Source organism: Pan troglodytes, chromosome 6 (genome assembly GCF_028858775.2).
Source record: "Pan troglodytes isolate AG18354 chromosome 6, NHGRI_mPanTro3-v2.0_pri, whole genome shotgun sequence".
Lineage (NCBI taxonomy): Eukaryota > Metazoa > Chordata > Mammalia > Primates > Hominidae > Pan > Pan troglodytes.
In genome coordinates this window covers 109,148,025-109,213,880 of record NC_072404.2, presented here as the reverse complement: position 1 = coordinate 109,213,880, position 65,856 = coordinate 109,148,025, and the positions used below count along the sequence as shown (strand labels likewise).

Genomic DNA, 65,856 nt, shown 5'->3' with positions numbered 1-65,856 from the left:
TGGAAAGTCACAGGATTTGGCAAGCTTCCTAGTAACATCTCTCCCTGGGGTCCTCTTGGAACTTCATGCAAAAATGCTGGATGCTGGTTTATTCTTGAGAGATGGTTCATTCCAATAATCAATGAAACTCATGTCCCAACTAGAGTTCATAAACTCCAGTTTGTAAACTGAGATAATCTCAGCTGAATGAACTTGCTGACCCTCTGCTTTCCCCCAGCCTCTCGGTGCCCTTGAAATCATGTCAGTTCAAGCAGCCCCATGAGGCATTACAATGTTTAGTTATTTCAGTGTTTATTAAACCTTGCCCTATGCTGACCCCAGGTGAATCACAAGCTGGACTTCTGACAAGGACAAGCTATGATATTCTTTTCAATTACAGAAAAAGTAAGTTAACTGATAGGATTTTTTAAAGATGTTACTAGTTTTGGAAAGGTAATTTGTGCACATGGTAAACAAGAAGGTATAAGAGGATAATGCTTTTATACTGCTGAGAATAATGTTTTCTCTAATTTTTTTGGTAGATGCTTTCATCAGATTAATAAAATTCACTGCTGTTAGTTGTTGAAGGTTTTTTATATCATGAATGGGAGTTTAATATTATCATGTATTATTAATATATTATTATTGAACTATCAAAGGCTCTTCCTAAAACAATTGAGATGATCTTATAATCGTTCTCCTTTAATCTGTTGATGAGATCATTGGTATTTATACTTTTTCTCTGTTAACTATTCTTGAGTCTCAGGTTTAAATTCAACTTGGTCATGGTGTATCATCTTTGAACACTCCTGTCTCTGGCTTGCTACTATTGTGTTCAGCATTTTTGCACTGATGCCGATGAATGAGACTGGCATGTCATCTTCCTTTGCGGTCCTGATTTTTTTCAGATTTGGATCATGTGGCCCTCATTGAATGAGTTGGGCGTGATGCCTTCTTTTTCATGTATCTGGATTGATGGGACACTTTGGAGTCTCTCCAGATGGCCCTCAATGGTCCCTGCCTCCTCTGGAGTCTCTCCAGATGGCCCTCAATGGTCCCTGCCTCCTCATTGTTAGGCTCCTAGGCAACCCTTTCTCATTTCTGGTAGGCCCAGGAACCTGTGGGTTTTATGTTTGTTTGTTTGTTTGTTTTTTGAGTTGGAGTCCTGCTTTGTCTCCCAGGCTGGAGTTGGAGTGCAATGGCCTGATCTCGGCTCACTGCAACCTCCACCTCCTGGGTTCAAGTGATTCTCCTGCCTCAGCCTTCTGAGTAGCTGGGATTACAGGCATCCACCACCACTCCTGGCTAATTTTTGTATTTTTAGTAGAGACGGGGTTTTACAATATAGGCCATTGTGATCTCTTGGACAGGCTAGTCTCAAATTCCTGACCTCATGATCTGCCTGCCTCAGCCTCCCAAAGTGCTGAGATTACAGTTTTGTGCCTCCACACCCAGTGAATCTGTGGTTTTTAAAAGCTCCTCATGCATGTGAATTCTGTGAGCATCCCGGGATGACAGCCACTGTGTGTCCAGCTGTTAAAACTGTGAGAAAGCACTAGCGGGACCCTCTCCAGCACCTGCCTGCTGTGGTCATGAAAGAGGCTTGTTGGGGAGATGATGCCCTGGTTGACTCCTGAAGGATGGTTAGGAATGCACCAGATGGAAGCTGGGTTGGACCCAGTCTATGCTAAAGAACAGCTTGTGTGGACACAAGGAGACACGAACACATCATTTTTGCAGAGCCTGGGGAGTAGCCAATCGCACCATTTGCTTAAAACACCGTGTACAGTTGGAGAAGTGGACTGAGACAGGCTGAAGAAGCTGACAGTGGCCAGATGAGAAAGGGTCTTGTGTTACTTCCTAGATATAATTAGATTTTATCCTGTGAGTGATAGGAACAGTTGCAGGGACTGAAGCCAAGGAAGCATGCTTCAAGATTCCATGTTTTTTGAGATGCTGTCTGGTGGCTGAGTAGGGAATTCCCTGGATAAGTCCTGCCCAGGGTAGGCAAAAGAAGCTAGGAGGTTACTGAAATAAGGAGTATGAGAAATGGTGTAGGTTTTGCTGATGTTTTGTAACACATCTCATGACAATCTTCATTTCCTTCACCAATTTCCTGTTTCATTAATTCCCTTCCACGTGCTCTTCTGAAATTTGCCTCATATTCTTTGATTTCTCTTTTACATGTTGGTTTCATCACCTTTTACTTTTTGCTTTCCTGGAAACACAAATGATTCTGATTGTGACATGTCAGAATTATTTGCAACATTCCCCTTTCTGCTTAAACATGAGCTCACTGAATACACAATTTAGTAAAGTGTAGGATGCACATGTTGTTTTCATGGTCATAACCAGCTCTGTAGCATTTTATAACTACACTGGCAGTGTGCTGGGAGGTGTAGAGAGAAATATTTATCTCATGTGTGGCTGACACAACCTGCCAAGTTGTTTTAGGAGCCTTCTTGGAATCCCAGCAAGAACACCACTGATGCAATTTGAAATCACAATGTCCTGCTCCATGCCCTGGCTTCATGGCTTAGTCACGTCTGAAGTCTATTTCTAACTATCTGTTTCCACATCTATAAAGTATGAGTTAAATCATCCTAATACTACTCACCTTACAAAGTTTTCTTGCTGATATTTGGAGAGTTGGGAAAGAACTGTATAAATTATGAAGTGCCATGGAGATGTTGGTGGTTACTTTATCAAGAAATAGACACTCCAGAATAGAGTAGAAAGAAAACAGTTATAATTAAGTCCTCCTCCTCTTCTTCTTTTTTTTTTAATTTACAAAGAAAGGTTTAATTGACTCACAGTTCCATATGGTTGGGGAGGCTCAGGAAACTTGCAATCATGGCAGTTGGCAAAGTGGAAGAAGGCACCTTCTTCACAAGGCGGCAGGAGAGAGAGAGCTCCTCTTCTTTTTTGTTGTAAAGTCTACAGAAGTGCTTATACTTCAGGGCAAGGGCAGGCAGGGAGAAGAAAGGACATTGCTTCACCCCAGTCCTCACTGACAAGTTTGCTAGGGGACTTCACTTTGTCCCAGCATATGGGACAGAGCTCTGGCCACTACCCATTCAGAAGGCCTGAGCTGCATCGCTAGTTCCCCACTAACTCTGTGTGTCCTTGGGCAAGGCTGGGCATATGTCAAAAGATTATGACCCTGGGCTCTCCAGCTACAGAATCTACATATGAATCCTGGCTCTGCTAGAGCAATTAGTGATGTAACCTTGGATGGGTCAGTTAACCTTCCTGTGGCCTAGTTTGCTCATCTGTAAAATAGGGATCATAACTACATCAATACCATGGGTTGTTAGACAGATTGAATCAGTTAATGTAGGGTAAATACTTAGCATGACACGTATTCACTATCATTTCCTTGAGTAAGAGCTGAGTGTGAGTGGGTGTGAGAATGTGTAAAACCCTTTCACTGCAATCTCAGTTAAGAAACCCATCCATAATTTAAAGTTCAGGGCCTAAATGGGTGGTTATCTTCTCCCAGTTGCATCCTATCCCACCTTTGCTCTTCTCCTGCCCTTAGGAGCTGTTGGTCTTTGATTGGGCTGGAAGACCTGGTGGACCCTAAGTGATTTATAAGAGAATGAGAATAGAGGACAGGGAATGTCTTCAAAACTCCTAGAGGGACACAGAGGCTGAGAGGCAGGCAGTCCTGCAGGGGTCTTCTGATTGGGACAAGGAGGACCTTGGTCTTCATAGGCCAATTCTGGTCAATTTCCCCCATGGACAGATGAGGAAACAGATCCAGGAATATCCAAGGTCTCACACTTCCCATCCATCAAGTCTTGTTGATTCTGTTGTATTCATGTCTTTCAAAGAGAGAGAGAGTTTAAGGAAAGAAAGAAGGATCAACTGTGTCTGATACCACTGGGAGCTTAAGTAAAGGGTTATTTTACTTCATAGTGTTTTTCCCAATTTGTAATTCAGTATTATTTTTGTCACTGTTTAGTATCTCTTTGTCCTATTAGAGAGATAGCTTCATCAGGACAAGGATTTTGATTCTTTAATATTTAGTGCTTGCCACATGCCCTGAACACAGCAGGCATACAGACTAACCAACATACAGTGCCATCGAAGTGAGACACCTACCTCCTCCAGTGCCTAGAGTACATGTCCATGGACCTGTCACTCTCCTCAACACCACCCCTAAGCATGAGGCCCGAAAGCATTGCTAATCCCCTCCTCCAGCCACCAAAACTTAAAGGCCAGGTTTGGTGGCTCCTATCTGAAATCCAAGAACTTTAGGAGACAGCAGCAGGAGGATCACTTGAGGCCAGGAATTTGAGACGAGACTGGGCAACATAGGTAGACACCATCTGTACTAAAAATTAGCTCGGCATGGTGGTATACCTGTAGTACCAGCTACTAAGGAAGCTGAGGTAGGAGGATCACTTGAACCCAGGAGGTGGAAGCTACAGTGAGCTATAACCACAGCACTGAACTCCAGCCTGAGCAACAGAGTGAGACCTTGCCTCAAAACAATTTCAAAAATAAATAAATAAAAACAAAACTTAGATACCACGTGGTCACCCCAACATGCAAAATCAAGTTTTCCCCTACTGAGAAGAATGGGGACTTGAGAGCTGAGTTACAGAGAGATAATCTGCCTTTTTTTTTTTTTTTTTGGTTTACATCCTCAAGATCATGACCTGTGAAATTTGAATCTAATACACAAATCATTCCAGAGCAATGTTGCTTCCGCCTACCACGCGTAATTCACTTGGCCACTGGAAGTCAGGACAAGCTTCCCAGAAGAGAGGTACCACTTGGACTACCAATATAAAAGGATGAAAATATCGGAGTGAAGGTGTTCCTTGCATCACTGAGTCCCTGGACAGCCTGTCCACTCATGCTGATATCTGAGCCTAATGCTTCTCTGAATGTTGAGATTTAACTTTGATCCAATGAAACCAGACCAAGAAAGAAGAAACGTCTTTCATTGTTGATAAGGACATGATTTTTCTCACAATTTTATGATTATTTTTCCTTAGCTGTCCTATAATTATCTGCTTATTTGTCTCTTCTCCATGTGCTTAGGGTACAAAGTTGACCAAGACCAAGAATAATGTCTGGGAGCACAATACTGACAGCACAGCTTTAAAAACATGATGAATGCTTTAATACAGGAAATGAGTAGGGGAGAGGCAAGTGGTGCTTGGGTGTTCTTCCAATGCATAGTATCTTCCTTGACACAGTCAGTGCAGCTCTCAGTAGGCAAGTCCCTACATGTTAGAAGATGTTACTTTCTGTGGAATTCAGTGGCAGAACATGCCTTCAATTATTTTCCTTTGCAGAACAACACCAATTTCATTAGTTAGGACAGAGCGCTGGCTGCATTTGAATTCTAAGCAACGATTAGTCTATCACTGTTGGTATAGATTCCAACCAGTCACACCACCTCCTGAAGTTTGTAGGGCAGGTAAATCTTCATCTTAGAATAAAAATCATCTTAGCCAAGTAAGTGTTTTAGAGGAAAGAAGAAAACATAATCGTTTCCATAAGAGTTTTGTTTCTAAAAAAATAAGAAAGGCTTTTTGTTTAGGTGAGCTAATGAAGTTGTTGATAGTTATCAGATGACACTGGAATCTTTACTTGTCAGAATGTGTTCTGTGCACCTCTCGGTGTGGCAACATAGAGAGGGAGATCCTCCAGCAATGCCACTGATATGGTCAGAAACTGCATCTTTCTTTCTCCCTGCTGAGATGGAGTCCTTTGTTCTAGAAAACCCAGGGGGTGCCACTGGGAGTAACCCTTGAGACAGGAACACGAATCTCAACCAATTTCTGGTTGCAGCCTTGAGTCTTACTATTTGCCATAGTGATGCTTAGCAGGGAATGGCAGGTGCACCAGAGCAGCAGAGGACCTAATATCTCCCTTCCTGTTAACTTTTTATAATATTTTATTGTGATCAGTATCAGTTGGGAAGCTACTTGCAGTCACTGAGCCTGTTTCTACATCTGTAAACTGGGGATAGTAGCATGGCCCTATTTAATGTGCTCAGCGAAGCCACTGAAAGGAGACAGAAATATACCAGAATTCCCTGGACTTTTATCCTACTTCTCCTGGGGATTGTCACCCACCTACCCGTGTCTGTCCTTTGTTGCTTTGACACTTGCTGTCACTTCTTTTCTTAGGTACCTCTCTGTAGGGCTCCATTATTCCAGGGATTCCAGAGTTACAGCACATGCATACCTCCATCCAAGCATGTTTATTTGTCTCCTGCTTCACTAGGCTGTCCCCAAGGAACATGTGGCTCCCGGCACATACCTGGCACAACACTGCACATGACATTCACCCACTTGGCCTTGAATCTGACATGGAATCTGGCATGATGTTCACCTGCTGAGGCCAGGTGCCAAGCAGCCCTGGAGGCTTAGGGGCCAGAGGGATGGGAAAAGTTGTCTTTCTGGGGTGAGTATCAGTTTCTGCAGGAGTGCTGAACCTGAGAAAGAATAAAGAGAGAAGGAAGTGAACAAGCATAGCTTGAACATCATCTGTTTCTACTGAGTTTTAACAACTCTGAGATTTTGTTTGTCATGGAATCCATTTCTCAGGCCAAGCAGACACAGAACTTGGGTGTGAGTGATGATAATGAGCTGATATAATTTTCACACCCTCATCACTGAGATCTCTCCCATCAGGAATGGGTCACAGGGCTCACAGGTGGCAGCAACTGTTATTACAGGCCTCATCTCTACCAGCTCCTGGCACCTGCTCTCTTCCCATTAGAAAATCCTCCACTTGTCAAAAAGGAAGTCATTTGCTTTGAATTCCAATTCCACCCTCAAGAGGCTGGGACCACCTCATTGGAGTCCTTGATGCTGTGTGACCTGCAGTGACCACTGCCCCATTGTTGCTGGCTGAGGTGGTTTGGGTCAACCTGGCCATCTGGGCAGCTGTTCTCTTCTCTTCTTTCTCCCCTACTGTTTCCAGACATGCAGTATTTCCAGAGAGAAGGGGCCACTCTTTGGCAAAGAACCTGTCTAACTTTCTATCTACAGCAGGACTTTTGAAAGCTACAGAGGAAGAAGCACAAATTGATGCTATTCCACTAAGCCATCAGCTCCATCTCATCCATGCCCTGTCTCTTTTTTAGGGGTCCTCTACCCAACAGAATCACAGAGGACAAATCCGAAAGTGCAGAGACAGCAGCTGAGGCACAGCCAAGAGCTCTGGCTGTATTACTGACCTAAGAAGATGGAGTGGTCACCAGAAAGTCAGAGGAAGTGACACACAGGGGCCCAGCAATCTCAGCCAAGTCAACTCCACCAGCCTTTCTGGTCCCCACTGTGTGTACAGCACCCTGATAGGGACCAGAGCCATGAGAGTGAGTAAGACCAGACTATGCCCTTGAGGAGCTCACCTCTGCTAAGGGAAACAGGCCTGGAAACACACAATGGTGGTAAAGAGGAAAGAAGACAATAGAACTGCATGAAGGGGATGGAAAGTGCCCAGGGGAGGAAATGGTTACTTCTGTGTGAGGAGGTTGGTGAGGAAAGACTCTAAGAGAAAGCTCTGTCTGGCTGGGTATGAAAGGATGTGTAGGAGTCTTCTAGGGGGCACAGGCACACTCCAGGCATAGGTAAAGATCTGTAGGCATGGCTTATTGGGATGAGTTTCAAGTATTCCGGAATGAGGACAGCCATAGAGACAAGAGGAGAGTTAATAGATTTTATGCCAATGGCTCCACTTGAGTTTGTGATAAGAACCCAGAACCCTTGGACTCCCCAGTAACATCGATTGAGTTGTGTATGATTCTACATAGAATATTAACTCAATGGAGGTCAGTGAGTGGTGTGTGTGTGATTATTTGCCAACTGCCGCGGTGGAGAAGCCTCTTCCGACTGCAGGCAGAGCACGGGGGCCCTGCTACTGGCTGCAGCTCCAGCCCTGCCTCCTTCTCCAGCATATAAACAATCCAACAGCCTCACTGAATCACTGCTGTGCAGGGCAGGAAAGCTCCACGCACACAGCCCAGCAAACAGCAGCACGCTGCTGAAAAAAAGACTCAGAGGAGAGAGATAAGGAAGGAAAGTAGTGATGGATCTCATCCCAAACTTGGCCGTGGAAACCTGGCTTCTCCTGGCTGTCAGCCTGATACTCCTCTATCTGTGAGTAACTGTTCAGGCTCCTCTTCTCTGTTTCCTTGGACTTGGGGTGCTAGTCAGGCCTCTCTTTCCCTTATCTGTTTTGAATAGCAAAGAGGATGTTCAGGCTGGCCGTGGTGGCTCATACCTGTCATCCCAGAACTTTGGGACGCTGAGCAGGTGGACTGCCTGAGGTCAGGAGGTCAAGACCAGCCTGGTTAACATGGTGAAACTCCATCTCTACTAAAATTACAAAAATTAGCTGGGCATGGTAGTGCATACCTGTAGTCCCAGCTACTTGGGTGGCTGAGGCAGGAGAATTGCTTGAACCTGGGAGGCGGAGGTTGCAGTGAACTGAGATCATGCCACTGCACTCCAGCCTGGGTAACAGAGTGAGATTTCATCTCAAAAAAAAAAAAAAAGAGAAAAAAAAGAAAAAAAAAAGATTTTCAAGGAGAAGTAGCTTAAGTGCTGGATGCTACAAACATATAGAGGTTATGATGGATGTTTTGCAGATCTATAAAGGAATAAATAAGCATCTCCCCCATTCATCTTTAGTGGAAAGAAGGGTTTAGGGACAGCATTGATTGAGGATAATCTAATAGACAACGGTTTGTACCCAGCTTACCAAACCAGAATTTGGATTTTACATTTTTCCCTTTAAGTTGCAGGAGAAGAGGATGAATCTTCTCACCAGTGAGATCCTGGCATCCTAGAGCAGGTGGAGAGAAGAGTCACTCCCTACTGTGTGTACTGGAGGCTTCCCGCCTGTCACATTTTACTTCTAACTCAATTTCACAGTTATTAAGAGTAAGGAATCATGGTCACATGGAAACAGAAAATACAAACCTCATTTTAATTCTTTCACAGAAAAGTTAGCAATTCAGTGAGTTGTGGTAACATAGTTTCCATCTACTGGCAATTTAACATGAATTGATATGGCTTAAATTCATCCTTTTTAAAGCCAGATTTTTTTGGAGATAGACTATTTCCAGCATGTTCCTTCTGAGTGATAAAAGAGGGCTATTAGTTCAGTATTTGTGACAATAAATGTGTATAAAATAACCTCACCTTTCCAGAATAATGTCAGGAATATGAGTCTAATGCACAAATATATATCTCTAGGACAAGATTGCATATGTCTTTTTAAAAATACTTTCCCAAGAGTTTATTTTAATACCCCCATTTCAAATACACCTGCTTAGCAGGTTATCCTAACTCTCAGGGCTAGAAAGTAAGCAAGACTGTGAGCCAGTTATGATAGCAAAAGCATCCAGGTAGGATCAAGATGAAGTGAGAAAATATTCCTTACCTCTCAGGGTAGAACTCCAAATAGATATTCATGGGTCCTGGCCCCCTAGTGGAGGTCACTTGAAGGACAAACATGTTGGCATCTCATCTGCTTGAAGCCTGGACACAAGGGCACCATCAGTGTCACTCTGTGTGTGGTTGGCCATGTTGTGGGGCTGTCACTACAGATTCTGGCAGTCAGGCAGACAATACCTTAGCCTTAGACGATGCCGGTACAGCCCAGGATTCCGAAGCTATAGTGTAGACCATGCCCTTCTTAGGCCTATACAGTTACATGCAATAGATGACGGATTTTTCTGTTAGCCTCTTCATTGTAACCAAAAGCAGCATTACTCTACCAAACAGAGGGGAGCTGGAAAGAAACTAAAGTTTGCCCAGCACAGCCTCTGCCTTGACATGGAATCATGTGAATCTAGACAATCACCTAGATCTTTCCTCAGGGGCCAATGCTGCTCACACATTAACTCAATAGTTTGTCCTGGCCTGAGAGATCATGTAACATGTAGAAAGTTTAGAAGCAGAGATTAGTGCCATTGATTTTCCATGGCTGTGACAACAAAGGAAGGAACAGGAGTGGGAAAACCCAAGGCCACCCTGGTTGTGGTAGATGGTGCACACACTTCCACTAACTATTCTGGGGCAAGGATCCAAATGCACTATTGGGCCTGGCTATGCTGTCTCTGCTGGGTTCTCCAAACATGAGCCTCCATGCCATTTCTTAGTTGTATTTTACCACATATTATCAGAGTCACTGGATTTGTTTAGAATGTTTGGAACCTATACTGCCTTAAGGGCTACCCTTTAAAGAAGAGAAAACAAGGTTTTAATTCAACTATCTGGAACATTTTATGGTTTCTTATGTGGAATACTCCATCTTTTGCTATCAACAGGAAGGTACCTGGCCATTAGAAGGTGCCTGCCTTTCAGCTGAAAGCACATATGAGGCATATGGATCCATTTATACACACCATACTTTTGAACCACATTTTCCTAATTTGCCTGTCTGGGGCCAAGCTTGTGGGACTAGCAGATTCATGGTTGAATTGATGGCTGGCTACCTCTTCCATCAACTTTTCTTCTTCATCCAGTCCTCCACCCCTCAGTAACCTCAGACTGGGAAGGTCTTCAGATATCCAGAATCCCCAGTTGGGGAAGTCCATACATGGCCCATCAAAGATGGGTTGCAAGCAGGCCTGCTATAGGGAGCAGCAGCCTTGATGGGTTTTCCTACAGAGACAGTTGATGTGCAGACGCAATAAACTGACTGCTTTGTAATTGATCACCTTGAAAAAAAATGAGCATGTCTGGCTGTATTAGTCTTTTCTTCCATTGCTATAAAAAAAATCTCAGGGTGGGTAATTTAGAAAGGAAAGAGATTTAATTGGCTCATGGTTCTGCAGGCTCTACAGGAAGCATAGCGACTTCTGCCACTAGGGAGCCCTCAGGAAATTTACAATCATGGCAGAAGGTGAAAGAGAAGCAGGCAGATCTTACATGACTGGAGCAGAAGCAAGAGAGGGTGGGGAGGAGGTGCCACACACTTATAAACTACCAGATCTCATAAAAACTCATTGTCAAGAGGACAGCACCCAAGGGGGATGGTGTGAAACCACGAGAAACTGCCTCTAAGATACAACCACCTTCTATCAGGCCCCACTTCCAGAATTGGGGATTACATTTCAACATGAGATTTGGGTAGGGGCACAGATTCAGACCATATCACTGGCACTGTGCTTATCAGGTGGATATCACCAGTTGGAAGGCTAGATTCCACAAGAGGAGGAATGTCCTTGTTATTAGTTGTGATTCTTCTGCACACTGTCATTCAGGAAAATATGAGTCAATCATCCTCCCCAATAGCTCAAATCAATCAGATCATCTGACCACAGAGACTGAGGTGTAGCTGAAAGGTGTTCGCACTTCTACGAGGCCAATGGAAGCCTGGAGCACAGCTGTCAATCTGTAGAAATAAGGACTCTGTGACTCCTCCAAGATCTCTCTGTGAATGACAGTTTAAGAAGGGCCAGATCCTAAAACAGGGTCAGAGCTTAGCAGAAAGGGAAAGCATAAAAGCCTCTGAGCAAATTCTAAAGACAGGGTCACCATAGGCTCTCAGTGACCCCCTGTGATTGAGTGGATGCAGTGATGCAAAATCTCATCATCACTGCAGAAGACAAAAGAAAAATTGTCACTCTTTCTACCTAGGATGAGAATCCCAAAATCAGGGAATAGTCCACTTACTAAAAAGACATGAGGGAATGAAGTGCCTGGAAGAATTCCTTCCCAAACCTCTCAGGATCATTCACATTTGAGAACATTTATCAAATATTCATCCCCGACTGTGGCCATGAAGACTTCAGCTGCTTTTAGCTAATCATTGTAACTTTTTGGTGTCTCATGGTGGAAGCACGAAAGGACCTGATGAACAAATATAATCATTGCCGTCAGAGTTACTGTTATTTTTTATTGCCTTAATGTTACCTCCTTTGCCTGATCATTCCAGTTCCTCAGTCAGTGACTCACCAGCCCCTATATCTATAAAGTCACAATCCCTGAGACCTGATTTCTGTTTCACTTTGTAGATATGGAACCCGTACACATGGGCTTTTTAAGAAGCTTGGAATTCCAGGGCCCACACCTCTGCCTTTTTTGGGAAATGCTTTGTCCTTCCGTAAGGTGAGTGTTTTTGAGCTTCCTCTTTTGCTTCTTATGATTGCAAAGAGCAACTTAGTTCCATCAGTAAAAATGCTTCTCCTCAAGAGGAAGGTCTGAGATTTTATACTTTCAGAAATAGCATGTAGGCATCACCCAGAGCATGGCAAAGTTTACCCTGGGGCTCTCTTGCTAACTCTCAGGAACCTCAGGTTTGCCTCAGTTGGACAGTCCAAATGTCAAGTAGATCCAGCAATCTGATGTTCACAACTTGATGTGCAGACTTTTTGAGCACCATAAAGAGCATTTCCTTTTTGCTCCAGCAGGTTCCCAGGAAGGTACAGTCATACTTAGTTAGTATTAAAAGTAGGAGCAGGAGCCCCTGATTGTGGCTTGTTATCTGTGGACATGAGAGTAAAACTTTCCTCTCTGTAGCAAGAGCTAATGAATAGGCTTTTTTCCCTTCCTCCTGCACAGCTTGGAAACTCAGTTTATTAGGGAGATCAAGTATTTACCATTGGGTCATTTGCACCTGCTTGAAGCCTCTTCAAAGAATGCCAAATTTTGCTGGGGAATTACCATGGCTTTAACCCAGGTCTTACTCCCCATGACATCTGTTGCCACTTTGAGACACAGAACAAAGGTGTTCTGCTTTACTTCTTTTCCTTTGAAGGCTGCGTCTTGTGGGTGAGTCTGAGCAGGGAGTGGATGTAACTGAGATGAGATAGTGGTTGTCTATTAACCTCAGATATTTAAGCATAATATGAATTCATGGGTTTATTTTTTACACAAAGGCAGAATCACATGCAAAATCACTAGAAAGGGGATGATTTGACAAAATTATTAAATATTTAATTTCACTAAATAGAATGTCATATGTGCCACATGGACTGGGGACTTTGGTCGAGCCTTTGTGCCTAACCTTATCTGATGCTGTGTTCAGGGCCTGGTCCCTGGATGGAAAATTACAAGCTCATCTCCACAGGGCCAGCAGCAGCAGGAGTCAGCTCTCTGGCTTAGACAATCTGACCTGCATACCTGAGGCTTGTTTCTCAGATTCTAGTTCTCCTAAGTGAGGGCTTTGTTGTCTAATTACTGCCCAGGAATTTCATATTTTTTCCCTCTGCAAAAGCAATAATTTCCCTACTTTCATGTGCGTCCGTGTGAGGAGACCACCAAACAGGCTTTGTGTGAGCAATAAAGGTTTTTAATCACTTGGGTGCAAGCCGACTGAGTCTGAAAAAGGAGTCAGCAAGGGGAGATAGGGGTGGGGCAGTTTTATAGGAGTGGGGTAAGCAGTGGAAAGTTACAGTTAAAGGTGGTTATCCATTGTCAGCAGTGGAGGGGGCCACACGGTGCATGGTGGGGAGATCATAAGACTCATCGTGCAGAGAAGAATGTCACCAGGTTGATTGATCAATCAGTTGGGGCAGGGGAGGAACAAGTCATAATGGAATGTCGTAAGATTGGTCAATCAGTTAAGACAGGAGCTGGCTGTTTCATTCTTCTTATATTAAGAAAAATAAAACAAAATAGTGGCAAAGTGTTGGGGCAGCAAAAATTTTTGGGGGGTGGTATGGAGAGATAATGGATGATGTTTCTCAGGGCTACTTCAAGCGGGATTATGGGCCATGTGGACACCTTAAAGAAAATTTTATAATGAGTTACAAGGACTAGGAATTTAGGCTGTGGGGAGATCTTGGGGCAGAGGATGGTACCATGGACTTGTTAAAAGTAATATTTGTTGTATAGAATAATCGGTGATAGTCTGAATGTGTTTTTATATTAATTGAGAAACCAATTGAAGACACATGTCCCGAATAACAGAAGGAGAAAAACAGGTACCAGAGGACTAAGAATAGGGAAGAGCCAAGACACCCAGTTAGAAAGTGTCCAGGTGGGTCCAAAGTAAGTATTTGCCTGGCTGGTGAGTTTTTGGTCTTTGTCTTTAAGCTTTTTTATATTGTCATATACCAGGCCAGATTGGTTTAGATAAAAACAACATTCTTCATTTAAAAATATAGAGTACTCCTTTTTCAGCAATGAGTAGGTCAAGGCCTCAGCAATGGAGGACGACTAGGGCTAAGGAGTCAACCTGGGTCTGAAGGACTGATAAAGTTTGTGATGTATCTGTAATGCTAGCAGAAAAGTCATTAGAAAGGCTACAGAAAGTTGTGACAGAAGTTGAAATACCTGCTATTCCAGCTCCAAGGGCAATAGTGGAAGCAGAAAGTCCTAACCCTACAAGTAGAGGGATTAGAGGAATAACTCATTTTTGTCTGGTTGGTGTCATGAGGGGGACAGGAAGTTGTTCAGTCCCATTTGCAAATTGAATTTTTTCAATTTGGGAATAAGAAATACTAGTGTACATGTACCTGTCAAATTAGCAGATAGACACATGTACGTGGTGGAGCCACAGAGGAAGAAGAGGCCTTGTGCAAGGCAAAACTGGAAATGCAAAGTGAAAAGATGAGAGGGAGTGCCAAAAGAGGTGTCTTGCATCCAGACTCTTAGGGATTTAGTGAGGGCATCAGCCCTTAGTGGTCATAATGGGGATTGATGGGGCAACTGGGTAGAGGGGGAGGTTCAATTTTTTATGGTGTATGAGAAAGAGCATAGTGTCTACAATCAAACTTTCATTGCTATTCATGGGGTTCGGTATAAGTAAACAAGAAGGGGGAATGGGAGGAGAGTCCGAAGAACAAGGGGAAGGTAGCCAAGAATGGAGTGAAATGCAGGGCAAATGTCTTAAAGGAAATGAGAAGTTCTAAGAGGGGGCTAGTTGCTTGTAACCTACATGGAAGAGGTCATGAAATGACAACAGAATAGAATGGGCCTGTGAGACTGGAAGGAGATATTTTTCTTGGTCTAAGAACCATCTTCCTTGAGTGGGGAGGGATTGATAGGTGGAAACTTCAGTGGGAGAGTAAATAGGAGTGACTGATGAGAAGGAGAAAAACTGGCCATGAGGGACAGAAGTAGGAATACTGGTTGCTTCTTGAGCTGTCTTATCAGCATAATTGTTGCCTTGAGCAATGGGGTCTGAGGCCCTTTGGTGGCCTTTGCAGTGAATGACTCCAGCTTTTTTTGGAAGTAAAGCGGCCTTGAGAAGAATTTTTATTAAAGAGGCATTAATGATGGAGGACACTTGCATAGTGAAGAAACCTCTTTCAGCCCATATTACAGCATGGTGGTGCAGGATATGGACAGCATTTAGAGTCAGTATAAATATTGATGTGTAGTCCCTTTGCAAGAGTGAGGGCCCAAGTTAAGGCAATGAGTTTGGCTTGCTGAGAGATAGTGGAGGGGGGCAGAGCAGTAGCCTCAATGATAGATGTGGAAAATAATATAGCACAGCCTGCCTTTGCTGGTGAGTGGTGATTAGGACTGGTGGAACTGCCATCAATAAACTAACTGTGATTCAGGTGAAAAACAGGAAAGAAGGAAATATGGGGAAATAGAATGAATGTCAGATGGATCAGAGAGATACAGTCATGGGGATCAGGTGTGGTATCAGGAATAATGTGGGAGGCCAGATTGAAGCCCAGGCCAGGAACAATGGTAATTGTGGGAGACTCAACAGAGAGTGGGTATTGCTAAAGGAGCTGGGGAACAGAAAGTATATGCATCAGGTGTGAGGAAGGAAATATATTTTGGAAGTTATGAGAACTGTAGGGAGTGAGTTGAGCATAGTTTGTGATTTTGAGGGCCTCTAAAAGCATTAGGGTGGTGGCAGCCACTGCACAGAGACATGATGACCAGCCTAAAACAGTAAGGTCAAGTTGTTTGGACAAAAAGGCTACAGAGCACAGTCCCAGTCCTTGTGTAAGAATTCCTACTGCACAGCCCTGCACATCAGCTGTGTGTAATGAAAAGAGTTGGGATGGGTCAGGAAGAGCTAGTATGGGAGCAGCCTCTAGAGCTGTCTTCAAGGAATGGAAAGAGGAGTGAGGAAAGGATTTAGGACTTATGGGGACAGCTAGGTTTCCCTTTGTGAGTTTATATAATGGTTTTGTTAGGATGGCAAAACCAGGTATCCAAAGGCAAAAGTATCCAACCATGCCCAGGAAGGAAAGGAGTTGTTTTGTAGAAGGGGTTGGAGAGATCAGCCAGACATGATCAGCAGGGAGAGCCCATGTGTTTTCATGAAGAATTATGCTGAGGTAGGTAACGGATGGAGAAGAAATTTGAGCTTTGGAGGGGGATACCCGATATCCTTTGGAGACTAAATGTTGAAGGAGCAGGAGGGTATCTTGTTGAAAAGACTCAAAGGAGGGACTACAGAGTAGAAGGTCATCAACATATTGAATAATGTGGGAAGCAGGGGGATGGAAAGAAAGTAAATCATGAGAGAGAGCTTGGCTGAAGTAATGAGGGCTGTCCCAGAAGCCTTGTGGCAGTACAGCCCAGGTAAGCTGCTGGGACTGATAGGTGTCAGGGTCAGTTTAGGTAAAAGCAAAGAGAGGCTGGGATGTGGGGTGCAGGGGAATAGTGAAAAAAGCATCTTTAAGATCAAGAATTGAATAGTGAATTGTGGAGGGAGATATTGAGAACAAAAGAGTGTACGGGTTGGGTACCACAGGGTGGATAGGAAAACAATTTGGTTGATAAGGCGCAGATCCTGAGCAAACCTGTAAGACTTGTCTGGTTTTTAGACAGGTAAGATGGGGGAATTATAAGGACAGTTTGTAGGCTTTAGAAGCCCATGCTGTAGCAGGTGAGTGATAACAGGCTTCAATCCCCTTAAAGCCTCTTGTGGGATGGGATACTGGCGTTAAGCTGGGTAAGGGTGATTAGGTTTTAATGGGATAGTAATGGGCATGTGATCAGTTGCCAGGGAGGGAGTAGAGGTGTCTCATACCTGTGGGTTAAGGTGGGGGGACACAAGAGGAAGACACAAAGGAGGCCTTGGGTTGGGAAGAAGGGTGGCAATGAGATGTGGCTATAGTCCAGGAATAGTCAGAGAAGCAGATAATTTGGTTAAAATATCTCAGCCTAATAAGGGAATTGGCAGGTGGGGATAACTAAAAAGGAGTGCATAAAAGAATGTTGCCCAATTTGGCACCAAAGTTGGGGAGTTTTAAGAGGTTTAGAAGCCTGGCCATCAATACCCACAACAGTTATGGGGGCAAGGGAAACAGGCCCTTGAAAAGAAGGTAGTGTGGAGTGGGTATACCCCCTATCGATTACACAGGGGATGGACTTACCCTCTGCTGTAAGAGTTACCTGAAGTTTGGCATCCGTGATTCTCCGGGGACTTCCGAGGTGATCGGGCAGCATCAGTCTTCAGCCAGTAAGCCAAGGAGATCTGGGAAGGAGTCAGCCAAGAAACATTGGGTTTGAGCTCCAGGAACTTTAGAAGCAGTGGCGATGTGAGGCGGACAGTCCAACCTCTAGTTGGAGCCCACACAGACAGGCCACCGCTTAGGAGGAATCCCAGGCTGTGGGCATTCCGAGGCCCAGTGGCCAGGCTTTTGGCATTTGAAGCAAGGTCCATGAGGAGGTTTTGAAGGAGCCCCTGGGAGCTGTGGCTTGGATGTTCTGAAGGTTTTGTATGCTGGAGACATGGTTGTGGGTTGTCTTACACTGGAGGCAAGTAGCTATAATTCAGAGATGCATTGTCACTTGGCCGCCTCTTCTGTATATTATGATACATCTTGAAGGTGAGGCTATTTAAGTCCTGTTGTGGGGTTTGAGGCCTGGAATCCAATTTTTGGAGTATTTTTCTAATGTCAGGAGAGGTTTGGGTCATAAAATGCATATTAAGGATAAGGCGGCCTTCTGGCCCCTCTGGGTCCAGGGCTGTGAAGCGTCTAATGGTAGGTGCTAAGTGGGCCATGAACTGGGCTGGGTTTTCATCTTTACCGTGGGTAGTTTCCTTTAGCTTGTCATAATTAACAGCTTTGTATGCTGCTTTTTTGAACCCCTAGACTAGGCAGGAGACCATGTAATCTCACCTAGCTATACCTGGGGAGTCCGTCTTGTACTGCCAATGGGGATGCTCTTGGGGAACTGCCCTGATGCCTTCTTGAAGGTCTGGCTCATGGCACTGGTGGGTGTCAGTGTGAGATTGGGCTAGGGTATCAACTCTTTCCTGCTCATCTGGGGAGAGGGGAGAGGTCAGGATGACATTTCAGTCACTCCAGGTTAAATCGCAGGACTGAGTTAAATATTGGAATTCCTGTATATATTTAGTGGGGTCTGATGAGAAAGAGCCTAAACGCTGACTGATCTGGGAGAGGTCGATAGAGAAAAAGGCACATGTACCTTGACTATGCCTTCAGCTCCAGCCACCTGACTAAGAGGAAATTGTTGGGCAGGTGGAGGAGGGCTAGTCTCGGAATGAAACTGTAAGGTGGAGTGGGTGTGAGGAGGGGAGGTGATACTTCTATTACAGGGTGGGGGAGCAGAGGCTGAGGAAGAATTGGGGCCTGGCTTGGCCTGGTGAGGAGCAGCCTGGTGGGGAGGGGAGAGGTCAGATGGGTTCATAGAAAAGGAGGATTCAAAGGACTCAGAGCTTAGGGTGGAGACTGAAGAAAGAGACAGGAGAGAAAGAAGAAAGATTTGGGATGAGTCACACTGGGAGCAGAGACTAGGGAGAGACTGATGTATAAAAGAATGCCTGGATGTCAGGCACCTCAGACCATTTGCCCATTTTTCAACAAAAATCATCCAGGTCTTATAAGATCGAGAAATCAAAAGTGTCATTTTCTGGCTATTTGGAACCATTGTCCAGTTTGTATTGAGGCCAAGCGGTATTGCAGAAGAAAATAAGGCATTTAGGTTTTAGGTCAGGTGTTAGTCAAAGGGGGTTTTAGGTTTTGAAGAACACAGGCTAACGGAGAAGAAGAGGGAGTGGAGGCTGGAAGGTTGCCCATAGTGAAGGGGGCAAGCCCAGAGAAAAGAGAAGGTAGAGACATGGAGAGAGGGGGGATGGTACTTGCCACCCAGGGAAGGTGGTGCTTGCCACCCAGGGAAGGTGGTACTTGCCACCCAGGGAAGGTGATACTTGCGACCCAGGGGAGGTGGTACTTGCACCAAGGTGAATGATCAAGGCAGGCATCCCCACAGTGATCAGATACCTCTGAAATGTGGGTGAATAACCAGGCAGGTGTCCTGGCAGTGATTTAGACACCAAGGGAAGACTGTTCCCGAGTCCGTGACTGGCGCCAGAGTTTTGAGTTCATGGATAAAACGTATCTCCTCTGTCTCTACCAGAAAGGGAAAGAAACTGAAATTAAGGAAGGGAGAGATTGAAGGGTGGAGGGATAGCAAGAGAGGTTGGAGAAGAGAATAAAAAGAGGCCGCTTACCCGATTTAAAATTTGTGAGATGACCTTGGGCTGGCGGGTCTGAGGACCCAAGAGGTGGATCTCCTCATGGAGTGAGGGCGAGGACAGGGGATGGGACTCCCGAAGGAGTCCCCCTGTCCCAGGTCTTTGGCACCAAATGTCATTTGTGTCCATGTGAAGAGACCACCAAACAGTCTTTGTGTGAACAATAAAGCTTTTTAATCACCTGGGTGCAGGCTGACTGAGTCCGAAAAGGAGTCTGCAAAGGGAGATAGGGGTGGGTCAGTTTTATAGGACTGGGGTAAGCAGTGGAAAGTTGCAGTTAAAGGAAGTTATCTATTGTCAGCAGAGGAGGGGGTCACAAGGTGCATGGTAGGGAGATCATAAGACTCATTGTCCAGAAGAAGAATGTCACGAGGTCGATCAATCGATCAGTTGGGGCAAGGCAGTAACAAGTCATAATGGAACGTTGTAAGGTTGGTCAATCAGTTAAGACAGGAGCTGGCTGTTTCACTTATTTGTAGTTTTTGGTTGCCTCAGGCCATCTGGATGTACACATGCAGGCTTGGGCTAAGAGGCCTGAAACCCACCACTTTCCCATGTCAAATCTTTAGTAGATGTACCCCCAAGATACACATTCCTCGGACCTTCTTTTCCATAGTTAAAACTTCACCCTTGAAATGTAGAAACAGGAAGGTTTTTTTTATAAGTTTCAGTGCAAACTCGGAGCAAGTGTCATAATTTTCTGTCTCCGATGTGTAGAGGTGACATTTTCTCAGAACTTTCACGTTAAGCTGGAAAACTGGAAAGCGAGTCCACTTTGTCATTCTGTCACTCACTCATTTTCTCACTCAACAAACATGCCTCACACTTATCTAAATCTGCTAGACTAAAAGAGGTCCCTGGTGTCTGTAACTTTCTAATTCTGCTAGAATTCTAGAGTGAGCTCATGAAATAAATGAAAAGGATGAAGAACAAAGAGACAAAAGACTGCACGTTCCCTTCTGATGCTCACTCACATTCCCTCAGCCTCAGTTTCTCCACATGCCCCTAGAGGTGATCATTCAAGGATTTATGAGATTTTAGAGACAACACATGAAAAAGCAAAGAGACATCAGAAAGACAAGGAGTTACTTAGTATTTATACACAAGGATAAGACATTCAGTATCGACAACACTTAAAGAAAATTCAAGAGTGATTTTAAATTTCCCATTTCAAATACCTCCTCTATTTTGTTTCCTTTCTCTTATGACATCTCTAAATAAGCTTCCTCTAACTGCCAGCAAGTCTAATTTCATTGGATTTGACTGTTTTCAACCCCAATTAGAGGCAGGGTTAAGTACACTTAAAATAATAATGAAATATTATTTTGTTTCTCCTCCCAGGGCTATTGGACGTTTGACATGGAATGTTATAAAAAGTATAGAAAAGTCTGGGGGTGAGTATTCTGGAAGATTCCATTGGATAGACTTGTTTCTATGATGAGTTTACCCCACTGCACAGAGGATAGTCTCAGCCCAGAGCCTCTTGCGATGAAGCTCTTGCCAGCCTAACTACAAACAGAGAGGTTTTCTGAAAGAAGAAGACATGTATTTGGGAGAAGAGTATTAGAATGGGAATCTGTGTGCCATTATAAGCTATGTGCAAATTCAGGGAGGTAAAGGAAGACAAAGATGTTCCACAGAAAATATGAGGAGGACTTCATGTGGATTTTGAAATAGTTCTCCTTCACTACAAAGATCAGTAACAAGGGTGATGCCACACCAAGGTTGGACAGGCAGTTGCTGGGCAGGTGTCCTTGCAGAAATATTTTTGTGTAAGGTTGGGATGGGCTTTCTGCAAGCTGGTGGTTTCGCCAAGTATTTTGTGATAGTTTTGTTATCAGGCACACAAGCGTGAGAATCCACTCATCATAGCCTTCTTTGATTTATTTGTCAAGGTTTTTAATCACACACATAGGCACACAGACACACTGACACATACACACACACACATGTGTCATAATTTTGGTTCTCACAATGTTCACACTCGCTATTGTAAAACAACTTTTTGAGATTTGTCCTACCAAGGATCCCATATGTCACCAAGTGTTGAGGTCTTCGGTCTAAACTAGGCTGGGACCATTGTGGTTACCGCTTTTCTCCAAGCTTTGGTGGCCCAGGGACTCCCAGCATCACGTTCTGTCCAGTGTCTGCCTATTCCCCCCTTCTTTTTTTCTTCCCTTGATGCCCTTTTATCACATGCATTGTCTCAGACCCTTCGAATATGTGCTCATAAATGCATGGCATCATCTCCTTCCCACATCGATTCACTTTCAACTAAAAGCCAAAACTCTTTCATTTCAACTTTGGATTTAACATGCTTTTGAAAGAAGGATTGAGAGATATAGAGAAACAGATTGGGAAACCATGCTCTGCTGTTTCTTTTTTTTAAACTTTCTGTGTAAGTGTGGAATTTTTCATTCTGTTTTATTATTAACTTTAAGCCAAGACTTTATAATAGAAGGATATATAAATATATCTTTGTCTATACATTTCTGCTGAATTTGAAGAAATGCTGAATATTCTTAAACCATTGTGTTCCCTGGTGGCTGATGGACTGTGATTTTATAAGGTGGCCTCAGCCAACTGCAGCAGCTGTTCCCTGTCAGAGGGGCTAGAGGTTTGGCAAGAGCGGTGGAAGAGGTGCAGTGGTGTGTTCATTCACTAGAAGCATCAGGGAGGTTTTGCCTGTTTGTATTTCATCTTCTCTCATCAAGTCCTCAGAAACCACAGTGCTGCCTGCAGGGTGCTGTGGATCTGGCATGGCCCATACAGGCAACATGACTGAGTAGAAAGGACACACAGCTCTGGATGTCCTTGGGCCCCACAGCAACTGCCCTTGAAACATTTAGTCCTTGTGAGCATTTGATGATTTACTTGCCTTCAATTTTCCATGGACCTAATACTCTTTTTAAAGGGAAATATTTTAAACATATGAAACATTGTGGAGAATGGCATGGGAAATACCCACGTATGCACCACCCAGCTTAACAAATGCTCTCCTGTCATTTCTAACCACGATCTCTTTGAAGAGCTCTTTTGTCTTTCAATCTCTCTTCCCTGTTTGGCCCACATTACCCTTCATCGTATGAAGACTTGGATGGCTCCTGTGTCAGACTCTTGCTGTGAGTTATACCTAATGAACTAGAACTTAAGATTACTGTGTATTGTACATCTAGAGGATTATGTAATGTCAGGATCAAAGTCTGGCTTCCTGGGTTTGGCTCCAGCTGTAGCATAAGGCTGTTGATGTTTAATCAACTCTGTTTTCTCCACACAGTATTTATGACTGTCAACAGCCTATGCTGGCTATCACAGATCCCGACATGATCAAAACAGTGCTAGTGAAAGAATGTTATTCTGTCTTCACAAACCGGAGGGTAAGCATCCATTTTTTGAAATTAAAATACTCATTGATTGATTAAATTTATATTTTGAAATTCTTATATATTCATAGACAGTTGCCTAAAAACTGTGCAGGAAGCTTCCATGTACACTTCATCCTGCCCATCCCCAATGGTAACATCTTGCAATCTTGCATAACTATAAATACAGTATATTCACATTACTGCAGTACAGGAAATTAACATTGATACAGTTCACAGAGCTTATTCAGATTTCACCAGTTTTATGTGCCCTCATTTGTGTGGGTAGTTTTTTGTTTTTGTTTTTGTTTGTTGTTTGTTGTTTGTTTGTTTTTCGGACTGAGTCGCACTCTGTCACCCAAATGGGAGTACAGTGGTGTGGTCTTGGCTCACTGCAACCTCCACCTCCAGGGTTCAAGCGATTCTTCTGCCTCCACCTCCCGAGTAGCTGGGACTACAAGTTGCACCACCACGCCCTACTAATTTTTGTATTTTTAGTAGAGATGAGGTTTCACCTTATTGGCCAGGCTGGTCTTGAGTGTGTGGGTAGTTCTATGCAAATTTATCACATTTGTAGATTTGTGCAATGACCAGCATGATCAAGATGCAGACACATTCCATCTCCGTATGGCTTCCTGCTACTATCCTACAGTCACGAGTGTTTTTCTCTAAGAGGGTCTTTATCAGGGAAAACTTTTTTTATTTTGAGGAGGCCAATGTATTAATATTTTTTTTATGGATTGTGCTTTTGGTGTCAAGTCTGAAAGTTCTTTGCCTAGCCCTCCTTCTTATATTGCCAATTTTTCTAAAAGTCATAAAGTTTAATGCTTTACTAAATGTAACTCTACTATCTATTTTGTGTTATTTTTTGTATAAGGTATGAGATTTAGATCAACGTTCATTTTTTGTGGCTTGTAGTTGTCCAGTTGTTCCAAAGCCATTTTTGGAAATGTGGGCATATTGTTAAAAATTAATTGGGCATATTTCTTTGCATCTTTCATTTGCTATTCTGTCCCATTGATCACTGTGTTTATTCCTCCACCAACAACAAACTGGTGACTCTAATAGCTGTACAGTAACTCTTAGCATCATGTAGAGTGATTCTTCCCACTTTTATGGATGTATTTTTTCAGATTTGTTTTAGCTCTTCCTGGTCCTCTGCTTTTCCATAAAAATTCAGAATGAGTCTCTCAGTGTCTATAAATAAACATGCTGTTATTTTAACAATAATTGAATTAAATGTATAGATCAATTTAGGGAAAGTCTTTATCTTCACTATGTTTGGTCTTTCAATTCGTGAACATAGTATGCCTCTCCATTTCCTTAGATTTTCTCTGATTGCTTTTAGCAATTTGCAGTTTTCAGCATAGAGATCCTGTGCATGTTTTGTTGGATTTACAGCTAAAGTATTTCATTTTTGTTGGAGTGATTGTAAATGATATTATGTTTTTCTTGTATTTTCAGATATTGATTGTTGGTACATAGAAACATGCTTGGTTTTTGTTTGTTGATCTTGTATCATAGAACCTTGCAGAGCTGACTTAGTATTTCTAGAAGTCTTTTTGTATATTCCTTGAGATTTTATACATTGACAATTATGTCACTTGAAAATAGAGACAATTCTTTTATTTCCTTTCCAATCTGTATGCCTTTTAATTCTTTTTCCCAGTATAATGTCAAATAAATGTGTTGAATTTTTGAATTGTTCCTAATATTAGGAAGGAAGCATTTGGTCTTTCATCATCAAGAATGATTTAGATGAAGTGGGTTTTTTTGTAGATTCTCTTTATCAAATGGAGGAATTTTCTCTCCCTAGTTTGCTGAATTTTTAACATAAAAGAGTACTGTAAGTACTCATTATAAAACAAAATATGGCTATGGAAGATGAAAGAGAGTTTCAAGCATGCTGGCTTGATAGGCCAGATCCAAGTTGGCAAAAATAATTATCTCTTTCTTCTTTTTTTCTATCCATGGAATAAAAAATTAAGAGGAAAGAATGTTAATAGAATCGCATTATTTCTTCAAAATACGTTGTGAGTTTTAAAAGTATTACCTACCTTTTTTATTATACTTTTTTTAGGGTACATGTGCACAACGTGCAGGTTTGTTACATATGTATGCATGTGCCATGTTGGTGTGCTGCACCCATTAACTCATCATTTAACATTAGGTATAACTCCTAATGCTATCCTTCCCCCCTCTCCCCACCCCACAATAGGCCCCAGTGTGTGATGTTCCCCTTCCTGTGTCCATGTGTTCTCATTGTATATTTTTTTAAATCTACCACATCAAGGCACCTCTTTTTCATGTTGCCCATGGTTTAGGTGAACATAAAGACAGAGCTCGTCTGAGGCAACATACAGTCCAACAAAGCCACCTGCCTCTCTGTCTCCACTCTCTCTCTACACTGCACGAGTGCTAGGTGTTGATCCTGTCTATTCCAGTGGAAGAACAGGTTCCCTACCATGTGGAGAATTTGCATGTAAAAGGAGACTGGGATATACAGGCTGGAGACCACATCAGGTGGCTGGGTCTCCCAAACACTGCCCCCACACACAAATACATCCCAGGACACTGGGCATGTGGGATAAATCCTATTGAGCATCTGTCATAGGGCCTGTCACTTAGTAGACAGTCACTAAATATTTGTTAAATACATGATGCCTGTTTAACACATTTTCTACAACCATGGAGACCTCCACAACTGATGTAGGACAAAATCTTTCTGCTTTGAACTCTAGCCTTTTGGTCCAGTGGGATTTATGAAAAGTGCCATCTCTATAGCTGAGGATGAAGAATGGAAGAGAATACGATCATTGCTGTCTCCAACATTCACCAGTGGAAAACTCAAGGAGGTATGAAAATAACTTGAGTTTTAATTAGAAACTTAAAGAATGAATCAGGTGGGGACAGGTAGAAAGTAAGATCAGAGTTCCTTTCCGAGGAGTAGTCTGCTGAATTTGAGCTTCCTAAAAATAGTCTTTTTATGTACAGAAAACACATCATAAAATTCATTATACAATGTCACTTATTGTTCCATGCCAGGCAAAGTCATGTCCTTCTGGGACTTATGTCTGCACATTTAACTATGGGTGGTGTTGTGTTTTGTGCTTAGATGGTCCCTATCATTGCCCAGTATGGAGATGTGTTGGTGAGAAATCTGAGGCGGGAAGCAGAGACAGGCAAGCCTGTCACCTTGAAACAGTAAGTAGGAACACAGCCATGGGGTTCTGAGCTGTCATGAGCCCCTCCAGCTGCCCGCTATGGAGCTGATACTCCCGCTGTTGGGTTATTCCAGTGACCAGACAAAAGGAGGGCTGTGGTAATGCAACTTCAATGGGTCTCCCAAGATGGGGCAGCTCCGATGAGGAGGTGGGGCAGCTGGAGGAAAAGGATCTTCTCCCCTGTGCACAGAGGTCAGGGTTTACATATCTGTTAAATTGTCACCTTGGATATTCTGGAGGACTAAATACATCCTTTAGGGGGAAAAGTGTGATTGTATCAAAGTTTTAAGCATGGAGTGTATGGGAAGGTGGAAGGGGAAGGCACTTGGTATCTGTTGGTTGGCAGTGAGTAGGGTGGGAAAGTTATAATGGAGAACTTAGAATAACTTTGATCATTTCATGTTTTTTTTCTGAGGGTATCAGTAGAATACTAAATATTAAAATTCCTACCATTTCTTTTTCCTCCAGTCTCAAAGAGAGAGGGTGGTAAAAATGCTATAGGTGGGGCAAGCCTATTATTTGCTGTCTACACTTATGCAGGAACAACAGGTGTAATCTGAGCCTGTCCTGGGCAGACCGGGGATATGTGGTCACTTACTATAGAAGTTTCCAAATCAAATTTTGAGAGTTTTTTTTAACCAGGACATCATTTGTCATTATATTTTACAAAAATAATTCTGCCATCAGGGCAACCTCAGCTCACCACAGCTGGGGATAGTGGAATTTTCCAAAGCTTGAGCAGGGAGTATAGAGAATAAGGATGATATTTCTAGGAGCTCAGGACATGGTACTGTTGCTTTGTAAAGTGCTGAAGAGGAATCGGCTCTGGGCATAGAGTCTGTAGTCAGGCAATGTCACCTGTCTTGAGCCCCTTAGAAAGAGTGAATTTTTCTACTCTTGTTCTGCTGAAGCACAGTGCTTACCCATCTTGTATCATCCACAATTAACACATGCTACTGCAGTTGTCTGATAGTGGATCTCTGTCTTTCTATGACTGGGCTCCTTGACCTCAGAGGTAAGTCTAACTCAGTTGAGTGTCTCCATCACCCCCAGCGGAGAGCCAGCTGTGTCACTGACACCTGATAATCACCTTCTGAGGGAGTGTGATGGGAGATGATCCAGTAAATAGTTCTGAAAGTCTGTGGCTGTTTGTCTGTCTTGACTGGACATGTGGATTTCCTGCTGCACGCATAGAGGAAGGACGGTAAGAGGTGCTGATTTTAATTTCCACATCTTTCTCCACTCAGCGTCTTTGGGGCCTACAGCATGGATGTGATCACTAGCACATCATTTGGAGTGAACATCGACTCTCTCAACAATCCACAAGACCCCTTTGTGGAAAACACCAAGAAGCTTTTAAGATTTAATCCATTAGATCCATTTGTTCTCTCAATAAGTATGTGGACTACTATTTCCTTTTCTCTCCCTCTCTCTTAAAAATAACTGCTTTATTGAGATGTAAATCACCATGTAATTCATCCACTTAAAATGTACAGTTTAATGGTTTGTAGTACATTTGAAGATATGTACGACCATCACCATTGTAAACTTTAAAACATTTCTGTCATTCTAGAAACCTCATACATGTTTAGCTATCAACCCCCTGCCAGAAATCCTGTCGTCGTATATAACCACTAGTCAACTTTCTGCATCTATAGATTTGCCTATTCTGGACACTTCATAGAAATGATATTAATTTTTCAGGGTTTTTTTAATTCTCTAGTTCATGAATTTGTACTTTAGTCTGTATTATTTTCTTTCTTCTGCTGGCTTCAGGCTTAGTTTGCCCTTCTCCGTTTACTGTGTTGTGGCATGAATGTAGATTATTGATTTGTGGTTTTTTTTCCTCTAAATTTAGACATTACAACTATAAATTTCCCTCTGGGCACTTGTTTGCTAAATACCATGACATTCTGGCCTATCACATCTTAATTTTTGTTCAGCTCAAAACAGTTTCTATTTGCCCTTTTAATTTCTACTTCAACTCATTGGTTGCTTAAAAGTTTATTGTTTAACTTCCACGTATGTGTGAGTTTCCCAATTTTTGTTACCTTATTGATTTTAGCTTTATCCTATGATAGGTGACAGAGATACACTGTGTTATTTCTATCTGATTTCTTGAACAGCATGATTAATTTAAGCAGCAAATTATGATTTGGGTTATCCTAAGAGACCATAGCCCAATACATAAAGGCAAAGAGATTAGGGCATTGAATTTTGTTCCTTTCATCATTCAAAAGATGCAGAAGGGGCTGCTGATCTCATTGCTGTAGTGGTGGTCCCTATGCACAGACCTTCCCTTGCTCAGCCACTGGCCTGGAAGAGGGGCAAAAGTCATAGAAGGAATGGCTTCCAGTTGAGAACACTGATGTATTTCACTCTTCTGATTGGTAGAGAAAATTAGAATTGCTCCAGGTAAATTTTGCACGTTCACAATGGTTTCATTTTCTGTTGGTTTTTTTTTTCTACAGAAGTCTTTCCATTCCTTACCCCAATTCTTGAAGCATTAAATATCACTGTGTTTCCAAGAAAAGTTATAAGTTTTCTAACAAAATCTGTAAAACAGATAAAAGAAGGTCGCCTCAAAGAGACACAAAAGGTAAAACGTGGTGGTAGTTATAGGAGGATGTTTAGTTTTCATAATTTTTTAGAAATATACATCTGATTGGTGCACTTCCCTGTATGTTTTTAGAGAAAGATTTTAACATAAAGAGTACTTATGTTTAGAGCAAGATAATTCATTTGGTAGGAATGCAGAAAGTGGAGTTTGAGGAAGGAGATATGAGAATGAGTCAGAGAGAGCACTTAAAATTTGATATCAGGCACAAGAATTAGTATGCCATAGCATAAATATTATTCAGATAAAACCTTATCACAGCACTTCCCTTCAATAAATTGTCAAAGGATAAACATTACTGTTTGGAAATACATTTTATTGGTATTATGCTTTCTCTAGATCATAGATTGGTAAAGAGTCATTTCAAGTACAAGGCTATTATTTTACACATTCTCCAACGAAAGGTCCTATCAGGCCACCTGCTGAAGTGTAGTGTGTGTTACATTTGAGCCCTCTGACAGCCTCGAGTGAACAGAGGTCTTCTCTGGGAATTGAGGCTGCAAGGCTGGCTAACTCAGCTTTGCCTTCATGAGCCCTGGAGTCCAGCCGAAAGATATCTGCAGGTCAGGGGGGCAAGAAGGGGTAACCCAGGTGTCACTGAAGATTGTATAGATTTGGGGAATGTTGCAGTATTTGAAAGTGCTCCCACCAAAGCTGCTGATAAGTTCCGGAAATGTCAGGAGAATAATCTTTGTGGACATTGGTGATGAAGAAGACAGAAGAATAAAAGGCCCAGGACTTCTTCATGGGTATGCAGTTAGGACCAGGGAAAAGACCAAAAAGCAATTGAACATTTTAGCCAGATTTGTTTCAGGAAAACATCCTGCTTTCCAAGGATTTAGACGGATATTCCTTTTCACTGGTGACTCAGGCAACACCCATCAGATTTCTGGTCTCCAAGGGGCTATATTCTCAGAAGGGAGGTTGAGGACTGCACTTCTGATAAACTTCTGACTTCACGAGTCACTTTCTGTCAATAAAATTTCTCTTTTTGCTTCTAGCACCGAGTGGATTTCCTTCAGCTGATGATTGACTCTCAGAATTCAGAAGACTCTGAGACCCACAAAGGTAACAAAAGAGTGCTTCTGAGGGCTACTGGTGGGGCACTCAGAGGGAAGGTTTTGTTCTGAAAATGTGCAGGAAGTATTCCAGGTAGATGAGAATTTCTGCCACATAGCAGAATGACACAAGTTTGGAGGTTAAAATGGTAGCTGGAGGCAACTTCTAGAGGCATGCAGGCATAGATAGCCATGTTCTAAGCTTAAAGGGCAACCCTAAGGAAAACTGGCATGCCAGGAAGAGTCAGCAGTCTGTGGATCACCTACATAAGATCAAATGCCAGTTCTCAGCCTCCTCCAGATCCACAGAATTAAAATTTCTTCCTGGAAATTTATTAGGTTTCTGCAAAAATAATTGCAATTTTTGTGATTGCTTTCAATGGCAAAAACCGCAATTACTTTTGCAGCAACTTAATGCATCTAACACCTAATCAGGAGCCATGCTGTCCAAATAAGGGCGATTTTAACTGGCAATTTTTGGTGAAAGTGTGTTCAGCAGGTTAATCAACTATGAAGTTATTTTTTCCTTTGCAATGGATAAGTAACTTTTGGGAAAACCTCTGAGACTGTGTAAATATCCTTTGTCTTCAGTCTTTCACCTACCAGTTTTACAACCCATGTACGATTTTTACTGAAGTCATTGTTACTATGAGTGGCAAAATGATGGCCATGTTCAGTTTCAAGCCACCAAGATTTGGCAATCATGTCACAAAATTCCTGAATATTTAATCATTGGTTCTAGAGAGCAGGAGTAGGCTGACTTTGGCATACAGATTTAAATATGTCCATGTCTACATCTACTTCTGTCTGTCTGTTATCTATCATCTGTCCATCTATCATCTATCTACTTACTGATTATCTAGCTATCATCTCTCTATCTATCCCAATACAACTTGCTGTGATAAAGGAAATAGCCTACTGTTTTAGTGTTTCATCTAGAAATCACTAGACACATACAGCTATTGAGCACTGCACATGTGGCTAGTGCCACTGATGAAAAATTTTAAATTGTATTTAAGTTTAATTGAATAAAATTTGATTTTAAATAGCCACATGTCAATAGTGGCTACCACATTGGACAGCAGAGCTCTAAACTTTGAGATTATAGTTTAGTTTCACATCAGTATCATCAGGTTCATGGTAACAGAATACAATTATTAGATAGTTGAATTTACCCACAACTGCATCACAGAAATCTTCACTGGTAAATCACAGCTCTGTTGACATTTCTCACACTCCTTTCATATTGGTTTTGGTGGTGAGTTACATGGTTGGAACAGGCACTATATTTATTTCTGTGTTCCCGGTCTCTAAATGTCCTAATCCAGTCCTGATCAAACAGACCAGTGATGGGCCATCCTGAGCTTCTCTCAGGAAAAAAATCAAGAGAGGGGCCAACTTGCAATCACAAGAGCTTATACCATTTTAATGCCATTCATCAGACTGCAATCAATCACCACTCATCTAGCTTTTTGTCCATCTTCAGTTGCTGTACATCCTGAGATAGTCAATTCTGAGACCTATAGCCTGGGTCTATTACCTGGTGCCTCTCAAAGATATAATCCATACTTCTCAACCTGGGCTATGCACACAAATTACCACATCTTGTGAAATTCAGACTTGAATCAGTAGTTCAATGGTGGGGTTTGAGATTTTGCATTTCTGTTTTTGTTGTTGTTGTTGTTGTTTTGTTTTGTTTTGAGACAGAGTTTTCGCTCTTGTTGCCCAGGCTGGAGTGCAATGGCATGATCTCAGCTCACCACAACCTCAGCCTCCCAGATTCAAGCGATTATTCTGCCTCAGCCTCCCAAGTAGCTGGGATTACAGGCATGCGCCACCATGCCTGGGTAATTTTGTATTTTTAGTAGAGAAGGGGTTTCTCCATGTTGGTTAGGCTGGTCTTGAACTCCTGACCTCGGGTGATCCATCCACCTTGGCCTCCCAAAGTGATGGGATTACAGGTGTGTGCCACCATGCCCAGCCTTTGCATTTCTAATAAGGTCACAGATGCTTATGACCCACGGACCACACTTTGAGTAGCAAGAGGTGGTCTGTATTCCAATATTGGTCTCTTAAGTTCCCTCAAACATATCTAAAGGAAAGGTCCCTTAATTTTCCATACATCTAGCCATTAATGTTGCAAATTCTCTCAAAGTTTGTCAAAGTATATTGTAGCTAAAATGAATTACATTTTTCTTGGGAGAGAAGACTACCCCATATTAATTTACAATAAAGTACTTTTAGGATCATTCAAGGAGCACACCATGACACTGAGTATGTTATGCAGAAATGTTCTCTCTGGAAATTACCCAGCTGTGAAGGTGGCAGGGATGGCACGAGGAGGAGCGGATGGTCTACTTTCTTGAAGACATTGGGGGAAAACTGGATTAAAATGATTTGCCTTGCTCTGGCTCTGTAAGACACACATCAGAGTGAAACCACCCCCAGTGAGACTCTGAATTGCTTTTCTATTTTTTCCCCTGGGGATTTGAAGGTTCCACTTAGATTTCTTTTCATCTAAACTGTGATGCCCTACATTGACCTGATTTACCTAAAATGTCTTTTCTCTCCTTTCAGCTCTGTCCGATCTGGAGCTCATGGCCCAATCAATTATCTTTATTTTTGCTGGCTATGAAACCACGAGCAGTGTTCTCTCCTTCATTATATATGAACTGGCCACTCACCCTGATGTCCAGCAGAAAGTGCAGAAGGAAATTGATACAGTTTTACCCAATAAGGTGAGTGGACAGTACATGGAGAAGGAGGGAGGAGGTGAAGCCTTAGCAAAGATGCTTCCTCACCACTTCCCAGGAGAATTTTTATAAAAAGCATAATCATGATTCTTTCATTCACAATATGTAGGAAGGCTCTCAAAATAAAAAGAAGGAAGCATAGGGAATGGTTGCTATTGGCAGAAGTATAAGATCTTTGTAAAACAGTCCTCTCCCTGGTTCATCTGCTTTCTGTTACCACAATAATGCTAAGTAAAAAAACATCCAAAAACCTCCCTGGCATTTAACAATATGCATATTGCTCACACGTCTTGATAGTGAGCTCTGCTGATATTGGCAGGACTTGCTCTGGTCTGGCTGTGATCTGATGGAGCCTGGCCCTGGGTGCGCTGTGCAGGTTGACTCAGCTCTGCCCCACATGTGTCTCATGTTTCAGTCAGGTAACCACTGGTGAAGAAGCAAGCTAGGAACCAGGGTATCTGACTTCTGAGCTAAACTCTTAAACTCTATAATATTGCCTTTCAAATATAACACTAAGTACTAGGTGCATATCAACCACACTGTTTTCAGACCTCTGCCAAAACTTGGATTCTTTGTGCTATGAAGAGACATGGCTTTTGGGCTGGTCTTTGTGTGGCAGTGAGGTGAGCACAAAGGGATGTTCTTCAGAGATTACAGTCCAGCCCTGAAGCAACAACTAGGAGACTGTTTCAGCAAGTGAGGACAGGGCTGTGTGGGGTTCTATCCTTTTCATAACTTTGCCTGGCACTGAAATCACATGCTCTGATAACATCCACCAGAACTTTCTTTTGTCATATTTGGGATAGAAAGGGACTAGTTTTTCCTCAAATTATTGATAGAGATTTTATATAATATAGTGTTTCTCTCCACATTTTATGTATATAACAAAAGCCCTGCTTTTGTGTATATATGCATATATATATATACACACACACACACACATATATATAATACAAATCCTGCTTTGTAACTGTTTTTGTTTGTATATATAACCAAAAGAGTTATGAACCAGAAGTTTGGCCAATAATCCTTGTCGCACAGAGAATTTGCTTTTTCTATCTGTTTTCACTTTCTTGGTTACAGACGTGTAACCTCTTTTTTGAATGGTGACAATCACTTTGTCATATTTTATTTGATGCTAGTGGTCATAGCCTATTAGTCATGTTTGCTTCCATGAGAAAGAAAAACCACTACATGGTTATGCTAAGGATTTCAGTCATTGGGGTTAGAGCCTTCCCTAATGTCTCCTGCTTTCATAACTCCTCCACACATCTTAGTGGGCCATTGAGCACATCAAAGGGCATGACAGTTATTAAAATACTTTATGAATGCCACAGTCCTTTGCCAGTATGAGTTGTTCTCTGGAACTTCTAACAGTTCAACAGTACTACAAGGACTGAGTTAAAAGTTAATTCAAAAATCTCAATTTATCCAAATCTGTTTCTTTCTTTTCAGGCACCACCCACCTATGATACTGTGCTACAGTTGGAGTATCTTGACATGGTGGTGAATGAAACACTCAGATTATTCCCAGTTGCTATGAGACTTGAGAGGGTCTGCAAAAAAGATGTTGAGATCAATGGGATGTTTATTCCCAAAGGGGTGGTGGTGATGATTCCAAGCTATGTTCTTCATCATGACCCAAAGTACTGGACAGAGCCTGAGAAGTTCCTCCCTGAAAGGTAGGAGGCCCCTGGGAAGGGAGCCCTCCCTGAACCAGCCTGGTTCAAGCATATTCTGCCTCTCTACAGGACAGTCTGGGCTTGTACAATCATTTGCTTGTCTTTTTATGTTTAAAAGGTTTTTTCAAATCATGAAATTGATCATTGTCACACTTTACAAACCACAGACTAGATAAAAGAAAACTATAGCCAGTCACAGTCCCAGCAACTTAAGATGAAGGTCCTCAATTATGTCCTTATGGGTCATAAGTGTCCAAAATATAAGGACTCTTTTAAAAACACATGATCACAATGCTATTATTATGTCCCACAAATGAATATTTTTTCCTGAATATAATCAAATCTTCAGGAATCAAATTTGAATAAAAAACATGGGTCTAATCTTCAAAGAATTTATAGGTTAGTGGAACAGATAGACAAAGAAAGCAGTGATGACACTGCTTTCCATCAATACAGTAGCATCATATGCCTGTGTAAATTATCTAACTTAAACTATTCTATGGAGGTGTGGGGGAGAAAGAGGGAGAGATGGAGATTAGAAGAAGGAGGAGAAGGAGGAGAGAAGGAGGGGTAAGACAAGGTAGGGAGGAGAAGGAGGAGAATTAGAAAAACAAGAGAGGAGAGGAGAGAAGGAAAGTGCAAAATAACAATTTTGAAGTAGTGCAAGACAATTTCTTCTTCTCCTTCCTCATGACCAACATAAGGGTGACTTGAGGCAGGAATCTACTTTTCTGTCAGTCATTCTCATCACTTATGTGCCTTTTGTAGTGTGAACACATCACCATCCTGACTATAATTTGAGGGTTTAGAAATAAATATACTTTGCAACAGTATTTATCTCCTCTCAACAAGACTGAAAGCTCCTATAATGTAAGGAGAGTAGAAAGGATCTGTACCTTACAATTCTCATAGCAAAATATGCATAGCAGGATTTCAATGACTAGCCCACAAAAGTATCCTGTGTACTGCTAGTAGAGGGGTGGGCCCTAAGTAAGAAACCCTAACATGTAACTCTTAGAGGTATTATGTCTTTAACTTTTAAAATATCTACCAATATGGAACTAGGTTCAGTAAAAAGAACAAGGACAACATAGATCCTTACATATACACACCCTTTGGAAGTGGACCCAGAAACTGCATTGGCATGAGGTTTGCTCTCGTGAACATGAAACTTGCTCTAGTCAGAGTCCTTCAGAACTTCTCCTTCAAACCTTGTAAAGAAACACAGGTCAGTCAATTTTCTGCATTAATAATGTTTTATTAACAATTATTTTAACTGAATGGTCTATATATTTAAAAAAGAATACACTCACTTAATCTTTTAATAATTTTTTCTATGGGCCAAGGAATCTATTTGGACCCATCTATGATCTTTAAGGGTGCTTCAGTTCTGGAGTTCAAAAGCTGTAGCATTAAAAACATCATGCAATGTCAATGTAGATTAGCATGACATGATTATCTACAGTCTCCTTGAACTTGAGCAAAATTAAATTCAGTTTCAAGTCAATTGGAAAGATGGGGAAGTATTTTGCACAATCATGAGGTGCACTTATTATCTTGTTTTGACTTTTGAATGATGCTCTTCCTTCCCAGAACTTGTAGAAGTTTTCTCATGAGAGTGGCTCCCAACCACTAGCTGTACATTGGAATCACCAGGGAGCTTTAAAAATTCATGATGCCTGGAACATCTCAGAAATTCTAAACTAATTTGCCCAGAGTGTGGCTTTAAAAGCTCCCCCATTGCTTCTCATGTGAAGCCAAGGTGGAAAATGACTAATTTAAGGTAGTTCTATTGGATATGAAGGACTACCACAGTCCAAGGCCATCCTTACTGACCTCACCTTCCAGGTGCCTAGCTCCATCCAACTGGGCTCCTTTTCAACTCAATTATAACTCTACTAATCTTCTTTCCTTTCTTCTCCTCATTCTGTTCTTATCTTTCAAGTCCTAGTTCAATTCCCAAGCCCCTCCAAGGTGTCTTCTTGACCTAGTCCAGGGCTCATTTACTCCTCTGCTCTGTTATTAGTTACTGGAGGCTATTATCATATAATTTCATAATTTGCCATCAAATCATTGAGTTTTGTTTTCTATATTTTCTCTTTATCTAAGAATGTCTTCCCCCCTCCATTAACAATATCCTCTCATTTTATTCCATTTAAAATATCCCAGTGGTGCCTTGCAAGTGACCTCATCTAACTCAAGCATTTGGTCATTTGGTAAATGTTTAAGGAGTGATATGCAGTCGATTGGTTTGCATACAAATATTAAGTTTTTTAATGTGAACATTTAGCAAATGACATTCATGTATTTGCATGTGTGTGTGCTTGCACATGTGCACATGCATGTCTTTCTGCAGGGAAAATATATTCATGCCTTTTGAAAATTTTTAAATAATAAGGTGTTATATTTATAGAAAGATTTGGAACCTTTTCTCTGAAGAAGTTAAAGAGCAGATGTCATTGATTCATATTAAGCAAGACCCTATAAATCTTATTTCTAGGTCTCATGTATTTATTAAGCAACTCCACACCTTAAGCAGGCTTTCTACATAGAAGAGGAAGAAGATAGAGATGGTTTCCATATTATTTTCATATTCCACATTATTTGTGGCTTTAGGCCAGCTATGTAGCTATCCTGTATGTGTGCTCAGACAGGAGACTCAGCCCTGAAAGAAGGCGGTCCTCTGGCACACCTAGGATGGGGAAGGTACTCCCTTGGAAGTCCCAAGCTGGCACTTCTGGATCTCCATGGCAATTTTCTTGCCCATCACTCCATGGAGATCAGAAAATCACTCTATTGTGTCCCCTCAACACTGAAGGAGTGTCTCAATAAGAAAAGTTGAGTCAAAACACTGTAGGAATTGAGAGGTTCCCCACTTGCACTACCCTTGTAAACCAAGAGAAGATGTTAAAAAATAAAACGATAATGCTTCCTGAAGGTGTCTTCCCATCTTTACACTAGATGGGTTCAATTGAGAGGAATTACTGGACTCTGGAAGTTGAAGACTGTCCACATAATTAAAATGTACAATAGCTACTCAGGATTACCTTGCAAGTTTCAACATACACAAAATTAACTTCATAAGATGGTTTAAAAAGTTTACCATTATACCTAATAATCTGGTTTAAATTTTTAAAACTCATCCATTTTCATTAAAATTTAAATCAAAAAAGAACACGGGTTTCCATGAATTTGTCTCAGGTCAAACCTCACACAGAATAGGTGCTCCGTGAATATTTTGTTAAATGATAGATGATGAATGTTCTCACTGTCCAATCTTCACACATCTTATAGAGTAAGTATAACGAATCCAAGATTTAAAGTGCTGAAAGTAGTTTTTATATGTTTACAAAGCATTATTGTCAGTAATTTTTTTTTACTTTGATGCTATACTTTCTACTTTTGCTTTATTTAATGCTTCTCAATATGCTCGTTTAACTGTTGCAGATCCCCCTGAAATTACGCTTTGGAGGACTTCTTCTAACAGAAAAACCCATTGTTCTAAAGGCTGAGTCAAGGGATGAGACCGTAAGTGGAGCCTGATTTCCCTAAGGACTTCTGGTTTGCTCTTCAAGAAAGCTGTGCCCCAGAACACCAGAGACCTCAAATTACTTTATAAATAGAACCCTGAAATGAAGACGGGCTTCATCCAATGTGCTGCATAAATAATCGGGGATTCTGTACGTGCATTGTGCTCTCTCATGGTCTATATAGAGTGTTATACTTGGTAATATAGAGGAGATGACCAAATCAGTGCTGGGGAAGTAGATTTGGCTTCTCTGCTTCTCATAGGACTATCTCCACCACCCCCAGTTAGCACCATTAACTCCTCCTGAGCTCTGATAACATAATTAACATTTCTCAATAATTTCAACCACAATCATTAATAAAAATAGGAATTATTTTGATGGCTCTAACAGTGACATTTATATCATGTGTTATATCTGTAGTATTCTATAGTAAGCTTTATATTAAGCAAATCAATAAAAACCTCTTTACAAAAGTATTATTGGATGTTTCCTGCACATTAAGGAGAAATCTATAGAACTGAATGACTGAGAACCAACAACTAAATATTTTGATCATTGTAATCACTGTTGGTGTGGGAACTGGAGTGCAGTGGTGCAATCTTGGCTCACTGCGAGCTCTGCCTCCCAGGTTCACGCCATTCTCCTACCTCAACCTCCTGAGTAGCTGGGATTACAGGTGCCTGCCACCACGCCTGGCTAATTTTTCTATTTTTAGTACAGACGGAGTTTCACTGTGTTAGCCAGGATGCTCTCGATCTCCTGACCTTATGATCCACCTGCCTGGGCCTCCCAAAGTGCTGGGATTACAGGCATGAGCCACCATGCCCAGCCCAATTTGATTATTAACATAGGTGAGAGTTAACCCACTATGACTTTGCCCATTGTTTAGAAAGAATATTCATAGTTTAATTATGACATTTTTGATGAGACACAGTGGCTCACACCTGTAATCCCAGCACTTTGGGAGGCCAAGGCAGGCAGATCATCTGAGGCCAGGAGTTCAAGACCAGCCTGACCAACATGGTGAAGCCCCCTTTCTACTAAAAATACAAAAATTAGCTAGGTGTGGTGGCACATGCCTGTAATCTCAGCTACCCAGGAGGCTGAGGCAGGGGAATTGCTTGAACCTGGGAGGTGGAGGCTGCAGTGAGCCAAGATCATGCCACTGAACTCCAGCCTGAGTGACAGAGTGAGACTGCATCTAAAAAATAAAATTATGCCTTTTTGTAGCACATATATTTTGTAACATACAACTGAAGCCAGTATTATATTATTAGTTTTCATTTAATGTTTTCAGCCCATCTCCCCTGATATTTCTGGGAGACAGGAAATATGTTTTCTTACACCTCTTGCATTCCATCCTCAACTCCCAACTGTCTGAATGCAATGAACATTTAATAAAAAAACAGTTGATTGGTCAATTGATTGGGCAACAAGGCTGAAACTACTCATTTCTTTTCTTTTCCTATTTCTTCCTTTATTTTCCCTTTCTGAATAATTTAGCCCTAGAGCCATTAGGTGGGTGGCAGCCAGATGGTGGCCACACATTAAGGTAGAGAAGAGAGTCATGGTGGTTCCAAGTCAGAGACCAAGTAGGATGAGGACAAACTGGGTGTTCATGTGGAAACAGCCTGCCTGGGTGTGGGAGTCCAAGCAAGCAGAGAAGGGGTTCATAGAGAGGTGTGGCCTACAAGAGCAGCCAGAGCCTAAATAGAGCATGGAGAACCCATGTGAGGTCAGGAGGGCATCCATGAGTGGGAAGTGATAGGTGAGGTTTGGTTACATAAAGGGGATTTATCAAAGAAGTAAATATATTAAGGATGATGGAAGCCAGGCTTCTCATCTTTGAAGAACGGAGTCATGGATTCAGAAAGGGAGAAAACTAGCATGAATCCTATGAAATTAGATTGGAATGGATGTATTCGTGTATATTCATACCCTTCTAGATAGATAGATGGGTAGATAGGTGATAACAGATATATGATAGATAGTTATATAGATAGATGAAATGTATACATGTGTTTGTGTGTGTGTACAAAAAAAACCATATATTTCCTACTTCTCTTCACTGATAGGTCTAGGTAACAATGACATTTCAATAGCAATGAGCACACTTAGCACCCAGGTCTTGGCTTATGAATACCATATTCCACGGAAAGGAACCAGAGCTCTTTAGAGAAATGCCTGATTCCAGGGCCAGGGTTAAGAAGGTTCAAGACAAGCCTAGGACACATTTTGTGCCAGGAAGCAAGAAAATGTTCAAATGATTTCCAAGTAATGTTTGGAAATGATATTTGAAAAAGACTTCCAAATGATAACTCCAAATTATTTTCAAATGATATTTGCAAAAACCTAAAGACTCCACCAAAGAACTATTAGAACTGATAAAATATTCAGTAAATTTGCAGTTGCAGGATACGAAATCAACATACAAAAATTAGTAGCATTTCTATATGCCAATAGTGAACAATCTGGCAAAAATAAAAAAGTAATCCCATTTACAATAGCCATGAATAAAACTAAATACCTAAGAATTAACTTAATCAAAGAAGAGAGAGATCTCTATAATGAATATTGTAAAACACTGATGAAGGAAATTGAAGAAGACACAAAAAAAGAAGGATATTCCATGTTTACATATTGTAAGAATCAATATTGTTAAAACTGTCCACACTACCCAAAGCAATGTACAGATTCAATGCAATCCCTCAAAATACCAATTACATTCTTCAAAGAAATAGAGGAAAAAATTCTAACATTTCTATAGAACCACAAAATACCCAGAATAGCCAAAGCTATCTTCAGCAAAAAGAACAAAACTGGAGAAATCTTATTACCTGATTTCAAATTATACTACAGGGGTATAATAACCAAAACAGTATGGTGTTTGTATAAAAACAGACACATTGACCAATGAAATAGAATACAGCACCCAGAAACAAGTCCACACACCTGGAGTGAACTCATTTTTGACAATGTTTTCAAGAACATACACTGGGGAAAAGACGGTCTCCTCTGGTGCTGGGAAAGCTGGATATCAATATGCAGAAGAATGAAACTAGACCCCTATATCTCACCAGACACAAAAATCAAATCAAGGTGGATGAAAGACTGAAATCTGGCCAAACACGGTGGCTCATGCCTGTGATCCCAGCACTTTGAGAGGCTGAGGCAGACAGATCACTTGAGGTCAGGAGTTCAAGACCAGCCTGGCCAATAAGGTGAAACCCTATCTCTACCAAAAAATACAAAAGTTAGCTGGGCATGGTGGTGCATGCCTGTAGTCCCAGCTACTCAGGAGGCTGAGGTGGGAGAATCACTTGGACCCATGAGGCATAGGTGGCAGTGAGCCAAGATCATACCAATGCATGCCAGCCTGGGCAACAAAGTAAGACTCTGGTTAAAAAAAAAAAAAAAAAAGACTGAAATCTAAGATCTCAAACGATGAAACTGCTACAGGAAACATTGTGGAAACTCTTCAGGACATTGGTCTGAACAAAAAATGCTGAAGTAATACCCCACAAGCACAGGCAACCAATGCAAAAATGGACAAATGGAATCACATCAAGTTAAAAAGTTTCTGTGCTGCAAAGAAAGCAATCAACAAAGTGAAGACGCAAACCACAGAATGGGAGAAAATATTTTCAAACACTCCAACAACAGATTAACATCCAGAATATACACAGAGCATAAACAACTCTTGGAAAAAATTTAATAATCCTAATAATCAAAAAATGGGCAAAATATTTATACAGACATTTCTCAAAAGAAGAAATACAAATGCCACATAGTCATATGAAAATGTGCTCAACATCATTAATCATTAGAGAAATGCAAATCAAAACTACAATGTCATCTCTCCCCAACTAAAATGGTTTTAATCCAAAAGACAGGCAATAACAAATGCCAGCGAGAATGTGGAGAAAAGGGAATTCTCGTACACTGTTGGTGTAAATTATTACAACCACTATAGAGAACAGTTTGGAGGTTCCTCAAAACATTAAAATGGACCTATCAAAAGATCCAGAAATCCCCGTGCTGGGTATAAACCAGGAAGAAAGGAAATCCATATATTGAAGAGATATCTTCATTCCCATGTTCCCAATAGATGCTATTCACAAATGCCAAGATTTGGAAGCAACCTACGTGTCCATCAACAGATGAATGGATAAAGAGAGTACTTCACTTATGCACAATGGAGTACAATTCAGCCATGAAAAAAGCATGAGATCCTGTTCTTTATAATAACGTGGCTGGAACTGGAGGTCATTATGTTAGGTAAAATAAGCCAGGCACACAAAGACAGATATTGCATGTTCTCACTTATTTGTGGGATCTACAAATCAAAACAATTGAGCTAATGTCTGGGTCTTAGTCAATTTTGTACCCTAAGTACAGGGAGCACAGCCATTAGAATACATGATGAATGCTTTAATACAGGAATGAATAGGTGAGAGGCACAGGGTGGTTGGGTGTTCTTCTGATACATAGTATCTTCCTTGACACATTCATTACAACTCTCAATAGGTAAGTCTCTTCATGTATGTTACCTTCTGAGGAATTAAGTGGCAGAACATGCCTTCTATTATTTTCCTTTGCAGAACAAGACCAATTGCATTAGTTGGGAAACAGTGCTGGCTGCATTTGAGTCCCAAGCAACCATTAGTCTATTGCTATCACCACAGACTCAGAGGGAATGACACACAGGGGCCCAGCAATCTCACCCAAGTCAACTCCACCAACATTTCTGCTCACCCACCATGTGTACAGTACCCTGCTAGGGTCCAGGGTCATGAAAGTAAATAATACCAGACTGTGCCCTTGAGGAGCTCACCTCTGCTAAGGGAAACAGGCACAGAAACCCACAAGGGTGGTAGAGAGGAAAGAGGACAATATGACTGTGTGAGGGGGATAGGAGGCATCCAGAGGAGGAAATAGTTACATCTGTGTGAGGAGGTTGGTAAGAAAGACTTTAATAGAAGGGGTCTGTCTGGCTGGGCTTGGAAGGATGTGTAGGAGTCACCTGGGGGGGCACAGGTACACTCCCGGCAGAGGGAATTGCATTGATAAAGATCTGTAGGTGTGGCTTGTGGGGATGAATTTCAAGTATTCTGGAATGAGGACAGCCATGGAAAAAAAGGGGAGGTGAGAGGAGATATAATCGGTTTCATGCCAATGGCTCCACTTCAATTTCTGATAAGAACTCAGATTCTGTGGACTCCCTGATAACACTCATTAAGTTGTTTATGATACCTCATAGAATATGAACTCAAAGGAAGCCAGGAAAGGGGTGTGTGCGATTCTTTGCTACTGGCTGCAGCTGCAGCCCCACCTCCTTCTCCAGCACATAAACATTTTAGCAGCTTGACTTAAGACTGCTGTGCAGGGCAGGGAAGCTCCAGGCAGACAGCCCAGCAAACAGCAGCAAGCAGCTGAAAGTAAGACTCAGAGGAGACAGTTGAGGAAGGAAAGTGGCGATGGACCTCATCCCAAATTTGGCAGTGGAAACCTGGCTTCTCCTGGCTGTCAGCCTGTGCTCCTCTGTCAGTAACTGTCCAGATTCCTCTCCTCTGTTAACTTGGACTTGGGGTGCTACTCAGGCCCCTGCTCCCTTATCTGTTTTGAAGATCAAAAGAGATATTCAAGGAGGAGTAGCTTAATTGTTGGACGCTACAAACACATAGAGGTTATTATTGATCTTATGCAGATTTATGAATAAATAAATAAGCATTCGTCCCAGCCACCTTCTCATTTTGGTAACTAGGAGGGTTTAGGGACAGCACTTGGTAGTGGGAATGATCTGATTAGGTTAGATTTGACCTATACTAATCAATGAAAACCCAGCAAAGGCAGATTACAAACTGCTGAACACGATGGGGAGTGTGATCCTCATCCCCTTCCCAGGTTCTGGGGATTCTGGGGGCAGGAGGGAGCAGCTCGGGTTTTTGTCTCATTACCTTCATTTTCTGGGTTCTCTCTCTGCTAGAAAAGATGCGTAGAAGTTTGTCCCCTGTGGACCTGCTGGTTCCTGCTCCCCTAATTTCCACCCCAGGATATCATTTACATAACACACTGGGGAACACCAAGACTTCATGGGAAGCTGTCCCCTGGCTCTTCCCTCTTTCCTGTGCCATGCCCCTAAACATCCCCTCCCTCCTATGACTCACTCCTCCACCCTGTCATACACAGAACTATTTACCTTGCAATGATTAATCTCCAGAGCAAAGGAGACTTGGAGGAAGTTTCGAGGATTTATTCTTTGCGTTAATCTTTTTCCTCCTGTCTCTGGGAGGCTAGCATTAATATAGAGCTTTGTTTCTCACCTAATGGGAATCTGGTAGCAGCCTGAAAAGGCAGGAGCCATGAAAGCCAATTTCGATTTTACACCTTTTTTTTCCCTTTATATTATAGTACAGGAGGACTACCTTCAGAGTGAACAGGCAACCTACAGAATGGGAGAAAATTTTTGCAACCTACTCATCTGACAAAGGGCTAATATCCAGAATCTACAATGAACATAAACAAATTTACACGAAAAAAACAACCCCATCAAAAAGTGAGCAAAGGATATGAACAGACACTGCTCAAAAGAAGACATTTATGCAGCCAAAAAACACACGAAAAAATGCTCATCATCACTGGTCATCAGAGAAATGCAAATCAAAACCACAATGAGATACCATCTCACACCAGTTAGAATGGCAATCATTAAAAAGTCAGGAAACCACAGGTGCTGGAGAGGATGTGGAGAAATAGGAACACTTTTACACTGTTGGTGGGACTGTAAACTAGTTCAACCATTGTGGAAGTCAGTGTGGCGATTCCTCAGGGATCTAGAACTAGAAATACCATTTGACCCAGCCATCCCATTACTGGGTATATACCCAAAGGATTATAAATCATGCTGCTATAAAGACACACGCACACGTATGTTTATAGTGGCACTATTCACAATAGCAAAGATTTGGAACCAATCTAAATGTCCAACAACGATAGACTGGATTAAGAAAATGTGGCACATATACACCATGGACTACTATGCAGCCATAAAAAATGATGAGTTCATGTCCTTTGTAGGGACATGGATGAAACTGGAAACCATCATTCTCAGCAAACTATCGCAAGGAGAAAAAACCAAACACGGCATGTTCTCACTCATAGGTGGGAATTGAACAATGAGAACACATGGACACAGGAAGAGGAACATCACATACCGGGGACTGTTGTGGGGTGGGGGAAGGGGGCAGGGATAGCATTAGGAGATACCTAATGCTAAATGATGAGTTAATGGATGCAGCACACCAACATGGCACATGCATACATATGTAACAAGCCTGCACGTTATGCATATGTACCCTAAAACTTAAAATATAATAATAATAAAATTTTAAAAAAAAGTCTTTGAGCAAATTCTAAAGACAGGGCCACAATAGGCTTTCAGTGACCCTCTGTGACTGAGTGGATGCAGCGATGCAAAATATCATCACCACTGCTGAAGACAAAAAAAAAAGTCACTCTTTCTACCTAGGATGAGAATCCCCAAATCAGTGGGGTCCACTTACTAAACAGACATAAAGGAATGAAGTGCCCTGGAAGAATTTCTGCCTGAACCTCTCAGGAGCACTCATGTTTGAGGACGTTTGAGGACTCCAGGATTGGGACCATGAATACTTCAGCTGCTTTTAGCTAATCATTGTGACTTTTGGGGTCTCATGGTGCAGGCAGGAAAGGACCTGATGAACAAACATAATCATTGCTGTCAGAGTTACTGTTATTATTTATTGCCTTAATGTTACCTCCTTCTCTTGAGTATTCCAGTTCCTCAGTCAGTGACTCACCAGCCCCTATATCTATAAAGTCACAAACCCTGTGACCTGATTTCTGTTTCACTTCATAGATAGGAAACCCATTCACATGGACTTATTAAAAAGCTTGGAATTCCAGGGCCCAGACTTCTGCTTTTTTTGGGAACTACTTTGTCCTACCGTCAGGTGAGTGTTTTTGAGCTCACTCTTTGGCTTCTTATGATTGCAAACAGCAGCTTAGTTCCATCAGTAAAAATGTTTCTCTGCAAAAGGAAGGTCTGAGGTTTTACCCTTTCACAAACAGTGTGTAGGCATCACCCAGAGCATGGCAAGGTTTACACAGGGGCTCTCTTGCTAACTCTCAGGAACCTCAGGTTTGCCTAAGTTGAACAGCCCAAATCTCAGGTAGATCAGCAACCTGATATTCAAAACTTGATATGCAGACTTTGTGAATACCATAAAGAAGATTTTCTTTTTGCTCCTTGTAGGTTCCCAGGAAAGTACAGTCATAGTTAGTAATAAAAGTCGGAACAAGATCCCTTGATTGTGGCTTGTTATCTGTGTACATGAGAGTCAAACTTTCTTCTCTGTAGCAAGAGCTCATGAGTAGCCTTTTCCCCCTTCCTCCTGGACAGCTTTGAAACTCAGTTTATTAGGGAGATCAAGTATTTACCATTGGGTCATTTGCACCTGCTTGAATCATCTCCAACAAATGCTAAATTCCCTAAGGGTTTTTCTGTGGCTCTACCTTAGCTCTTACTCCCTGTGACGTCTTTTGCAGCTTTAAGACACACAGCAAAGGGGTTCTGCTTTACTTCTTTTTATTCAAAGGCTGCACTTTATTAGTGAGTCTGAGGAAGGAGTGGATGTAACTGAGATGAGATAGTGTTGTCTACCAAACTCAGATATTTTTTTTTTTCATAATACTTTCAGTTCTAGGATACATGTGCACAACGTGCAGGTTTGTTACATATGTATACATGTGCCATGTTGGTGTGCTGCACCCATTAACTCATCATTTAGCATTAGGTATATCTCCTAATGCTATCCCTCCTCCCTCCCCCCACCCCACAACAGTCCCTGGTGTGTGATGTTCCCCTTCCTGTGTCCATGTGTTCTCATTGTTCAATTCCCACCTATGAGTGAGAACATGCCGTGTTTGGTTTTTTCTCCTTGCGATAGTTTGCTGAGAATGATGGTTTCCAGCTTCATCCATGTCCCTACAAAGGACATGAACTCATCATTTTTTATGGCTGCATAGTATTCCATGGTGTATATGTGCCACATTTTCTTAATCCAGTCTATCGTTGTTGGACATTTGGGTTGGTTCCAAGTCTTTGCTATTGTGAATAGTGCCACTATAAACATACGTGTGCATGTGTCTTTATAGCAGCATGATTTATAATCCTTTGGGTATATACGCAGTAATGGGATGGCTGGGTTAAATGGTATTTCTAGTTCTAGATCCCTGAGGAATCGCCACACTGACTTCCACAATGGTTGAACTAGTTTACAGTCCCACCAACAGTGTAAAAGTGTTCCTATTTCTCCACATCCTCTCCAGCACCTGTGGTTTCCTGACTTTTTAATGATTGCCATTCTAACTGGTGTGAGATGGTATCTCATTGTGGTTTTGATTTGCATTTCTCTGATGACCAGTGATGATGAGCATTTTGTCATGTGTCTGTTGGCTGCATAAATGTCTTCTTTTGAGAAGTGTCTGTTCAAATCCTTCGCCTACTTTTTGATGGGGCTGTTTTTTTCTTGTAAATTTGTTTGATTCTTTATAGATTCTGGATATTAGCCCTTTGTCAGGTGAGTAGATTGCAAAAATGTTTTCCCATTCTGTAGGCTGCCTGTTCACTCTGATGGTAGTTTCTTTTGCTGTGCAGAAGCTCTTTAGTTTCATTAGATCCCATTTGTCAATTTTGGCTTTTGTTGCCATTGCTTTTGCTGTTTTAGACATGAAGCCCTTGCCCATGCCTATGTCCTGAATGGTACTGCCTAAGTTTTCCTCTAGGGTTTTTATGATTTTAGATCTGACATTTCAGACTTTAATCCATCTTGAATTAATTTTTGTATAAGTTGTAAAGAAGGGATCCAGTTTCAGCTTTCTACATATGGCTAGCCAGTTTTCCCAACACCATTTATTAAATAGGGAATCCTTTCTCCATTTCTTGTTTTTGTCAGGTTTGTCAAAGATCAGATCATTGTAGATGTGCGGCATTATTTCTGAGGGCTCCGTTCTGTTCCATTGGTCTATATCGCTGTTTTGGTACCAGTACCATGCTGTTTTGGTAATAGTACAGTTTGAAGTCAGGTAGCGTGATGCCTCCAGCTTTGCTCTTTTTGCTTAGGATTGACTTTGCAATGCGGGCTCTTTTTTGCTTCCATATGAACTTTAAGGTAGTTTTTTCCAAGTCTGTGAAGAAAGTCATTGGTAGCTTGATGGGGATGGCATTGAATCTATAAATAACTCTGGGCAGTATGACCATTTTCATGATATTGATTCTTCCTATCCATGAGCACGGAATGTTCTTCCATTTTTTGTATCCTCTTTTATTTCACTGAGGAGCGGTTTGCAGTTCTTGAAGAGGTCCTTCACATCCCTTCTAAGTTGGATTCCTAGGTATTTTATTCTTTTTTAAGCAATGGTGAATGGGAGTTCACTCATGATTTGGCTCTCTGTTTGTCTGTTATTGGTGTATAAGAATATTTGTGATTTTTGAACATGGATTTTGTATCCTGAGACTTTGCTGAAGTTGCTTATCAGCTTAAGGAGATTTTGGGCTGAGATGATGGGGTTTTCTAGTTATACAATCATGTCATCTGCAAACAGGGACAATTTGACTTCCTCTTTTCCTAATTGAATATCCTTTATTTCTTTCACCTGCCTGATTGCCCTGGCCAGAACTTCCAACACTATGTTGAATACGAGTGGTGAGAGAGGGCATCCCTGTCTTGTGCCAGTTTTCAAAGGGAATACTTGCAGTTTTTGCCCATTCAGTATGATATTGGCTGTGGGTTTGTCATAAATAGCTCTTATTATTTTGAGATACATCCCACCAATACCTAATTTATTGAGAGTTTTTAGCATGAAGGGCTGTTGAATTTTGTTAAAGGCCTTTTCTGCATCTATTGAGATAATCATGTGGTTTTTGTCTTTGTTTCTGTTTATATGCTGGATTACATTTATTGATTGGCATGTGTTGAACCAGCCTTGCATCCCAGGGATGAAGCCCACTTGATCATGGTGGATAAGCTTTTTGATGTGCTGCTGGATTCGGTTTGCCAGTATTTTATTGAGGATTTTTGCATCGACGTTCATCAGGGATTTTGGTCTAAAATTCTCTTTTTTGGTTGTGTCTCTGCCAGGCTTTGGTATCAGGATGATGCTGGCCTCATAAAATGAGTTAGGGAGGATTCCTTCTTTTTCTATTGATTGGAATAGATTCAGAAGGAATGAATGGTACCAGGTTCTCCTTGTACCTCTGGTAGAATTCGGCTGTGAATCCGTCTGGTCCTGGATTTTTTTTGGTTGTAAGCTATTAATTATTGCCTCAATTTCAGAACCTGTGATTGGTCTATTCAGAGATTCAACTTCTTCCTGGTTTAGTCTTGGGAGGGTGTATGTGTCCAGGAATTTATCCATTTCTTCTAGATTTTCTAGTTTATTTGTGTAGAGGTGTTTATGGTATTCTCTGCTGGTAGTTTGTATTTCTGTGGGATCAGTGGTGATATCCCCTTTTTCATTTTTTATTGCATCTATTTGATTCTTTTCTCTTTTCTTCTTATTAGTCTTGCTAGTGGTCTATCAATTTTGTTGATCATTTCAAAAAACCAGCTCCTGGATTAATTGATTTTTTGAAGGGTTTTTTGTGTCTCTATTTCCTTCAGTTCTGCTCTGATCTTAGTTATTTCTTGCCTTCTGCTAGCTTTTGAATGTGTTTGCTCTTGCTTCTCTAGTTCTTTTAATTGTGATGTTAGGTGTCAATTTCAGATCTTTCCTGCTTTCTCTTGTGGGCATTTAGCACTATAAATTTCCCTCTATATACTGCTTTAAAAGTGTCCCAGAGATACTGGTATGTTGTGTCTTTGTTCTCATTGGTTTCGAAGAACATCTTTATTTCTGCCTTCATTTTGTTATGTACCCAGTAGTCATTCAGGAGCAGGTTGTTCAGTTTCCAGGTAGTTGAGCAGTTTTGAGTGAGTTTCTTAATCCTGAGTTCTAGTTTGATTGCACTGTGGTCTGAGAGACAGTTTGTTATAATTTCTGTTCTTTTACATTTGCTGAGGAGAGCTTTACTTCCAATTATGTGGTCAATTTTTGAATAGGTGTGGTGTGGTGCTGAGAAGAATGTATATGCTGTTGATTAGGGGTGGTGAGTTCTATAGATGTCTATTAGGTCTGCTTGGTGCAGAGCTCAGTTCAATTCCTGGATATCCTTGTTAACTTTCTGTCTCAATGATCTGTCTAATGTTGACAGTGGGGTGTTAAGGTCTCCCATTATTATTGTGTGGGAGTCTAAGTCTCTTTGTAAGTCTCTAAGGACTTACTTTATGAATCTGGGTGCTCCTGTATTGGGTACATATATATTTAGGATAGTTAGTTCTTCTTGTTGAATTGATGCCTTTACCATTATGTAATGGCCTTCTTTGTCTCTTTTGATCTTTGTTGGTTTAAAGTCTGTTTTATCAGAGACTAGGATTGCAACCCCTGCCCTTTTTTGTTTTCCATTTGCTTGGTAGATCTTCCTCCATCCATTTATTTTGAGCCGATGTGTGTCTCTGCATGTGGGATGGGTCCCCTGAATACAGCACAGAGATTAATTGAGATTGCTATTAGTAAACAAATGCCCATGACTAACCAGCAAAATAAACTGCTACTATTAAAAACCAAATTAAACTCCCTCTCCTATGAGGAAGAAAGTAAATGACTTCCAGAGTGATTCAAGGACCAAAAGGGTTTAGAAGAAGATGAAACCAAACGAAGTAAATAGAAAAGAGGAGGGCATTTGTGATAAAACATTTTACATGGTCCATTTTCAAGGCATGATAAATCTAAGTACTGGCAGCCAGCCTGTGGATGTAACAAACCACACAGCTCAGGCACCTAGAATGTCACAATAAGTGAACAGAATGTAGAGGAGGGGTCAGCCCATAAAAGGAAAGAAAGTTTCATTATTGGGAAATAGAAACTTAAGGAGGGAAGGGGACCGGGATACAACCGTATAAGTTGGATAATGAAAGTTAGGTGATATCCGGGAAGATTGTAACCCTGTAGTACTCAACCAATGAGGAACTGGGGGAGGGACTTGCATGCTAGGAGATAAATTACCTACTGCAACAGTCCTGGGTGTGCCTGCCTACCAGACACCCGATCTTGGAAGACCACCATTAAAAGTCTCGCTTCTGCTGTTCTTCATGTGTCCAAGTCCATTCTTTGGGTTTGGATGGGTGAATGTCTTTACCACAGGGGCTATATAGTAGGTGTATATATTTATAGAGTATATGGGATTTTCTGATACAAGCATACAGTGTGTAATAATCACAGCTGGGTAAATAAGCTATTCATTCCCTCAAGCATTTATTGTTTGTGTTACAAAGGATCCAATTATACTTTTAGTTATTTAAAAGAGTTAGTTATTACTGATTATAGTCACACTGTTGTGCTATCAAACAGTAGGTCTTATTCAGCCTTTCTAACTATGTTTCTGTACCCATTAACCATCCCCCCTCTACCTATCACAGTCCACTCCAGACCCTGTTTGCTTGGGTATCACCAGCGGAGGCTGCACAACAGCAAAGATTGCTGCCTGTTCCTTCCTCTGGAAGCTTCGTCCCAGAGGGGCACCCACCAGATGTCAGCCAGAGCTCTCCTGTATGAGGTGTCTGTCAGGACCTACTGGGAGGTGTCTCCCAGTCAGGATACATGGGGGCCAGGTACCCACTTGAGGAGGCAGTCTGTCCCTTAGCAGAGCTCAAGCACTGTGCTGGGAGATCTGCTGCTCTCTTTAGAGCCAGCAGGCAGGAACGTTTAAGTCTGCTGAAGCTGCCCCCACAGCTGCTCCTTCCCCCAGGTGCTCGGTTTCAGGCAGATGGGAGCTTTAGCTATAAGTCCTTGACTGGGGCTGCTGCCTTTCTTTGAGAGATGCCCTGTCCACGGAGGAGGAATCTAGAGAGGCAGTCTGGCTATAGTGGCTTTGCCGAGATGTGTTAGGCTCCGCTCAGTTCGAACTTCCTGGTGGTTTTGTTACTCAAGCCTCAGTAATGGCAGATGCCCCTCCCTCCACCAAGCTCCAGCGTCCCAGGTTGACTTCAGACTACTGTGCTAGCAGAGAGAATTTCAAGCCAGTGGATCTTAGCTTGCTGGGCTCTGTGGCGATGGGATCTGCTGAGCTAGACCACTTGGCTCCCTGGCTTCAGCCCCCTTTCTAGGGGAGTGAATGGTTCTGTCTTGCTGGCATTCCAGGCACCACTGGGGTATGAAAAAAAACTCCTGCAACTAGCTCCATGTCTGCCCAAACAGCCGCCCAGTTTTGTATTTGAAACCCAGGGCCCTGGTGGTGTAGGCACCTGAGGGAATCTCCTGGTCTGCGGGTTATGAAGACCGTGGTAAAAGCATAGTATCTGGGCCAGAATGCACCATTCCTCTTGGCACAGTCCCTCACGGCTTCCCCTGGCTAGGCGAGGGAGTTCCCTGACCCCTTGTGCTTCCCAGGTGAGGTAATGCCCCCTCCTTCCTTTGGATCGCCCTCTGTGGGCTGCACCCCATCTAACCAGTCCTAATGAGATGAGCTGAGGACCTCAGTTGGAAATGCAGAAATCACTCACCTTCTGAGTTGATCTCACTGGGAGCTGCAGACTGGAGCCTTTCCTACTCGGCCATCTTGCCCACAACTCCTTGTTTGTCTTTCTTAAAATATCTATCTCTTTAGTAAATTTTTCATTCGTATATTCATTCATCTTTGTTGGCTTTATGCTTTTTCTTGGATCGCATTGAGTTTCTTTAAAATCAAAATTTTGTATTGTTTTTCCGATATTTCATGTATTTCATTTTAGTTAGACTCCACTGCTGGAGAGTTAGCGTGATCTTCTAGGGGTGTTATAATACTCTTTTTTCAGACCTCTGGAGCTGTTTCTCTGGATCCTTCTCATCTGCATAAACTATTTCTTCATAATACTTTTGAATTTACTTAGTTTCTTTCTTTCTTTCTCTTAATTTTTTTTCTTTTTATTTTGAGATGGAGTCTTGCTCTGTTGCCAGGCTGGAGTGCAGTGGTGTGATCTCGGCTCACTGCAACCTCTGCCTCCTGGGTTCAAGTGATTCTCCAGCCTCAGCCTCCTGAGTAGCTGGGACTACAGGCGCATGCCACCATGCCCGGACTAATTTTTTGTATTTTACTAGAGATGGGGTTTCACCATATTGGCCAGGATGGTCTCGATCTCCTGACCTCGTGATCCGCTCCCCTCAGCCTCCCAAAGTGCTGGGATTACAGGTGTGAGCCACCATGCCCAACCTGAATTTACTTTCATGTGGATGGGATTTTCCCCTGCTGATGATGTAACTATAATGTATATTGTGCGGGTTCATTTGGTTTTGAGTCTGGGTTCTTTCAGTGGCAAAGACTCTGTATGAGTTCCTTGGATATAGCTACCCTTTTTGAAGAGGCTTTCTTAGATGTTGTTTATAGCAATGATGTGCTGTGTGTGTGAGCCGTCTCACTGCCTCCTGTGGGGCTGGCATGGTGAAGGGCTCAGGAAGATTATCTTGTTTCCCGGGGCAGTGCACTTGTGTCAACAGGTTTTGTACTGGGTTGTGCAGTTCAACCTGCAAGACAGAAGGTGGCACTTATGGGAAAGAGCCTGCTGTGGCAAAAGCAGATGGATAGATACTTGATCTTGGTTTACTGGGAGTAGCTTCCTATTGCTTCAGACTTGAGCTGGGCTGTAAAATACACAGTGAGAGCTCCTTGCTCAGTCCCTGAGGTGACGGCAAGGTAGAGTAGAGCTAAACGGTAAAGTCTGCCCTTTGATATCCCAATGGCAGATACAAGTACCAGAACTGATGGGGTTGTGGGAGGAACTCCTAGTGAAATGCCCTGAAGTCTTCAAAGGAGGGGAGGGGGCTTCCCCAGCTCCATTGCCTGGGCAGGCAGGAATATGATTCACCTTCCTATCATTCGTCTGTCCTGGTGCTTGCAACACTCAGATCAGATGGACAAAATTGTCTATTTCAAGGCTGCAATGTGGTCGAGCACTGTGACAGGTGCCTGTCCTGCAGGTCAGCATCAAGATGTCTTCTGTGCAAGACATTATCCCTCAGCACAAACGACACAGCTTTTTGGTTCTCCTGCTCTGCACTGCAGGAATGCTGCTGCCCCATGTGGAGGAAGAGGGGTCATGCCTTTCATGTAAGCCTGGGCCCTGAGGGCACACTGCCAGTGGGGATGCAGCTGCCAGTGGGGATGCACTGCCAGTGGGGTATGCAGCTGCCCTTAATAGCCCGAAAATAGCTATCCTCTGGTGTGACTGTGCATCTTTGCGAGCCACCATGGCTGTGCCCGATACAGTAGCTGAGAGGAAAGAGAAGTCCTAATCTCCACGTCCACGCCCAAGCACCAAGGCCACCTGGCCACTGGGGTGGGGACATTTTGCTCTCTTCCAGAGCAAAACACAGTGACCCCTTCTCTACTGGAAGTCATTCTCGGTCCACAAGTGGGGAGTTCTTGAACACAGAAAAGCACACGCTCTGGTCTCCTTTATCTGAATGGGATACCCCATGGGGTGCTGCACTCTCCTTTCCCTTACAAGTAGCACTTACTGAAGGCTAGACTACTGGGAACACTGCAAAATCCCCTGGGTTTAGCAGATAAATTTCAGGGGATTTTGTGTGTGGCTGCTGCAGACTAAGCAGGTGTCAAGGAATATCTGCAGGGTCTATGGTGATGTGGAGACACAAGAGGTGAGGTTTCCTGGGCAGGACACTGAAGCTTAACAGGTGTACCACTAGTATGATGCCTGCTGCCATAGCTCAGGTCTGAAGGGAGAGCAAGTGACTCAACCCAAGCTGGCAGTCTGGTGTAATGACCTCAAAAAATTCCACAGTCACTGCTCATATCAGTGTTTGCATTTGCAAGGGCAGAGAAGGTTTCCCATCGTTTGGATACTGGCAGTGGCTTCAGGGTTAGGGGAGCCAGAAACAACTCCCACTTACCTTTAAAACTCTTTAGTTTAATTTGGCCTCACTTGTCAATTTTTGTTTTTCCTAGTCATAAGTTCTTTCCCAAGTCTGATGTCCAGAATGGTGTTTCTTTAGTTTTCCTCTAAGATTCTTATTGTTTGAGATCTTCTCTTTAAATATTTCATCTGTCTTGGTTAATTTTTGTATGTGGTAACAGGTAGGGGTCCAGTTGCATTCTTCTGCATATGGGTAGCCAGTGTCCCAGCACCATTTATTGAACAGGGTGTCCTTTCCCCATTGCTTATTTTTGTAGACTTTGTGAAAGATCAGATGACTGTAGGAATGTAGCTTTATTTCTGGGTTCTCTATTCTGTTCCATTAGTCCATGTGTCTGCTTTTGTGAAAATACCATGCTGTTTTGGTTACCATAGCTTCATATTATGGTTTGAAGTCAGGTAATGTGATGTCTCTGGCTTTGTTATTTTCCTAAAATTGCTTTTACTATTTCAGCTCTTTTTTTTGATTCTATATGAATTTTAGTGTAGTTTTTTTTTCTAATTATGTGAAAAATGACATTGGTATTTTGAGAGAAATAGCACTGACTCTATTGATTGCTTTGGTCTGTATGGCCATTTTAACAATATTGATTCTTCCAATCCATGAGCATGAGATGTTTTTCCATTTGTTTATGTTATCTATTATTTCTTTTCATAGTGTTTTGTAGCCCTCCTGGTAGAGATCCTTCACCTCTTTGGTTAAATATATTCCTGGGTATTTTTGTTTTTCTGTTTGGTTATTTTAAATGGCATTGCATTCTTGATTTGGCTCTCAGTTTAAACATTACTGATGTATAGAAACGCTGCTGATTTTTGTACATTGATTTTATATCCTGAAACTTTACTGAAGTCATTGATCAGATCTAGGAGCTTTTTTGGCAGAGTCTTTTGAGCTTTTCAGATATAGAACCGTATTTTTAGCAAGAGAGATAGTTGGACTCCTTCTTCTTCTATCTGGATGTCTTTTATTTTTTTCTCTTGCCTAACTGCTCTGGCTAGGACTTTCAGTACTATGTTGAATAGGAGTGGTGAGAGTGGGCTTCCTTTTCTTGTTCCAGTTCTCAAGGGGAATGGTTCCAGCTTTTGCCTGTTGAGTATGATCTTGGCTGTGGATTTTTCATAGGTGGTTCTTCTTATTTTGAGGTATGTTCCTTCTATGCCTAGCCTCCTGAGGGTTTTTATTATGAAGAGATGTTGGATTTTATCAAAAGCTTTTCAGAAGTCTGTTGAGATAATCATGTATATATTTTTTGCTTTTAATTCTGTTTATGTGGTGAATCATATTTATTGATTTGTGGATGTTTACCAGTCTTGCATCCCAGAAATAATACCTACTTGATTGTGGTTGCTTGTCTGGTAAATATTTTATTTCTCTTTCTCTTAAAAAGCCTAGTTTGGCAGGATATAAAATTCTTAGCTGGAGTTTATTGTCTTTAGCAATGCTGGAAATGGATCTTCAATCTCTCCTGGCTTATAAAGTTCTGCTGAAAAGTCTCCTGTGAGCCTAATGAGGTTCTCTTTGTACATAGTTCAACTTTTTCCTCTACCTACTTTTAAGATGTTTTCTGTAGTGTTGACCTTGAATAATGTGATGAATCTATGTCTTCATGATCTAGATTTTTAACAGTATTTCACAGGTGTTCTCTGGATTTCTTGTATCTGGATGTCTATCTTTTTAGCAGGATTAGGGAAATTTTCTTGAATTATTTTCTCAGATATATTTTCCAGGTTGTTTACTTTTTCTTCTTCTCTCTCAGTGAGGCCATTTGTAGATTTGATCACTTTATACAATCCCACATTTCTCAAAGACTGTTCATTTTTTAAAATTCTATTTCCTTTTTCTTTATCTGACTGGGTTAGTTTGAAACATCAGTCTTCAAGCTCTGACATTCTTTTTTTCTGCTTGGTCTAGTCTTTGATAAATCTTTCAATTGTATTCTGAGATTTCTTAAGTGAATGTATCAACTCTAGAAGCTGTGATTGATTATGTGGTAAGATGTTTATCTTCCTTCATTTCCTGGGTTGCTGTAGAAGTTTCTTTTTGTTGATATTCAACCTCGTCTTTGACCTTGTTGAGGTTCCTCACAATCCATGCTTTGAATTCTTTATCTGTAATTTCTAGGTTTCCATTTTGTTTAGGGACCATTGCTGGAGAGCTAGTGTAATTCTTTGGTGGTGTCATACGTTCACATTTTTCACGGTGCCAGAATTCTTGCACTAGTTTCTTCTCATCTGGAGATATGGCACTTCTGTAATTATCTTGCAGATAGGGTTTGTTTTATTTCCTTATAATATTTTTGGTTTCTCTTTCTCTACCTCTCATCAGGAATGTGAGTGCACAGAAAGTTGGATAGGATTTTTTATTTTATTTTAATTTTATTTTATTTTGAGATGGAGACTTGCACTGTTGCCCAGGCTGCAGTGCAGTGGCGCTCACTGCAATCTCTGCCTCCAGGGTTCAAGCAAATCTCCTGCCTCAGCCTCCCGAAGGGCTGGGATTACAGGCGCCTGCCACCACACCCAGGATAATTTTTTGTATTTTTTAGTAGAGACGGGGTTTCACTATGTTGGCCAGGCTGGTCTCAAACTCCTGACCTCATGATCCACCCCCTTCGGCCTCCCAAAGTGCTGGGATTACAGGCATAAGCCACCGTTCCCAGCCTAGATAGGGTCTTTTATCTTTGTTTCTGTAGCCTTATGCACTTCTGTTGCAGGTTTTATATTGGTATATATGCTCTTAAATGTTGTGTAGTTTGACCTTCAGGCCAGTAGACAGCGGTATTTGGTAAGAGCCAACTGTGGCCAAACCAGTTGGGTCTATACTTTATCCTTTTTCACTGGGAGAAGCTCTTTGTTGCCTTCAGCAATGGGATGATATGTGGAATGCACAGTGGTCTGAGTGCCTTGCTAAGCCCCAGGGACACTGGGGGCCAGATGAGTGCATCTGGACTGGACGGGCCTGCCTACAGGTCACACAATAGCAGGCACACACTCCAGCACCAAGGAAAATCCAGTGGTGGCCTGGAGAATCAGAGGTGTGCTTGAGCACGAAACAGAGAAATTTCAGTTTTCTTACATAATCCAAAACTGAAATAAGACTGCACAGGAAAGTATCTTGATAAAATGTGAGATGTTTGTTTTTTAGGCCAATTCTCAAGAAGGTAAAGAAAAACCTTCTTCAGCAATCCTATTCCTGGGTACATACCCAAAGGATTATAAATTATTCTACTGTAAAGACACAAGCACATGTATGTTCCTTGCAGCACTATTCAAAATAGCAGACTTGGAACCAACCCAAATGTCCAACGGTGATAGACTGGTTAAAGAAATTGTGGCACATATATACCATGGAACACTATGCAACCATAAAAAGGATGAGTTCATTTCCTTTGAAGGGCATGGATGAAGCTGGAAACCATAATTCTTAGCAAACTAACACAGGAACAGAAAACCAAATGCTGCATGTTCTCACTCATAAGTGGGAGTTGAACAATGAGAACACATAGACAGGAGGGGAACATCACACACCGAGGCCTGTCAGTGGGTGGGGGGGTTAGTGGAGGGATAGCGTTAGGAGAAATACCTAATGTAGATGACAGGTTGATGGGTGCAGCAAACCAGCATGGCATGTGTATACCTATGTAACAAAACTGCATGTTCTGCACATTTATCCCAGAACTTAAAGTATAATTAAAATAATTAATAATAATAATAATAATTTTGGGGCATGCAAGTAGCTGTCTTTCAGGTTCTACTTTGATGTACATACTCTGAGAGAATTAAACCTGTCAAAGAAAACTTGACTTTCAATGGCAGGCACTGGAATTGACCCTAATAATGTGTTTTGGGGTAAGCCTACTTCATATTCTCAACCTGTCTGCAGTAGTCATTAGAATCTGAACTTCCTGAAGTTCATGTGCAAAGTTGAGTTAATTGTTTAATATTCAACAAGGATTATGCCAGTAAGATGGTAGGAAAATATTAGATATGTGTCATCACTGCTGGTATTATTTAAATTGCAACACATTTTAGCTGGCTGCTGATGTCAGCCACCATGTCTGCATTTTATCTCTGTCTCGTGGTCTGCAACCTTGGAAGCTTTGAACTTAGCTCATAGAATCCTGGGCATCAAGAACATGTGGTTCTAATGGCTAGATAGGGAATGAGAGTAAAAGGATCTTGGTCAAGTGAGTAAATGACAGATTTGGAGGGGTCTGGACTCCTGTCAGACTTCATTCTGACAATACTGTTCCAGTTGTCCCTTTGTTTCCCCTTAATCCCATGTCTGGTCTAATCTGGCTGTTTCCCACCTTCCAATTTCTGCCTTCTTCAATGCTCCCTTCCACAGGTCACTCTGTGGCTCAGAGACCCTGCTTAACAAATGCCCAACCTTTCAATTATTTGTTCAGTGACATTTAAACTCATGTCTCCCCTTTTTGATACAAAGAAAATACATTATTTAATGTAGGGCTACTCTGTAACTCTTGTCCTCTCTCTCAGCAACTACTGAACTGTTTTCACATTGAGCAAACATTTATGGAAGGACTGCCACAAGTCAGGTATTAGGCTTGGTAATAACCCCCATTCTCTCTAGTCAAAGCCAGCACCAGCCAGACTTGCAGATCTAGGTCCCAAGCCCACTGCAGATCACAGGCCAGGGTCTGGTCTCCTCTGAGCTCCTTTGAGAGGGAAAGACAGAATCATTAACACCCATTTAATAAATGGGGCAACTGAGGCTGAGGGGGTTTAAATAACTCATACAGAGCCTGCACATCAGTCATATTCTGAGGATCCCTACTTGTTCTCTTGTCACTACACAATGAGAAGAGATGTCTCTGGAGTCCATAGAAAGCCCAGGAGCCTGGCTGGGTGTGGTGGCTCATGCCTGTAATCCTAGCACTTTGGGAGGCTGAGGCAGGCATATCACCTGAGCTCAGGAGTTCAAGGCCAGTCTGGGCAACATGGCGAAACCCCATCGCTTCTAAAAATACAAAAAATTAGCTGGGCGTGGTGGCGCATGCCTCTAATCCCAGCTACTTGGGAGGCTGAGGCACAAGAATTGCTTGAGCCCAGGAGGCAAAAGTTGCAGTGAGCAGAGATTGTGCCAGTGCACTGCAGCCTGGGCAACAGAGCAAGACTCCATCTCAAAAACAAAAACAAACACAAGCAAAGAAACAAACAAAAATAGAAAGCCCAGAGGCCACCTGCGTCAGGTTCCCAGCCACACATTTTCTTTTCCTCCTCTGTCTCTGGCATCTTCTCACAGATTCTTAATTCTTTGTGGTCGCACAAAGTCAAAATCCCAGAAAAGTTACCACTTCACACCCACTCAGATGGCTATTTTTTTTTTAAAGGAAGATAAGAAGTGTTGGCAGGAATGTGGAGAAATTGGAATTCTCACCCATTGCTAGTGAGAATGTAATACAGTGCTGTCACTATGGAAAACAGCTTGGAGGTTCCTCAAAAAGTGTTTTTTTAAATTATTATTATACTTTAAGTTTTAGGGTACATGTGCACAATGTGCAGGTTTGTTACATATGTATACATGTGCCATGCTGGTGTGCTGCACCCATTAACTCGTCATTTAGCATTAGGTATATCACCTAATGCTATCCCTCCCCCGTCCCTGCCCCACAACAGTCCCCAGTGTGTGATGTTCCCCTTCCTGTATCCATGTGTTTTATTGTTCAATTCCCAAGTATGAATGAGAACATGTGGTGTTTGGTTTTTTGTCCTTACGATAGTTTGCTGAGAATGATGGTTTCCAGCTTCATCCATGTCCCTACAAAGGACATGAACTCATCATTTTTTATGGCTGCATAGTACTCCATGGTGTATATGTGCCATATTTTCTTAATCCAGTCTATCATTGTGGGACATTTGGGTTGGTTCCAAGTCTTTGCTATTGTGAATAGTGCCACTATAAACATGTGTGTGCATGTGTCTTCATAGCAGCATGATTTATAATCCTTTGGGTATATACCCAGTAATGGGATGGCTGGGTCAAATGGTATTTCTAGTTCTAGATCCCTGAGGAATCGCCACACTGAATTCCACAATGGTTGAACTAGTTTATATTCCCACCAACAGTGTAAAAGTGTTCCTATTTCTCCACATCCTCTCCAGCACCCGTTGTTTCCTGACTTTTTAATGATTGCCATTCTAACTGGTGTGAGATGGTATCTCATTGTGGTTTTGATTTGCATTTCTCTGATGGCCAGTGATGATGAGCATTTTTTCGTGTGTTTTTTGGCTGCATAAATGTCTTCTTTTGAGAAGTATCTGTTCATATCCTTTGCCCGCTTTTTGATGGGGTTGTTTTTTTCTTATAAATTTGTTTGAGTTCATTATAGATTCTGGATATTAGCCCTTTGTCAGATGAGTAGATTGCAAAAATTTTCTCCCATTCTGTAGGTTGCCTGTTCACTCTGATGGTGGTTTCTTTTGCTGTGCAGAAGCTCTTTAGTTTCATTAGATCCCATTTGTCAATTTTGGCTTTTGTTGCCATTGCTTTTGGTGTTTTAGACATGAAGTCCTTGCCCATGCCTATGTCCCGAATGGTATTGCTTAGGTTTTCTTTTGGGGTTTTATGGTTTTAGGTCTAACATGTAAGCCTTTAATCCATCTTGAATCAATTTTTGTATAAGGTGTAAGGAAGGGATCCAGTTTCAGCTTTCTACACATGGCTAGCCAGTTTTCCCAGCACCATTTATTAAATAGGGAATCCTTTCCCTATTGCTTGTTTTTGTCAGATTTGTCAAAGATCAGATAGTTGTAGATATGCAGCATTATTTCTGAGGGCTCTGTTCTATTCCATTGGTCTATATCTTTGTTTTGGTACCAGTACCATGCTGTTTTGGTTACTGTAGCCTTGTAGTACAGTTTGAAGTCAGGTAGTGTGATGCCTCCAGCTTTGTTCTTTTGGCTTAGTATTGACTTGGCAATGCAGGCTCTTTTTTGGTTCCATATGAACTTTAAAATAGTTTTTTCCAATTCTGTGAAGAAAGTCATTGGCAGCTTGATGGGGATGGCATGGAATCTATAAATTACCTTGGGCAGTATGGCCATTTTCACAATATTGATTCTTCCTACCCATGAGCATGGAATGTTCTTCCATTTGTTTGTATCCTCTTTATTTCATTGAGCTGTGGCTTGTAGTTCTCCTTGAAGAGGTCCTTCACATCCCTTGTAAGTTGGATTCCTAGGTATTTTATTCTCTTTGAAGCAATTGTGAATGGGAGTTCATTCATGATTTGGCTCTCTGTTTGTCTGTTATTGGTGTATAAGAATGCTTGTGATTTTTGTACATTGATTTTGTATCCTGAGACTTTGCTGAAGTTGCTTATCAGCTTAAGGAGATTTTGGGCTAAGGTGATGGGGTTTTCTAGATATACAATCATGTCATCTGCAAACAGGGACAATTTGACTTCCTCTTTTCCTAATTGAATGCCCTTTATTTCCTTCTCTTGCCTGATTGCCCTGGCCAGAACTTCCAACACCATGTTGAATAGGAGTGGTGAGAGAGGGCATCCCTGTCTTGTGCCAGTTTTCAAAGGGAATGCCTCCAGTTTTTGTCCATTCAGTATGATATTGGCTGTGGGTTTGTCATAGATAGCTCTTATTATTTTGAGATACGTCCCATCAATACCTAATTTATTGAGAGTTTTTAGCATAAAGCGTTGTTGAGTTTTGTCAAAGCCTTTTCTGCATCTATTGAGATAATCATGTGGTTTTTGTCTTTGGTTCTGTTTATATGCTGGATTACATTTATTGATTTGCATATGTTGAACCAGCCTTGCATCCCAGGGATGAAGCCCACTTGATCATGGTGGATAAGCTCTGTGATGTGCTGCTAGATTTGGTTTGCCAGTATTTTATTGAGGATTTTTGCATCAATGTTCATCAAGGATATTGGTCTAAAATTCTCTTTTTTGTTGTGTCTCCACCAGGCTTTTGTATCAGGATGATGCTGGCCTCATAAAATGAGTTAGGGAGGATTCCCTCTTTTTCTATTGATTGGAATAGTTTCAGAAGGAATGGTACCAGCTCCTGCATGTACCTCTGGTAGAATTCGGCTGTGAATCCATCTGGTCCTGGACTTTTCTTGGTTGGTAAGCTGTTAATTATTGCCTTAATTTCAGAGCCTGTTATTGGTCTATTCAGAGATTCAACTTCTTCCTGGTTTAGTCTTGGGAGAGTGTATATGTTGAGGAATTTATCCATTTCTTCTAGATTTTCTAGTTTATTTGCATAGAGGTGTTTATAGTATTCTCTGATGGTAGTTGGTATTTCTGTGGGATCAGTGGTGATATCCCCTTTTTCATTTTTTATTGCGTCTATTTGATTCTTCTCTCTTTTTTTCTTTATTAGTCTTGCTAGCAATCTGTCAATTTTGTTGATCTTTTCAAAAAACCACTTCCTGGATTCATTGATTTTTTGAAGGGTTTTTTATGTCTCTATTTTGTTCAGTTCTGCTCTGATCTTAGTTATTTCTTGCCTTCTGCTAGCTTTTGAATGTGTTTGCTTTTGCTTCTCTAGTTCTTTTAATTGTGATGTTAGGGTGTCAATTTTAGATCTTTCCTGCTTTCTCTTGTGGGTATTTAGTGCTATTAATTTCCCTCTACACACTGCTTTGAATGTGTCCCAGAGATTCTGGTATGTTGTGTCTTTGTTCTCATTGGTTTCAAAGAACATCTTTATTTCTGCCTTCATTTTGTTATGTACCCAGTAGTCATTCAGGAGCAGGTTGTTCAGTTTCCATGTAGTTGAGTGGTTTTGAGTTTCTTAATCCTGAGTTCTAGTCTGATTGCACTGTGGTCTGAGAGACAGTTTGTTATAATTTCTGTTCTTTTACATTTGCTGAGGAGTGCTTTACTTCCAACTATGTGGTCAACTTTGGAATAGATGTGGTGTGGTGCTGAAAAGAATGTATATTCTGTTGATTTGGGGTGGTGAGTTCTGTAGATGTCTACTAGGTCCTCTTGGTGCAGAGCTGAGTTCAATTCCTGGATATCCTTGTTAACTTTCTGTCTCAATGATCTGTCTAATGTTGACAGTGGGGTGTTAAAGTCTCCCATTATTATTGTGTGGGAGTCTAAGTTTCTTTGTAGGTCACTAAGGACTTGCTTTGTCAATCTGGGTGCTCCTGTATTGGGTGCATATATATTTAGGATAGTTAGTTCTTCTTGTTGAATTGATCCCTTTACCATTATGTAGTGGCCTTCTTTGTCTCTTTTGATCTTTGTCGGTTTAAAGTCTGTTTTATCAGAGACTAGGATTGCAACCTCTGTCTTTTTTTGTTTTCCATTTTGCTTGGTAGATCTTCCTCCATCCCTTTATTTTGAGCCTATGTGTGTCTCTGCATGTGAGATGGGTTTCCTGAATACAGCACACTGATGGGTCTTGGCTCTATCCAATTTACCAGTGTGTGCCTTTTAATTGGAGCATTTAGCCTATTTACATTTAAGGTTAGTATTGTTATGTGTGAATTGATCCTGTCATTATGATGTTGGCTGGTTATTTTGCTCGTTAGTTGATGCAGTTTCTTCCTAGCCTTGATGGTCTTTACCATTTGGCATTTTTTTTTTGCAGTGGCTGGTACTGCTTGCTCCTTTCCATGTTTAGTGCTTCCTTCAGGAGCTCTTTTAGGGTAGGCCTGGTGGTGACAAAATCTCTCAGCATTTGCTTGTCTGTAAAGTATTTTATTTCTCCTTCACTTATGAAGCTTAATTTGGCTGGATATGAAATTCTGGCTGGAAAATTCTTTTCTTTAAGAATGTTGAATATTGGCCCCCACTCTCTTCTGGCTTGTAGAGTTTCTGCCAAGAGATGAGCTGTTAGTCTGATGGGCTTCCCTTTGTGGGTAACCCGACCTTTCTCTCTGGCTGTCCTTAACATTTTTTCCTTCATTTCAACTTTGATGAATCTGACAATTATGTAGCTTGGAGTTGTTCTTCTTGAGGAGTATCTTTGTGGCATTCTCTGTATTTCCTGAATTTGAATGTTGGCCTGCCTTGCTAGATTGGGGAAGTTCTCCTGGATAATATCCTGCAGAGTGTTTTCCAACGTGGTTCCATTCTCCCCATAACATTCAGGTACACCAATGAGACGTAGATTTGGTCTTTTCACATAGTCCCATATTTCTTGGAGGCTTTGTTCATTTCTTTTTATTCTTTTTTCTCTAAACTTCTCTTCACGCTTCATTTCATTCATTTCGTCTTCCATCACTGATACCCTTTCTTCCAGTTGATCGCATCAGTTACTGAGGCTTGTGCATTCATCACGTCGTTCTTGTGCTGTGGTTTTCAGCTCCATCAGGTCCTTTAAGGACTTCTCTGCATTGGTTATTCTAGTTATCCTTTTGTCTAATTTTTTTCAAAGCTTTAGCTTCTTTGCCATTGGTTTGAACTTCCTCCTTTTGCTCAGAGTAGTTTGATCTTCTGAAGCCTTCCTCTCTCAACTTGTCAAAATCACTCTCTGTCCAGCTTTGTTCCATTGCTGGTGAGGAGCTGCATTCCTTTGGAGGAGGAGAGGTGCTCTGATTTTTAGAGTTTCCGGTTTTTCTGCTCTGTTTTTTCCCCATCTTTGTGGTTTTATCTACTTTTGGTCTTTGATGATGGTGACGTACAGATGGGTTTTTGGTGTGGATGTCCTTTCTGTTTGTTAGTTTTCCTTCTAACAGTCAGGATCCTCAGCTGCAGGTCTGTTGGAGTTTACTGGAGGTCCACTCCAGACCCTGTTTGCCTGGGTATCAGCAGTGGTGGCTGCAGAACAGCGGATATTGGTGAACTGCAAATGCTGCTGCCTGATCATTCCTCTGGAAGTTTTGTCTCAGAGGAGTACCTGGCCGTGTGAGGTGTCAGTCCACCCTTACTGGGGGGTGCCTCCCAGTTAGGCTACTTGGGGGTCAGGGATCCACTTGAGGAGGCAGTCTGCCCATTCTCAGATCTCAAGCTGTGTGCTGGGAGAACCACTACTCCCTTCAAAGCTGTCAGACAGGGACATTTAAGTCTGCAGAGGTTATTGCTGTCTTTTGTTTGTCTGTGCCCTGCCCCCTGTGGTGGAGCCTGCAGAGGCAGGCAGGCCTCCTTGAGCTGTGGTGGGCTCCACCCAGTTCGAGTTTCCCGGCCACTCTGTTTACCTACTCAAGCCTGAGCAATGGTGGACGCCCCTCCCCCAGCCTTGCTGCCACCTTGCAGTTTG

The 65,856-nt window shown here is 41.8% G+C and overlaps 1 protein-coding gene across 3 annotated transcripts; it reads left to right on the top strand.

The window, feature by feature from the left end:
* The first annotated feature begins 7,994 nt into the window (after positions 1–7,994).
* LOC129135235 (cytochrome P450 3A7) lies at positions 7,995–45,604 on the top strand. 3 transcript variants are annotated; one of them, XM_054656026.2, is made up of 14 exons: positions 7,995–8,108; positions 11,978–12,071; positions 20,725–20,777; positions 22,661–22,760; positions 25,487–25,600; positions 25,861–25,949; positions 27,217–27,365; positions 28,441–28,568; positions 29,588–29,654; positions 32,222–32,382; positions 33,853–34,079; positions 35,145–35,307; positions 37,527–37,606; positions 45,499–45,604. In XM_054656026.2, exons 1-14 carry the CDS (start codon positions 8,038–8,040, stop codon positions 45,602–45,604), a joined length of 1,602 nt encoding a protein of 533 aa, XP_054512001.1. In that variant the 5' UTR covers positions 7,995–8,037. The 3 variants fall into 3 exon arrangements, with proteins under 3 accessions (XP_054512001.1, XP_054511999.1, XP_054512000.1); XM_054656024.2 differs by lacking the exon at positions 45,499–45,604 and having other exon boundaries at positions 37,527–37,632; XM_054656025.2 differs by lacking the exons at positions 35,145–35,307; positions 45,499–45,604 and having other exon boundaries at positions 37,527–37,620.
* The last annotated feature ends 20,252 nt before the right edge of the window (positions 45,605–65,856 follow it).

Coding starts and splice junctions, on each gene's coding strand:
- LOC129135235 (XM_054656026.2), top strand. CDS start 8,038: ATGGATCTCATCCCAAACTTGGCCGTGGAAACCTGGCTTCTCCTGGCT. Junction 20,778..22,660: donor AAGTATAGAAAAGTCTGGGG/GTGAGTATTCTG, acceptor TTCTCCACACAG/TATTTATGACTGTCAACAGC. Junction 29,655..32,221: donor AGACTCTGAGACCCACAAAG/GTAACAAAAGAG, acceptor CTCTCCTTTCAG/CTCTGTCCGATCTGGAGCTC.